The 70,231-nt window shown below is 36.5% G+C and overlaps 1 protein-coding gene across 2 annotated transcripts; it reads left to right on the top strand.

Annotated features, from left to right (window-relative positions):
* Positions 1–25,909: 25,909 nt before the first annotated feature.
* Positions 25,910–40,657, top strand: LOC129235456 (putative polypeptide N-acetylgalactosaminyltransferase 13). 2 transcript variants are annotated; one of them, XM_054869309.1, is made up of 9 exons: positions 25,910–26,181; positions 26,314–26,498; positions 26,558–26,739; positions 26,899–27,496; positions 30,864–30,945; positions 35,374–35,528; positions 39,540–39,722; positions 39,960–40,467; positions 40,539–40,657. In XM_054869309.1, the coding sequence occupies exons 1-8, from the start codon at positions 26,047–26,049 to the stop codon at positions 40,462–40,464; spliced, it is 2,025 nt and encodes a 674-aa protein (XP_054725284.1). In that variant the 5' UTR covers positions 25,910–26,046; the 3' UTR covers positions 40,465–40,467; positions 40,539–40,657. The 2 variants fall into 2 exon arrangements, with proteins under 2 accessions (XP_054725284.1, XP_054725283.1); XM_054869308.1 differs by having other exon boundaries at positions 39,960–40,657.
* The last annotated feature ends 29,574 nt before the right edge of the window (positions 40,658–70,231 follow it).

Below are 70,231 nucleotides of genomic sequence, written 5' to 3'. Positions count from 1 at the left end.
CCGATGCAGATGTTGGCTTGTTATATAATAAAGTTTTATTTTTTTTTTACTTCGAAAGCTATTCATTCGTGAGCCAAAGCGGTTCTGTGAATTTTCTATTTTGAAATAACTTCAGATTCGAAAAATACTGTGTATTTATAGGCTACTTTACAAATTGATTCGCCCTAATGTTCCTACACATGTATTTATATATATTTGTATATGTAATTTAAGGGCTTCACTCTCTATCTAGATTCTAGAACGAGAGGGCCACTGTTTTTCAAGTAAATCATACAATTTGGTATGCCTTATGATTGTCATCAAAATATTTTGGTTCAGTGTAAGGCTATGCGCGAGTTGGCGCATACTGAAAATTTCGTCAAAAATTGAGTTTTTCATGAAAATCAGTTGATGTGCAAAATTTCTAGGAATTCGTTCCACTTTATAAAGAAATGTAAGCCTAAAAATATTAAAAAAAAAAAAATGGCCCCACATTCAAAATGCTGAGATTTTTAGCCATGTTCAAGCTCATGAAAAACTCTGTGTTGGGTACAAATATTTTGTTGGAAGTCATAAAATATATCAAATTTCATGATGCGCTCGAAAAACAGGGAGGCACCTTAATGTGTTTGTGCACGTCTGCATGCGTGTGCGCGCCTTTATAATTTAATGCTCTATGTGCAACAAAACGAGAAGCTTCATGAAAATTGAAACCGAAAACAATCCTTTCAAATGTCAACAGACAAGTGGCGTCAATAATAGTTGGCGGCGACAAAAAGAATGACACAGCACCACCACCACCACAGCCACAGTCACGCCAGCTTAGTTGGAGCAGAGAGCACAGATTCTTTGGCGATACAATGTCAATAGCGACTGCGAAGCTTAGCCAAAAAAGGCGACACAATATCATCACAACACTCACAGCAGCGGCGAACCAACGAACGATTGGCCGAGTAAGCAAGCGACCAAAGCCACGAATGCCGCACAAAGTCAGTGGTGCATTCAAAATAGTTGCAATTTTCAAATTTCTTCACGTTGCGATTACAAAAATATCATACTTGAGCTGGTTCAGAGGAGTCACTATGCGATTCTCCATGCACACACATTTTTCTTGTTATGGCGTACGCACTCAACGGAGCTCCCTGCAACCTTGTATTCGCACGCGAGCAGGTACTACCGTTTCTTTTAAAACTGATAGGAGTTTCTTTCAATTAATCTTTTTTCTTCGTCTGACGATTTTTTCACTTAAAACCGCACACGTTCGTCTCCAGCGCACAACTGATGAGCCGTAGCTGCCACAGCCGCCGCACAAGGCATACATCGAAGACGCGACTACCGCACCAACTGCACACAAATGAACACTTCAGATATACTCGCACATACATACAAATGTATGGATGTAGCCGCTAACAAGCATTCGCCCAAATATACCACCAAGTGTGGGAAGTTTTGGCGCTACTAACGTCGCACTGTTGGCGTCAGTTGCCGCCGTCACTGTTGTTGCTCTTTTGATTGCCCGCTTCGATGTGTTTTGCTCTGCTCGCTAGGTTTGGTGTTGGCTGCCTCGTTGGCTAGCTAATGCGGGCATATGTGTCCCAACGAGCTTAATCAGAATTGGGTGAAGCGAAATGTTATAGACGAGCAGAAATGAATGGAAAGCAAATGGGGAGCAGTCGAGTAAAATATCCACTCAGAGTGAAAGTCACAAGAATTGTAGATTTAATGAACACATCAAGCGAACAACAATAAGAGAGCTATAAAAAAATATTGGTGCAGAGTAGCAGCAGACCAAATGTGGTAATGCCAATGCCAACCAGCAGGAGCAGCAGCCATACTCTTGATCCGAGGCACACAAATGCACACTGCATGGGTGGGCTTACGAAAGGGGGCAGCCAACGTCAACACCAACATCACCAACATCATCAACATCACCACCATCTGCCAACCGCTGTACGTTTGCTATTTCGCTTTCAATGATAACGAAAACAACAGTCAGCCGAAAAGGCAGCACACGGAGCTTGGTGGCGCAAGGAACTCTAATCAAAGAAGCAGTGGCAGCAGCTGTCGTCCCATAGCGCGTTGAACGGTGAATGCTGTCTCATGCTGGTGTGCCGCATCGAAATGCGGTCATTGATTAAATGCTTTAGCCAATGCGCTTGCTGTTAGTTAATTCTATTCGAGCATTGCAAAATTTGATAGCAAAGCGTGCAAGCGTTGCCACCTATTCATCCGCAATTCAGTGACTAGTGTCTGGGGCGTACAGCATCGCACGAGTATAAGCAAATGAATCGCCCTGTGAGATTTTGGAGCACATTTCGAGTACTCATAAGACATAGAGTCCAGATGTGATTGTAAGTGGTTTTGACCAAGCAAAATTTTGTCACATTCTGTGCAAAAAGTACGTGAAATTTGTAATTTAAAATCGGTACATTTTCTTTTCTGCAAATAGATGCCACTCACACAAATTATTATTATGCATGGATAGGTAGGTAGGTGAAATTATTGACGTACCAGTCTGGCACTCTCCAAGTTGCAATAAAGCGACGTTTTGAGACCACCAACAGGAAGATATCTACAGCCAGGCAAATCGATAGCTGTAGTGGATAAAATTTCCGGGGCTTAGCTTGCTGCACTGCCCAGGCTGTTGAAGAAAGGAGCGCCTAGTGACTTTAATCGTCTGGTTGCCAAATCCGAACATTTACAGAGAAAGTGCTCAACAGTCTCCCTCTCTGAAAGGTCCCCGCAGCTTCTGCATTGGGGGTTAAATGGTAACCCTAACTTTTACGCGTGTGTGCCGATCGTCCAGTGACCAGCAAACACAGCTACGAGTTTGGAAATTGAATGGCGAGGAGGTCAAACGACTTTATGAGACCTTTGTATATCGTACTGGGGCCAAAGGGTTTTCAAAATAACGCAGGAAGAAATGGCGCTCCATCTTTTCTGCGCTTTCCTGAGAAGTAAGGTGTATAGTTCCACTTTGATAACAGTGCGGTGGAAACCGATAACCGGGTGGGACACCTTTGAACCCAATTTGGCAATTTCTAAACGCAAAAAATAGATTCGCAGAAGGAACTGAATACCATACCTCAATTGGCCAACAAGTATTGTATTGAGGATTAGGTAGAGCGCTGGCATAGTTATATTGAACCAGAAGGAGCCAACTTTGGAGATAACAAAATAGATTTTGATGAATAAATTAAGCGTTTGTGATTTATTTTACAATTTCGGGTAGTTTTATATCTCCTAGCTTGAACGCAATTGTCCCTAAAAAGAATTTTCATTAAAAAGAAATTCCAATATGTTCACAGCCTTATAGGAAAGCGTCATTTGTTTCTAAATATAAATAATTTCCTCCATTGAAGCCTCATCATCACTTCCATTCCGCACAAATACGAACCTGCTTACCTGGTGCTTAATAACGTCGCCCTCTGTGTGAAAACTTGCTATGAAAACTTAAAGAAAAAAATTCAAAAAAAAAAAAACGATCGTCTTTACAAATATATATAAACGTTCTTTAAATGTACTTCCCTGAATACATTGAACAAAGAAAAACGAATAAGTACACAATTTGGGGATTTCCCTAAACAATTCGACTTAGAAAAGCATGTGGCAAAATTCTTATTCGAGTTATAGAGAAACTGGGGTAGAGAAGTTCGAGTTATGGGACAAAAATTGAGTCTATATTCCTCTTTAAAAATTCGAGTTTTAGATGTTCGACTTATTGAGGTTGGACTGTATGTAAAGGGTTTTCTAATAAGAGGTGTTATTTTGATAAAAGATTAATGGCTTCGTTGCTTGTGTGGCACGTTGCGCCGTCTTGTTGAAAATAAACGTTGTCCAGTTCAATACCATCCAATTCCGGCCATAAAAAATCGTTAATCATCTCTCGATAGCGCAATCCATTCACCGTAACTGTTGCTCCAGCCTCATTTTCGAAAAAGTAAGGTCCAATGACTCCGCTGGACCAAAAACCGCACCAAACAGTCAGACCTTGAGGATAGAGTGCCCCAGATCTGACAATTTTGCTTGTTGACGAAGGTACCGAGGTGAAAATGAGCCTCATCACTCAAGATGATTTTTCGATTGAATTCCGGATCATTTTCATGCATTTTATTTACCCAATTAGCAAAGACACGACGTTGTTGATGATCGGCCGGCTTGAGTTCTTGTGTTAACTGGACTTAGATGGATAAACCTTAAGACCCAAATCTTTATGCAGAATACGGTGTAATGACGTTTCTGGAATGCCTAACGTCCAAAGAACGACGAGGAATGGAAAATCCTTTCGGCTACAACAGCAATATTTTCGGCTGTTCTTGAGCGACGTGCACGGGTTTTATTCTTCACATCACTAACTTGTCCCAACAGCTCGAATTTTTCCACCCATTTCTGTACTGCGGCCCGACAAGGTGCTTCACGATGACCCAAAAATGTTCCAGTTTTACGAACCGTCTCTGCCAAATTATTGCCATTTTTATAGTGAATTTTAATAATTTTTATCGATGGCGTAGTTTATACTTGTTAAATATCAAAAAATGACAGTTTCACAAGTGACATCTACCGAAATAGCGGGCTATTCAAAATAACACCTGTTATTGGAAAACCCTTAATTTTGTCACAGCTAACTTTACACTTAAGTTGCATTGTCATTATATGGTTTGACACCTGATATACGAGGGCGGTTCAATAAGTCCGTGACTTTTTGTATTTCTGACCTCTTTACTGAAAAAGTAATACTGCTCCTGTCAACAGGCATCTGTCAGTTGACTCCTGTCAAAATTTGAACGTGCTGCGTCAGTTACTTTGTGTTTTACAGCTACCTTTATCAGACTACGCAGTAATTTGAGAAGAAAATGGAAACAACTGATTTTCGTGTGCTTATTAAGCCGATTCACCCTTAGAAACCCACTGTTTCGACTATTGTTTGGTCTCTGGTGTGTGATGATGGATCCATGTTTCGTCCACGGTTACAAAACGGCGCAAAAACTCCTCCATATTGCGATTAAACAACGCCAAACCTTCCTGTGAAGTTGCTACACGATTGCATTTGTGGTCGACTGTGAATTACTGGGTAGTCTGATAAAGGTAGCTGTAAAACACAAACTAACTGACGCAGCACGTTCAAATTTTGACAGGAGTCAACTGACAGATGCCTGTTGACAGGAGCAGTATTACTTTTTCAGTAAAGAGGTCAGAAATACAAAAAGTCACGGACTTATTGAACCGCCCTCGTAGCAAGGCTTGTGTGTGAAAAAGTTCAATTGATTTTACGCAGTAGTTTTTGGTCGGTGCCCTTAAATATGAAGAGCAATAAGCAGCATTTCCGTCATATTTGACTTTTTTACTATAGAAAAGGTAAAAAAATGCTCTTGAATTCAGAAAGAAATTAACCGATGTGTAGGGAGAAGATGTGTTGACAATACGCCAGTGCCAGAACTGGTTTGCAAAATTTCGATTCGGCAATTTTGATGTCGAAGATGCGCCACGTTCTGGAAGGCCGGTTGAAGCTGATAAAGATGCGAGAAAGGCATTAGTTGATGCAAATCGGCGAATAACAACACGTGAGATTGGTGAGCGGTTAAATTTGTCGAATTCAACTGTTTATGACCACCTGAAAGGCCTCGAAGCTCAATATATCCATAAAAAGACGAAATCATTTTCTGAACAACCCTATAATTTTTAGGTTTATTCAATGTTGAAACTAGGGCATAGAATACTTTGAAATGATATATGCTCGGTTTGTTTTACTTCCTTTATACATTTTTTTTTCATATAAAGGAAAAATCAATCATCCACTAACAAATAAATCGTAGAAAAGTGTACCGTACCGTGTAAAGGACGGTTCAACGCTGAATATTTCCAGCAATAATTAAAAATAGGAGTTATGAAAACTGTTTATTGACACTAACAAATTTAGGTAATGTGTTTTTTTGTTGCAATGCGTTCTTTTTTTATGCAATTTAAATGCCGTATTTGATTAAATGGGCCGGCCGCCGTAGCCGAATAACCCCCAAATATCAGCCGTTCGGAGTCGGCTTGAAACTGTAGGTCCCTCCATTTGTGTAACAACATCAAGACGCACACCACAAATAGGAGGAGGAGGTAATTATATATATATATTATATACATATATATTTGATTAAAAAAATAAGCGACCCAGATGGGTAAGACTCCGTCAGAAAATATGAGATTTGCAAGTGGTCTTTCGATTTCTTTGAAACTTTGGGAAATATTAGTTCTAGATAAGATACATTCGAGCCTAAAAGGATTTTGAAAAATTTTCAAAATTGAGTCATCTACGCCATGTTGAAAATCGGGACCATGTTTTTTTCAAAAATCAATATTTCTTGAACCGTTGGATGGATTTCAATGCAATTTACAGACAATATAGAAACAAATAAGTAGTTTAAATTAGTATTATGTTAAAAAAAAAATTTCGAAATTTTGACCAAAAAAAAGTCAAAAAAATTTTTTGAATCAATTTTTAGTTGATTTGGCCAGTTTTTTAGATTTTCTGTTATACACGTAACGATTCCTTATGATTTAACCTTTATTTTGAAAAAAAAAATTTTATGGTGTCTATAATAGTTCTCGAGATATTGCGATTTTAGTGGAAGCGCGCACGCACGGTTCGCGCTGCGTTATGTGTTCCTGTATGAAGTGACTGGAGCAGACTGCTGCAGGTCTGTGCGCGTTTTTCTACTCCCGCGCTGCGTAACCGCGAACTTCACGGTGCGCGCTTCCACTAAAATCGCATAATACTAATTTAAACTACTTATTTGTTTCTATATTGTCTGTAAATTGCATTGAAATCCATCCAACGGTTCAAGAAATATTGATTTTTGAAAAAAACACGGTCCCGATTTTCAACATGGCGTAGATGACTCAATTTTGAAAATTTTTCAAAATCCTTTTAGGCTCGAATGTATCTTACCTAGAACTAATATTTCCCAAAGTTTCAAAGAAATCGAAAGACCACTTGCAAATCTCATATTTTCTGACGGAGTCTTACCCAGATATTAAAAGCTGTATTTTTGAAACCTTTAGTTGAGACATTACATTTATATTCAATATGCAAACTCATTTTTGGCAAATTGTATGAGCTCCAAAGTTTAACATTGATCAAACCATTTTACAGTGTAGAAAAAGTAGAGTACATGGTATGCCATACTCAAGCACACCACTCAAGCAACCTTCCTTCACTACTGCAATAGCAGATTAAATTTTCTCCGCTTTCTTAAATTATCCAAGAGTTGAAACAATTTTTTCTTTTTTATTCTCATGTCTTTAAGATCTACCCAAAATTTCGCTTTTCCAAGCTTAATATGATTTCATTTTTTAGTTGGTTAGCCTACCCATATTCCACAGGAGCAAACCGATTTATGAATGGCAGTAGGGAACACCAACACATCAAATGCAGCACAAATTAAATCGCGAGTGCGATGAGGCATCAAACAATTAAATAAGCCAGATAAATGTACTGTCTATGAATGTGTGTGTGTATATCAGAAGGTGAGCGGTCAGCTAAAAATTTCGCAGAAAAAAAGTTCTACAAATATTTGAGTACAAAGATAGGCGATGGTGCATACCCTGCAGGGACAATGACTAATTTTGAACTACAAAATGACGTCACCCTACAACATGTTATGCATCAGCAAAGTACCAATTAAATACCAGTTCAGACTAGCCAAACAAATGTTGAGTGCTTCTTTTAAAAGCTTGAGAACTCAAAATGATAATACAGAACAGAAATTTTATCGGATTGCATTTTATTTTATTATAATCTGTTGGATAATTTCACAGCATTTCTTTTTGGAATATGACATTCGGCATATGGCTGCCGTGGCTACGAGATGCATGGTCCATTGGATCAGTCCAACTTTTTACTACTTTGACTACTGACTACAATAAATCTGGCCGTATGACGTCAATGGTGGCTTGAATTGGCTTGCAATGCTTCAGGAGTTCCTGATTTGTCAACATAAACCAATGACCTAACTTAGCTCCAAAAGAAGGAATCCAGAACCGTTGAACCGCATTAACAAGGGAGCCAATGAGCAGGATCACTTCAGAAAAGAAAGTTGTCACCAAATTGGTTTTGTAATAAATCGATTGTTAGGCGCGTTGCATGGTAAGTTGCGCCGTCTTGTTTGAAATCAAATGCCGTCGATGTTTAGCTGATTAATTTTTGGAAGGAAAGAATCAGTCAACATGGCTTGATTGCACTCGCCATTCATCGTAACGGCGGCTCCTTTCTCATTTCGAAAGAAATAAGGACCTATGATGCCGCCAGTGCATTCTAAAGTTGGGGAACAGATTTTTTTTTTTTTTTTTCAAAGTAAATTTCCACAAATTCGAAGTGTTGTTGTGGCGTTGAACGATTCATGATGACTTGCCAAACCTTACAGAACAGACATGTCAATCGATATCGATAGTTATCATATAAATCATAAAAAATCATAAAAATAAACTCCCGATTTTTCGTACAAATAAATAAATAAAAAAAATCTACTCCATTCCATTCCAAATTAAATGAAATTTCTTTCCGCTACAAAAATTGGTTAAATATTTTTTTTGAAATTGGTTCAAATCTATACTATAAGTAAATCATAAAAAATTAGAGCAATTAAAAAAAAAAACTAATAAATATAAAATAATAAATTTAATTTATTCACTTTGGAGGAGGTCCTCCTCTTTCTCTGCTACCACCAGAGCGATATGACCCAGCCAACGAAGCCACTGGGCCTTTATTCGCTGCGCTATGTTGTCGAAAATCTCATACAGCTCATTGTCCCATCGCCTGCGATATTCGCTGTTGCCAACGTGCAAAGGTCAAAGAATCTGTCTCTGAAACACTCCAAGGGACGCCTCATCGGATGACCTCATCGTCCAAGCTTCTGCGCCATACGTTAGGACGGGTATGATGAGAGCCTTATAAATGTTAGTTTTGTTCATCGAGAGATAACTTTATTAATCAATTGTCTAGGTACTTAGTCCAAAGTAGCATTTGTTGGCAAGAGAGATTCTACGTTGGATTTCAAAGCTGACATTGTTATCGGTGTTAATGCTGGTTCCTAAATGCACGAAGTCTTTTACAACCTCGAAATTATAACTATCAACAGTGACGTGGGTGCCGATATGCGAGTGCGCCGACTGTTTGTTTGAAGGCAGGAGGTACTTCGTTTTGTTCGCGTTCACCACCAGACCCATTCGCTTTGCTTCTTTATCCAGTTTGGAGAAGGCAGAACTAACAGCGCGGTTGTTAAGGCCGATGATGTCGATATCATTGGCATACGCCAACAATTGTACGCTCGTATAAAATATTATGCCTGAGCGATTAAGTTCTGCGGCTCGTACGATCATCTCCAACATCAGGTTAAAGAAGTCACACGACAGCGCGTCACCCTGTCTGAAACCTCGTTTGGTATCAAACGGCTCGGAGAGGTCCTTCCCAATTCAGACGGTGCTGCCGGTGTTGAGCAACGTCATCTTGCATAACCGTATTAGTTTTGTGGGGATACCAAATTCAGACATCGCGGCATACAGGTAACTCCTTTTCGTACTGTCGAATGCAGCTTTGAAGTCGACGAAAATATTGTGTGTGTCGATTTTACTTTCATAGGTTTTTCCAAAGGCTTGGCGTATTGTGAATATCTGGTCGATTGTGGACTTTCCAGGTCTAAAACCACACTGATATGGTCCAATAAGTTGATTGATGGTGGGCTTCAGCCTTTCACACAATACGCTCGCTAGAACCTTGTAGGCGATATTTAGAAGACTAATCTCGCGGTAAGATTGTAAGATTGCAGGATCGCCTTTCTTATGGAATGGGCAGAGCACACTTAAATTCCAATCGGCAGACATGCTTTCATGCGACCTTAGTTTGCAGCTCCTCGCCGCCATGTCTGAACAGCTCAGCCGGTAGTCTGTCAGCTTCCGCGACTTTGTTGATCTTTAGCCGTGTTATTGCTATTCTCTCCTTGTCATCGTCGAGCTTTCTGGTAGAATTTTTGGCTGTTGTTCCAAATTGTTGTTCATATTGATGAATTCTTGTGTAGGGTTACACCCTGTGGTAGAAGCTTGTTGAACCAATATTCTCCAATCAATGCAAGACAGAAATGCATCTATAAACGAGTATTACAGTTTCTCATATATAAGGTGGCACAAAATTAATCACCCTATTGGAAGATTTATAACTTTTACAAATGGCAACGTACGTCACTTTTAACTTAGACAGTTGCCATATGCTAACAAACAAGCGCGAAAAGCTCAAAATCAAGTGTTTTATCACTCAAAATAATTGTTTTTATTTAGTAAAAAAGTTATCAAAAAAAAAATTGATGATTAATTTTGCGCCTCCTTTTAATAATTCAATTGATCATTTCACTACTGCTAATATTCTAGGCAGCGGCGAACTAGTGTCATCATCATCGGTTCCTGTTTCTCCCACTAAAACAAAGAGCCTCAGTAAAACACCCCCACCTGGTTCTGTGTTTTGCAAGCATATTAAGTTTTTTCTTCACATTTCAGTTTCATGCTGGACCCTTCTCCTGTAAGTTATTTTTGGACGGCCAACCTTGTGAACACCTTGTGGATTCTAGTCCCCTGCTTGGCGATAGATTTCATTTGGGTCCTCGCGAAGCGAATGCCCAAGCCACCTGCACTTTCGCAATTTTACCATGTAAGCTACCGGCTGAATTTTGAACCCCTCGCATAGATCGTCGTTACTTATGATGATGGGTAACCAGATCTTCAATATTCTGCGTAAACATCTGCTCAAGCAGCTTTGGATTTTGTTTTCAATCCAATTGTTTGTGAACCAGGTTTCCGATCCATACGCAAGTACTGATAGTGCATTTGACTTAAAAATCCGTAATTTTGTATGTACGCTGAAGGTGCTCGACGACCAAATAGATCAGATCTGTGCTTTATCGCTTTATTTATTCTGACGATAATGTCTAGTTTCGCACTATCTTCAGCGACAGTGATACTACCCAAGTGAGTAAAAGTGTCAACGTTCTCAATTTGATCACCATTTAAGAGGAATAGGCGCCTGCTCGTGGACTGAATGTTCATGACTTTCGTTTTCTCGTGATTTATTTTCAGAGTCCGGCACTCGGAGTGTAACCAATTAAAAAGGCCATAAATTTAGTTTGAAAAATTACTTCTATTCAATTCAAAGTAAAAAATGTGTGAAAATAATACAAAATTACCAATCAATTTACTTTTGCTCGATATGACCACCTTTTGTCTTCACTATGGCCTTGAGATGGTCCAGAAATGAATCGCAAGCTACACGAATTTAACTTGCAGATATTTTGGCCCACTGGCGAACAATGGCTTTTTCCAGCGCCTCGAGACTGGTGAGTCTTTTAGCTCGGACCTTGCTCTTCGAAATGACCCGAAGAGAATAATCCATCGAATTCGTGTCTGGTGAATTTGAGAGCCATTGTGTGGGCGTTATGAAGTTCGGAACGTTGTTTTTAGCCATTCTTGGTTCACACGAGCTTTATGAGACGGTGCCGAGTCTTGTTGAAACGTCCATGGTCTACCACCAAAATGTTTGTCTGCCCGCGGCTTCAAAGTAACCTTCAGAATACTTTCCCAACAATATTTCGCATTTACCGGCTCGATGAAAACGATTGGAGAGCGCCCATCTGCGGTTACAGCTGCCCAAACCATTACGTGTGGCGGCTGCTGCCTCCTGGTGGTCAATCGATGACTCAAATTCTCATATGAGCGATCGGTCAAATAAACCCTATCGTTTTGGGAGTTTACGAATTGCTTAATGTGAAAAATTTACTCGTCAGAAAACAAGAAATCCTCGGAAATTGACCGCTTTCGGCCAAGCGAAACAACTCCTTCGCTCTCTCAAGTCTGACTTGTTGCTGCTTTGGTATGCGGCGGATGCTAAGGTCAGATAAAGGGTGGTTAAATTTCAGGGTCCGAAGTTGAATGTGAACCATACCTAAACTCCTGGACTTCTTTCTTTGGGGTTATTTGAAAGTAAAGGTATTCGTCGATAAGCCAGCAACAATTCAAGAGCTAAATGATGAGATAATTCGGCATATTAACGGCATAGAACCTCAATTATGCCTCAGAGTCATCGAAAATTTGGACAATCGGATGGAGGTATGCCGCCGAGGCCATTTGGCAGTATATTTTGTTCTACACATAATTTAGCTACACCAGTATTATCATAATAAAGAGAAATGATAATAATTTCTTTAAAACATTCTATTTTATTCAAAATCAACACCGGCCCTTGAAACTTTATCCGCCCTTTAGATAAGGAACTATTTGCATTTGATGGTCTTTGGAGGTGTGCCGCCGAGGCCGCGACGGCCATTTGGCCGCTATTTTGTTTCAGGCGTAATTGATCCATACCAGTATTATCATAATAAAGAGAAATGACAATCATTTCCTAAAAAATATGTATTTTATTCAAAATCAATACCGGCCCTTTATTTTCAGTTCTTTCACCATTTGATTGGTACTTCGTCGAGGATTTCGCTCAAGTCGCTTCTTCACTTTTTGAACCATTTCACGTGACGTTGCAGTCTTTCGATGACCACCTCCATCACGTTTCGCGATGCTACCAGTATCATTGTAACGAGTAATGGTGCGGTAAAAAGAACTTTATTTACTTTAAGGTGCTTGAGCTCACGAACAATCGCTGGTTGGGATTTTCCAGCCAAATGCAATGCAATCGCATTACGTTTGAAATCCGTTAGTGATTTTCTTTTTTCGCGTTTACTCCCGGCAAAATGCATACGCATACTTGTAAACAATACTTTGGACTGTCATTTAGCCAACTAACAAGCAGCTACACTTACACTTCGAATGCCGGACCCTGTATAGTCCTACATATCGTCACTTTTATTTTGCATTTCAGTGTGTTTGCTGGAGAGAAGGCACATATCATCAGCGTAGGCAAGATTTTCGAGATGCTCGTGGAAGTTTCAATAGAGACCTCAGTATCGGAGCTGCATAGAATATTTGCATACCAGTTTGGCGTTTCCCGGCAGGGTATCCGCTATTAACTGTGTATTTGTGTGTGCGACTACCAGCGTTGGGTGGTTGCCAGGTAAAATCGTAGCTTAGCCAACCTTCAGTTGGTTTGTGCATATTGGCTTTTGTTTTTCTTTGATGGTATTTTCTCTGAATTCAACGCTTAAAAAGAGAGCATAATTAAGTGATGGGTTTGCAACGAAATAAATTAGATTTATGTTGTAAATTCCCGGTTCCATTTCAATGCGACTAATCTGTTTTCTGTTTTCCGCTTTTTCGTTCGCCGTGCGCCGTTTTCCGTTTTTGAGTAATGGGTGCGCGGGAGTGCTTAGCAAAATTTTAGCATTATATATTTTTCTATGCGAAGTGCCGTCGGCGCACATTTTGTACATTTTACACATTTTAGTTATGAATAGAAATATTAATATCCCTTTTGCAGTAATCATTTTTAGTGAATTAACACAAAAGTTTAATACAGCGTAAATGATTTCATTTTCAAGGCTAACAAGCTAGTCGCAGTGAGTTTAGGGATTAGTAAAAATAATTTTACAAAATTATTCAGTCGCACATTTCAACCGAAAGCATTGTTTAGGGCATGAAAAAGGGTGTGGTAGGGGTGGAATGTGTGTGCATTAGGCGTTGCTTATTTAAATAATCAACTAAATATTTGTGGGTAGAAATAATTTATGGAGAATTATGTGCCAAAATAGGTTTTGTTAATTTCGTGTAAAATAAATGTTAAAAAAAAATGTAAAAAATTAAAAAATAAAATTAATTCTATGAAATTATTTTAAAGCTACTATCCGGCTTGAAGATGTACCGCAGCCCTTACTTAGTAATGTAAAAATGCAAAAAGCTTCTTATAGACAAGTTGAAAACGAACTTTGCAAAAAATTTGAAAGCAGTCAAGAAAGTAAAGTATTGTATTGTGCAGCGAAAGCAGAGCAGTGCACAAATCCGTTGCGCTTCACTCCCTCTTTTCAATACTTCTGATTATTTCGCTTTGCATTTATATTTGCTGCGCTATCATCTTTTACGCATAAGCAGACGCAAAATGTTCAAATACTCGTAGCTTTTGCTTCTCTTTGCTTTTCTAGTTTTTGTGTTTCATTTATTTTATTTGTTGTTCTTGTTGTTTTTGCTTCACAATAGCCGCTTGCAGACGAGAAAAAAATTGAAATGCATGGCGCGAAACAGCTGCGCGCGGTCAGTGGCCGGCCACCACATCCTTCCAGTGTTTTCTTCTCACCAACCCACCAACCTCCAACCTTCCAACTCGTACCGCCCACACTCACCGCAGTCTGACCGCTTACTTCGTTTATTTTGCGCTTAATTATTCAAATTGATTTCTTTCACTTCCTGTGCACTCTTTCGGGTTTTTCTTTTATTTTTTTGTTACTTCTATTGAATTTCAGTTTTCTTGCCTTTGGTTCCTTTTTGCACTACGCCTTGATTCGGCAGCCTTTTATTTTTATGAATTTGTTCAGCGCCATTTTTTCTTAGATCAGTTTTGGTTGGTGATTCAACGAAGAATTAAAATTGGCTTCAAAGTTTCTCTCACCAAGTTGAACCCTGTGGGCTCTTTTTTTCGTTTTTTCATCGTATTTCAAATTTTTCCTTTCGCTTTTGTTTTGTGCCCACTCTTTGGGCTATCTGAGATTAATTGAAAAAATTAATTTGAAACAAAGTAACCAGAATAAAGATTTTACACAAAACTGCTGGGAAAATAGAATACGGATAAAAGAGTTTGCATTAAGTGACGTGGAAAAGATTTAAGGGAAGAATAATGCGTTGGTAAAATGAAGCAATCAATTCGGAAGCCAAATTAAAACTCAAACGGGAAGAGAGATTTTTTTCGGGAAAATTGGAGAACTTAAAATTAACATAAGCTACAATATTGAGGAATTGCTTTAATATAGTAAAAAGTTCGTTTACTGCATCAAACTTTTACTAAAAAAGTAGTTTGTTGAATTAATTCATATTTATTGAAATTATACTTTTTTTCAATTTCAAACGTTTATTAACAAAAAATGGTTACAAATTTAATCTTCAAAATAATAGCCACCGCATCTCTAGGCAATTTTTGGATGCCGCGTCAAAAAAATTGGCCGTCTTTAGCCGCAAACCAACCATCGACCCATTTTTTGGCTTCTTCGTGAGAATTAAAGCGCCGCTCGGAAAGTGCGTGGCCCAGCGATGCAAACAAATGATAATCGGAAGGCGCCAAGTCTGGTGAGTAAGCCGCATGCACCAGCGGTTACCAATCGTACGTCTCCACCAATTCCCGGGTCGCTCTTGTTCGATGTGGCGGTGCATTGTCATCAAGAAAAATTACTTTGTGACGCCGATCGGCATATTCTGGGCGTTTTCGGTGAATAGCGCTGTTCAAATTGGCCAATTGTCGTTGGTAGCGTGCACCGTCAACTGTTTCACCTGGTTTTAATAGCTCGTACCAAATCATACCACGCTCATCACAGAAAACACACAGCATTGCCTTGCTGCCGAAGCGATTTGGTTTGGTCGTTGTTTTTGGCTTGTGGCCGGGTGGACCATACGATCGTTTTCGCTTCGGATTGGAGAAATACGATTCGCCTTTCAGTCAATTCATGCGGCACGCATCTTCCGATCTTTAAAATCATGCGCATGTCTTTCAAAAGTTTGGAAATGGTGTTTTGGGTCACTCCTAACTGCTCTGTCATCATTTCTTGCGTTTGACCATTATCTTCATCCAACAATGCTTGCAATTCGGCGTCCTCAAACTTTTTCGGTGGCCGGTCATGGTCTTTTCTCCACGCTAAAATCACCACTTTGGAATTTTTCAAACAACCTGAAGTCCTGTGCTCTACTTAGAGCATGTCTACTATAAGCTTCTATAAGTATTTGATGAGCTTAAGAAACGTTTTTCTTCAATTGATAACAGAAAATCAACAATGTCCGCAAATCGTAGTTTGAAGGAACGAAATTCGACATTTTTAAGAGCGACAAAAATGCATTGTTGTATAAAACGTAACAAACAATGAACTCAATATTGTTGACCGATGACAGACGAAAAAAACAAGACATTTTGGAAGGTTTAAAAATACTCCCAGCACTCAAACAACATTAAGTTCATTGCACTGAGCTCGGGTTCCACTTTTTATTTTCTATAAGTCTACCCGACATCCGAAGAAATCTAAATAGATCTTGTGGTGCCAAGGAGCCAACGTGTTCGCTTCTTAACACATCAGTGCCAAAGACCTCAAGCCTGATTCGAGGTAAGGCCAGGCAGATGCCCAGAAAGTGGTCCGTCGTCTCATCCGCCTCTTTACAAGCTGGGCAGAGTATACTGTCTGATATGCCTACCATCTGCTTCTTCCACAGAAAGTGGACCGTCATCACTACAACTAGCCCCCTACAGTCCCCTCTGCTTAATGTCAAGAGGATCTGCAATAGTCAGCCAACATTAGTTTTGTCCATCTGCGGTCTCTTTCCGCCTGCCAAGATCGTTTGTGGGTTGAAGTAACCCGTTTGCTAACCGTGTCCAGGGGTTGTAGGGGAGTGGCCGAATGGGCTTCGGGCCAAAGAACGTTCCTACCTAAAGAATCAGAGGTTTCGTTACCCGCGATACTCACGTATACCGGGATCCATGTCAGCACTAGGGTATTATGTCTACCGATATAGTTCAGCCTGGATTTACAGCACTCAACTACCCTTGAAGTAGTTGGAGGACTGTCTAAGGCCATCAGCTCAGCTTTGTTGTCGCTGCAGACACATGTGAATCTACCTCTTCACCTGTTTTCCACAAAAAAATTGCTTCTTGAACAACATACCCCTCCGCTTGAAACACTGATGCGACCAAGAGCAAAATGCAGTTTTGCCCCGCTGGATTCCAAGTAGAGCGATCCGTAAAAATGTGAAAACAGTGTTTGCCGGTCTCATTTTCAGAGTTCGAGCACAATTGAACCTCTGGTAGCACCATACTATATCTCTTTTCAAGTACGACTCTTGATGTAATGAAGTCAAGGGTCATGAAAAGCATCGTTGAATCGATCGCATGCCTTTTCTGTTTTCCAATTTCGGACGCGAGCCGTACCAACTCCAATTGAATTTCAGCCTGCAGAAGACCTTCAGTACTTCTCCTTGCATGAAATCATCAAGTGGTCGTATACTAACCAGAGCATCTGATGTCGGGCTACACATCCATTTCTCTATAAACAACACCCATGGTAGGTAGGTAAAATGTTTGGAGCACAACTCTGGCACTCCTCAAGCAGCACTAAAGCGCCGTTTTGAAAATGGTATCGACTTGAGAGACTCCCATTATGAAATCATCAACAGACCAATATCTGCAGCCAGTCAGAGATGTTGATGTAACGGAAAAGATTGATGGGATTTAGGTTGGAGCACTGCCAGAGACCGTCGAGGAAAGGAGCATCTAGTGATGTTACTCGTCTTGCTGCCAAGCCCCGACATTTACGGAGAAAGTGCTCAACAGTCTCCTTCTCTGAAAGGTCCCCACATCTTCTGTAATGGGGGTTTAATGGTAAGCCCAGCTTTCCTGCGTATGTGCCGATCGTCCAACGACCGGTAAACACAGCTGTATGTTTAGAAATTTAAAGTTGGGAGTCTTCAGAACTTCCTACGTCCTGCGGGTATTGCACAGGGGCTCCATTTCTTCTGCGCTTTCCTGAGAAATAAGAAAAAAAAAATCAGACAGTGACTGAATTTTTATTTTTCTAAATTCCTAAAGTGGAATCTAAAGGACGTCCAAAAAAGCAACAACATCAGAAATCGTAGAAAAAATACAGAAATGCTGGACATTGTATTGGAAAATAGTTGAGTGACTGAAAGCGATTTAGTAGAAGTCCTAATCATCTCATTGGGCAGTGCAAACAATATTTTGGATGAAGTATTAGGCTTCAGAAATCTGTGTGCACGTTAGATGCCGCATTTGCTAACAGCGGAACAAAAACATAGTCGAATGCGACTCTCTTAGCAACTTTTGCGAAACGATAAAGTAGGTTTTGTGCGTCGATTCATTACTATGGATAGGTCTATCACCTTGATCCTAAATCAAAACAAGAGGCTAAAGAGTGGTAAGTGGTTCTTCGGTCTCGAGACAAGTTCGTTTCCAGAAATCAGCCAAGAAGGTGTTGACATCAGTTTTTTAGGATGGGAAAGGTTTTTGTTTGTAGATTACTTGCAAATTCTGAATATTGTTGTAACCTTCTAGCCCAGCGGAAGGAAAATTCGTGAAGAAATACCCAGTTCGGAATAGAAAAAAAATTGTTTTCATCACCTTCTGCGTTCTTGACTTTCACTAGTTAGAAACTGAATGAAATGATTAGGAGCTCTACAATTTGAGAGGTTAGAATGTCTCTCGGGGTTAGAGCTAGAAAGCTTACTTAGATTCGCAAAAGACACAGGCTTATTACAAGAAGCCTACTACAAGGAAACGTAAGAGCCAAGCTCGATCTGGTACCACTAAGAACCAATAGGTCTATGTGATGGCTTTCAGCCAGCCAGGTCAACCTAACCTAAGCCTTTCATCAGGAAAATGCTCCGTTTGACAAGGGCATTCTGACAATGGCTAAAATCCGTGAGTTAAAGTGCGAATTATTGAAGCATCCACCGTATTCACCAGATTTGGCGCCTACCAACTTCCATCTGTTTGCAGACCTAAACAAACTCATGCGTGGAAATCATTTTTCATCAAATTATGAGGTCTAACGACTATAGAAGCATATTTTGCAGCCCCTTTAGATTCTCACTTCAGGGATGGAGTTCATAAATTGGAATCTCGTTGGAAGAAGTGTATTGTTGTTGAGGGAGGCTATACTGTATAAAAAAATGTAATTCAAACCATAGAATTGAATTTTTCTTATCGAACCGAAGACCTTATTAAACAACTTAGTATAGGAGGAGGCGCTCGGGCAAACACCGAACAGAAGTGTATGCGCCAATTATTTACCATTATAGTACCGTTATATAGCAGACCTCCAGGCAGTCTTCTTCAAATCAAACGCGAACAAAGTTGAGGCAAGTGCATCCCCTTGTTTCCCCTCGGTGCTAGTGACAGAGAGGGTGGATAGTTATCCAAAGAGTTTTACGCGGTTTTTGCTATTTGAAAGTGTCATTTCAACCAGTTTTCCATATCTTAAGACACGGACACGATAGCATTTGTGACTTTTGAGACAATATTTAGGGCGACAAAACAAAGGTTTTTCCAATTTCCAGCTTATTATCTTGCATTCCGAGGTGAAACCCCTAATATGACTGGGCTAAAAGTACGTTACACGGTTTTTGTCCATCAGCAGAATCAAATGCCTACTTGGAATATATTATATAAACAGATGGTCGCATTTGTTGAATTTTTCCATAATTTGCTTCATATAAAACGTCTGGTGAATGGACGGTGATCTTGCTCAGTGATCTTCTTTTCACGAAACCTGCTTGATAGGGCCCAATTATATCGCGCAAATATACTTTAAGCCTTTCATTTAGCAGCAAAGCGAAGATTTCAGGTTATAAGCCTTGAAGAGCTCACTCTAACTTGCTGAATTTCCAATTGCCAACTGCTATTTATGTGCACGCCATTGTTTGTTTCAACTTGTAAGTTATACTCTATTATTTCTATATATGTGTGTTTCCTATTGTGGCCAACACTCCATATTTTACTAGGAGCTCGAGCATTGTTTTCGAAGTTTCTTGTATTTTGTTTTTTCTTGCTCCAGCGCTCGTAAGTTTTTGCAGGTGTTGCACGCAGATGGCGAAGGACAATAAAACAAAAGTCAAAGCATAGCAATAACTAAAGTTGAAATGGTTCCCTTCATCAGCGCTGCCCTCACTCATAGTGCCACTGCCACTGTCACTGCCGCTGCTGCCTACATTTAACTGGCTCTCTAAGTGCTAGGTTAATAATTTTATGCTGCTTCTGGTTCTTGTTGCTGTTGTTTGTACACCATAAGCTTAACAACTAGCGAGCTGCGCGTACGTCTGTCAACCGTTCGTTTGCCCTTCCGCTCTTCTCTTTCTTAGCCCAACTATTACTGGCCAACCGCTAAGTTCTTATATCTGCCAGTTTTTTTTTAGTTTGTCAGTTAGTTTGCCGCTTGGCGCCTCCATTCGCTGGTACTTTATTAAATACCATGAAAAATGTGATTTTTCAGTCTGTTGCGTATTTCCGTTTCCGTTTCCGTTGCATTGCCAACCAACTCTGCTCGCATTTCGCGCATTAATTTGAGCTTATTGTTGTTGTTGCTTTGTGTTTTTTTTTTTTCATTTCGCTCACTCACTGCGGAAGCGAATGCGAATGTTGCTGCCGCCTCCATTGTTGTCAGTGTCATTGTCTTAGTTGCTGAGCACCTTTGGCTTTATGCCTTTATTACTTTTTTGTTGTTGTTTTGATATTCCTATTGTTGCCATGTTTCCAACAGTATCATTCGGTTGAGTTGCAACAGTTGGTGCGTTCGTTGTAGTCAATTTGATGGTACTCAAATATTTTCTTTTGATCCGCTTTTGTTCGCTTATCAGCCTTTATGCTGCTCATCTTCTGTTTGGTCAGACGCTGTCGCTCAGTAGTGCTGATTTCCGTTCGTGGCTTTAAAGTACGCATCAAATAGGATAATTATGGGATGACTGGAATTTTCTATAAGTACCTTTAATTAGTAAAGCAGGAGTGGCAGTGTGGCGCGCTCTATTCTATGATTAGAAAACGACCGAACTTCGGCTTCGGCTTTTGGTTTGTTTTGGTCGCAAAGGTTCACTTCGGCCTCAGCAGTATAAAAGTCGAACTTTAACGCTTATTTATAAGCTTTTATTCAATAATTGTAAACTTTTATTTTTGTAGTATTTTTTATAATCTTGTATAAGGCAACATTTTTCGTTGAAAAAAATTGCTTCCAAATATCTGTGAGTGTGGCTGGTCAGTAGTTGTTCAATGTTGCAAGCCAGATCTGTACCGATATTCGGTGGCGCGAGCAAAGTTTAAATGCCGATAAGCCATTGTTTTTACACTAGAATAAAAAAGATATTCAACTATGAATATTTAAAAAAATGCATGCATACATCAAAAAAGGAGTTTTTTGTGTTATTTTTACAAACCTAAGTAAATACTTTAAGCTGCAATTGATATGACTGAAACTTTCGTAGCTGTTTTTGCTATTTTGCTATTGAATTTAATAAACATTAAATATTTGTCTGGGTTTTTAAATATTCTTGTCTGTTTACTACTTGAGTATTTTAATACTTTCGACTCGGTTTTGGCCATATTCGTCGAAGTTCGATCGTTCGCTAGTTTTTTACATTTCAGCTTTGTGTATAGGGTGACAATATACTTTTTCCATTGTTATATTCCAATAGCAGTCATTAGTTGTCGGTGACATCCAAAAATTTCTCTATCATTGGCTGCTTCCTGCCCGATGTTTCGAACTTGTGCACTATTGAATGGTAGTAACACATCAGGGCATTCGGTTACGGCGGCCAACTGCACACCTTAAAATTGTAATTTAGAGCCTTCGTATATTCGCTGTATTTATTTGCGGTACGCGGCAATCTTCCGGTATTCTCTCTATCAACTCGGTGCCAAACAAAAAGAGCGCAACCATATATATAAATCATTGCATTTATAGGACCCTATACCGTGCTTTAGTTAAATAAGAGCTGATTTATCCTCCCATTTGCTTTTACTTTTTGCATTATTCAAGGTGTATGTGAATGTGTGCGTGGAGAAAGTAAATTTTAATACTTCGCTGAAAAATCTTTTTGTGCTGCTGGCTTTCCATATTGACACTGGGCGGGCTATTAATGAATTTAATCAGATCTCAAATTATATTAATGGATTTTTCTTTACCGGATTGAGATTTTACTATACTTCTAGGGGCTATGCCCTAGCTTATAAACTATTATTAATTAGTCTGTGAGAAATTATTGCTTGATGAACTTCATTGAATGAATAAATAAAAGAAACTGCACCTAATCAAAATCAAAATCTGGGTGATCGATTCTCAGTATATCAAACGATAGGTTCTGAATTAAAAAAATTTTACAGAAAATTTAGATTAAAAACATGTTACAGAAAAACATATTTTTGTTCCGGAAAATGCGGATTAAACATTTTTTGGAAGTTTTGGAAAAACGAAAAAGTTTTTTGATTAAAAAAAAATTTTCGGAAAATTTAAAAAAACGTTCTAAGACAAAATATTAAACAATTCTAAAAAATTTTTTTTTGTAATTAAAATTAAAATTTTTTAATGTAAAATAAAAATTTTTTTTTTTAAATTAAAATTAAAAACTAAAATTTATTTACAGAAGAAAAATTAGTTTTTTTCAAAAAATTTGGATCAATTTTGGAAAACAAACACTTTTTAAAAATTTTAATTTTTAATTAAACTACATTTTTAAATAAATTTTTTTTAATAAAAAAAAAAATTCAGAAAAATTGATAAACCAAGACTTACAGAAGAAAAAATAGTTTTTCCAGAAAATTTTGATCAATTTTGGAAAACAAAATTTTCGAGAAAAAAATTTTTACAGAAAATTAAAAAAAAAATTGAGGAAAAAATGTTTGTTTTCCAGAGAATGTAGATTAAACAAATGTTTGTAAGTTTTGGACGAAGAAAAAAGTTTTTAGATTAAAAAAAGTTTTGAAAAAATGTTTTCTAGAAAAAAAAATTTCACAGAAAATTTAGTTTATAAACGATTTTGAAAGTTTTGAAAGAAGGAAACAGTTTTTGGATACAAAAAATTCTCCAGAAAATTAAAAAAAATTCTATAAAAAGCAAAATTTAGATTACAAAAGTTTTTCAGAAGATTATAGGTTTTACTGGAAGATTTTAATGAAAAATTTTTTTTGAAGTTTTAGAAGGAACACGTTTTTGAAAAAAAATAAATTTTAGGAAAAATAAATTTTACTGAAATAGAAAAGACTTACAGAAAAAAAATCGATAAAAATATTTTTGGAGGAAGGAAAAAGTTTTTTGAATAAAAAACTTTGTTTACAGAAAATATTTTCCAGAAAAAAAAATGTTTTTCTGGAAAGTTTAGATTGAAAAAAGTTTTGGAAGTTAGTAATAAGAAACAAGTTTTTGGATTAAAAACTATTTCAGAAAAGTAAAAATAATTCCAGAAAAACCAAAATTTGTTTTCCTGAAAGATTAAATTAAGACAATCGCTAAAAACTAGTTTTTTCCCGAAAATTAGGATTACATATTTTTTGCAAGTTTTGGAATTGAAAAATTTGAATTAAAAAATTTGTAGAAAATTAAAAGAAATCCAGAGAAATGAAATTTTCCCCAAACAATTTTGAGTAAAAAGTTTTACAGAAAAAAAATTGTTTTTCCCCTAAAATTTGGAAACATTTTTCTTTGGAAGTTTTGGAAGAAGAGAATGATTTTGTATTAAAAAATGTTTACAGAAAAACAATTAGAAAAAAATTCCAGGACAGAAAATTATTTGCCAGAAAATTTGGAATAAGCAAATTTTTGGGAGTTTCAGAAAAAGAAAAAAGTTTTTGGATCAAAAGTAAATATTTACTGAAATTGTTTTCCAGAAAAATATTTTGTTTTTAATAAATTAATTAAATGTTTCTTAAATTTTTCTTTCTGGTACATTTTTTTCCAGAAAAGTTGGATCAAACAAATGTTTGGAAATGTCAGAAAAAAAAAACTTTCCAGAAAATTAAAAAAAAATTTACAGAAAAGAAATTGTTTTCCAAAGAATTTAAGCATATTAAAAAAATATGTTTTTCCAAAAAATTGTCAAATAAAATAAAAATTAAAATTTTTTTCTAAAAATTAAAAAAAAAAAAATTGAAAAAATTTCGGAAAAAAATTTTTTTTGGATCAAAGAAGTGGAAGTTTTGAGATTTCAGAAATATGTTAACAGAAAAAAATGTGAAAAAAAATTGATTTCCAGAAACTTAAAAAATATTAAAAAAAAAAAAATTTTGAAAAGAATAAAAACATATTAAGAACAAAAAATTTTTAATTACAATTAAAACTTTTTCCTAATAAAGTTATAAAAAAATTTCAAAAAAAATTTGTCTAAAATTTTCCAATAAATTTAAAATTAAAATTAAAATTTTTTCCAAAAATATGTTAACAGAAAAAACAGAAAAAAATTGTTTTCCAAAGTAGTTAAGCATGTTAAAAAAAGATGTTTTTCCAAAAAATTGTAAAGTAAAATTAAAATTAATATTTTTTTCTACAAAATAAAAAAAAAATGTTCCAAAAATTTCAGAAAAAAAAAATTTGTCTAATTTTCCAATAAATTTTAAGTTAAAATTAACATTTTATCCCAGAAAAGTTGGATCAAAAAAATTGTTGGAAGCAGGAAAGTGTTTAGATTTCAAAAATATGCTAACAGAAAAATATGTCAAAAAAAAACGCTTTCCAGAAACTTAAAAAATACTTTACAGAAAAAATATTTGTTTCCAAAGAATTAAAACATATTAAAAACAAAAAATTTTCATTTAAAATTTAAATTACAATTAAAACTTTTTCCTAAAAAAGTTTAAAAAAAATTTTTTCAAATTTTCCAAAAATTTTAAAATTAAAATTAAATTTTTTTTCTACAAAATTAAAAAAAAAATGTTCCAAATATTTCAGAAAAAAAGTGTTATCCAATTTTTCAATAAATTTTAAGTTAAAATTAACATTTTTTTCCAGTTGGATCATACAAATTTTTGGAAGCAGGAAAGTATTGAGATTTCAAAAGTATGTTAATAGAAAAATATGTCAAAAAAAAATGCTTTCCAGAGACTTAAAAACAATTTTACAAAAAACAAAATTTTTTCCAAAGAATTAAAACATATTAAAAAAAATTACAAAAAAATTTATATTAAAATTAAAACTAAAATTTTTTTCAAGAAATTTCAGAAAAAACTTGTTTCAAAAAATTTCAGAAAAAAAATTTGTTTCCAATTTATCAATAAATTTATTTTTAAAAATAAATTTTTTTCTAAAAAATTAAAAAAAAAATTGTTTTCAACAAAATTTAAAATAATATTACAGGAAAAAAACTTTCAGAAAAATACATTTCTTTCCAACTAAAAAAAAAATGTCCGGAAAGCGAAGATATTCATTAAATAGAAGATTTCTGTGTTGAAAAGTATTTCAGTTTTTAAAATATTCCTTTATGTAGAAGATTTTGAGCAATCATTGTTACTGCTTTTGATGATTGCACCAAATTATTTGTTCTAATAGGCAGTTTTATCGTTAGGCGAAATACAAAGCCATCATCTTATTTAGTTCTGACGGTAACAACTCGAACATTTTTGGACAGGAATGGAATTATAATTTAACACATTGGGGGGAAAATGTACTTGTATATTTCAAGTATTCATAATCCTATAAGAAAAAAATTGTTGATACTTTTTCAACAGAATATACATAAATCAAGTATAAATGTTTGCTGGGAACATACAAACCCACGTATGCCCGCACTCCCAATATCTTATCTCTGCTGTCAAAGCGTTCATTATTAAGGCCAACAGCTCAGCTTTTGTGCTTCACTATGTCATTTCGCCACTTTGTTTTGGTCAAACGCGTGACTTAGACAAGTGAAAAACGGGGGGCAGCAGACAAACGGCGAACGGTAGACGGCAGACGGCAGCAACAACGACAAGCTACGGCATGACGACACAATTGGGTGATAATTTCAATTCATATCAACATATTTACACATACGATACCGGTTTGTCATGTAGCTTCCCATTTGGTGTTGTTGCCTTGAGAAAAGACAACAAGAAAACAGAGGCAAACACTTCTATCTAAACTTATAGAAAATGGAAAAAACGAAATTTAACAATAAGTAAACAAATAAAAAAATGGAAATTGAACTAGAAAATTGATGAAGGCGTTGTAGCGCAAGCATGAGGGAGAACTGAAGTCAGTTGCTGGATTGCGATTCTATTCGCAGGTTGCCAAAAAGTAGAGTGAGTGGTGGAGTGGTCGAGTGTGTTTGATGTACATATTTATATATTGTATAAGACGTCATATATGTTTAAGCATTGAGCTTAGTTAAATTTGTTTGAAGAGCGCGTGGATTGTTCCTGTCAACGCGGACAATGCGCGCGTGATGAAGACCAAGACGCGACGGTGGTCTCAATTTCTGCTGGTTCCCATCGCGCTGCTACTGCTGACCTGCCTATTCTGTTGTCTACAATTCATTGAGTACGAGTATGCGGACTTCGCGAGCTACGAGCAGACGCAAGTGAATATTTAGAAAATGAGTAGAAATTTAAGACAAAAAAATAAAAATATAAAATATAAAAAAAATAAAAAATGTGCCAGCGTCTTAGCGAAAATTCTACCTTTAACAATCGCGTCTCTTCCACTACCGCAGGTGTTTCCCAGTACTGCGGACCGCGTGCGCGTCGCCGATGTCATAGCGGTGCATGAATTTATTGCTAGCGCACCACCAACACCAGCGCGCTCTCAATCGGATCTGTGGGAATTTTACCATTACAATGTACGACGGAGCAATGTAATTGGCGCTTTTCGCGCGCTACCCGACACACGTGATGGCAGGTGCGTTCGTGCATACAAACACAAATTCTAAACATCACCTCACTTACGCTTCATTGCAGCTGCAATGCCCGCTCGTTACGTCAGACCGCTGCTCAGCGCACGCATTCACGCATCTCCGTCATCGTCGCGTTTCACAACGAAGCGCGCTCCGCACTCATACGCACCATAATGGCGTTGTATCTACGCACGCCGCCTCGCTATCTGCACGAGCTGATACTGATCGATGATTGCAGTGAGGATGGTGCGTATACGCCATGGCTATGCGTGTAAATGGAACAGTCGCATTGACGCTGTTTCGTTTGAAATCAGCGGCGCGCATTTGTAAATTTTAAACCAAAAGCAAGAAAATACTACATAATTTTCTTTTGTTTTTTTTTTTTTTTGTACTTTTTTCCCCCAGTCGATTTGCTGCCCGCACTGCTTCGCCTCAAGCTACCACCATTTATGCGCAATTTCTCATCACCGCTGACCACAAAATCTTCTGTCACGCATTCCAAGTCATCATATGCCACTTCCCCTCTCCCGCAAGTTACAATTAAAACAGCGCGTAATGCGCGTCGCTCGGGTGTGATTGAGTCACGTAATCGTGGCGCCCGCCTTGCCACCGGCGATTATTTACTCTTTCTCGATAGTCATTGCGAGGTTAATGTAGGTTGGCTGGAGCCTTTACTGGAACGTTTGGCCGAAGGCGGTGGCGATAGCGATGGTGTGGTGGCGGTTAGTCCCGTGCTGGATAGCATTGATGCCGAGTCATTGGAGTATACAGAGAGTTCCAAGAATCTCATGGGTGGTTTCGATTGGAATTTACATTTTCATTGGATACCGCGACCACATTCAGCACAATCAAAACAACAACAGCAACAAGGACAGCGACGACAACAATCAGCGCAATTTATAAATGCGAAAACCGCATATTTACGGCAATACGGCTGGGAGGGTCACCGATTCAGCGGAGCGCGAATTCGTCGCGACACAAATAACGCCGCAAAGGCATTCAAGTAATTTACTCACACTTTACTATATTTTCACTTTTGCTCACCACAACTCAAATGACATTTATTTTGTAATGCTGGTTTCCTTTTCGTTGATTTCCAATTTAAAAGTACTAAATCAGATATTCTTTTAAAATTTTGCTTAAGAGCCCACTGAGCTAAGCCACTGTGGCGTAAGAAGAAAAATTTATATTTTCGGTTATTTTTTCGGCGAGAAGTAAAGAAGCAATTTCAGTTCCTAAAAATTATTCCTTATTGCGTTTTTTTTCATAAAATGTTAAAAAATTGTTTTGTTAGTGATAAAGTAACTGGCCGCTATAGCCAAATGGCTTGTGCGTGACTAATATTTGGAGGGCTTCGGTTTCGGATCCAAGTGATAGAAAAGGCTTTTCCTAAAAGCGCCTCATGAAAAACCATCTGCCGTTCGGAGGCGGCTCAAAAATATAGAACCCTGCATTTGTAGAAAAATATCAAGGCGCGCTCTGCCAACCTGGAATTGGAGCGCGGCCAAATTTCTATCGGAGAATCTACGTGACAATAAATATCCAGATTAAATAAAGTATAAAACAAAATGTTGGCTTCACAAGCAAAAAAATTTTCAAGAAAAAGAAAAAAAAAAAGATATCGTCCAAAAATTATTTATGAAAAAAAGCAAGTCTATCGGCCAACATTTTTTTCAATTAAGATTCGGACAGCCCTGAAAAAAAAAAATATTGGCGATGAAACGTTTTTTTTTAAATCAAAATTTTCAAATGAACAAAAAAAAAAATTCGTAACTAAAAACGGAAAATTTTCAAAACAGGAATAAGCAAAAATCGTGCGAAACCTATTTATAAAAAAATTCATTCAAAGTCACGTTTTTTTAATTCCAAATTTCAAAAACAAAAATTCTTAATTTCCCAAAAAACAAAGATTTAAAAAACGAAAAATTTTTCAAAAAACAAAAACGTAAAAATCGTCAGAATATAATTAATAAAAAAATGCAAGCCATTTCGGTCAAGATTTTTCTAAATTAAGCATCCGACCGCCTTGATAAATGTATACTCGAGAAAAACGAGTTTTTTTTTTAATTATCAAAAAAAAATTAAAAATTTTCAAGCAAAAAAAAATTTAAATTTGCAAAAAGAAAAAAAAAATTTTCGAAAGAAAACAGGAAAAATCGTCCGAAAATTATTTATAAAAAGAATTATAGTCAATCGGTGAAGATTTTTTGAATTGAGAGTTGGCCACTTTGTAAAATGTAATTCGAGAAAAACGCGTTTTTTGTAATAAAAATTTTCAATACCAAAATATTAAATTTTTCAAAACAAACAAAAGTTTCAGAACGAAAAAAAAATTGAGACCTTTCCAAAATAAAATTCTAATTAAAAAAAAAAGAAAATAAAAAAGAAAAAAACTTTCAAAAACCAAAAATTAAAACAAAATAGCAAAAATCGTCCCAAAACTATTTATAAAATAAAACAAGTCAATCGGTCAAAATCAAAAATCAGACTGAATCTGAAGTCCGACTGACTTTCGAAATGCATATTCGAGAAAAACGCGTGTTTTTAATTCTTAAAACCAAAAAATTAAATTTTTCAAAACAAACAAAATCCAAAATTTTCAAAACAAAAAAAATTATAAACTTTCAAAAATAAAATTCTAACAAAAAAAAAGAAAATAAAAAAGAAATATACATCCGAAAACTATTTGTAAAAAAAAATTAAGTTAATCAGAGGAAAAAAAATTATATTTGCGTAAAAAGCGCGTTTTGGTTTTATACTAAACATTTTCATAAAAATACAAAAAAAAGATGGATTAGCGTTAACACCTGTGAAATTGCTAGGCAAACATGGCCAAGGCTATAAACAAGAGTATTATAAAACTGAGTAGACTTCAAATCAGGATCTTAACAGGGGCCCTCACAGGACATTGTCTCATAGGAAATCATGCAAGGAGACTAGGCGTTTACATGTATGACTTCTGTCGTAGTCTGAGGAGGAGTTGGAAACAATTCAACACCTTTTTTGCACGTGCCCAGCTCTAACCCGAAGCAGGAACCGATTTTTAAAATCCTACTTCTTAACAAATATAGATAATCTATACACTTTAGCTATCAACAACCTTTTACGCTTTGGCAAAAGCTCAGGATGGTTCAATATGGAGAGGAAAATGTAGCCCAGCACCCGCGGTTCACAACGAGCCCCTTTCGTGGTCTAAGTGGCATGGTTGTCTCTATGTGCGATGCGGCTGCCGAACCTAACCTAACCTAACAAAAAAACCAAATGCAGTATTCGGATACTATTTATAAAAAAAATTGAAGTCAGTCAGTCAAAGTTTCTTAGTTAAGGGTGCACGCGACTTAAGAAATTTGTATTCAAGAAAAAAGTGATTTTCTTAAATTCAAAATTTTCAATAAAAAAAAACTAAAAATTTTCAAAAACAAAAAAATAAAATTTAAAAAAAGTTAAAAATATTCGAAAAAAAGACTTTCATTAAAAGGAAAAGGAAAATTTTCAAAAGGAAAAAAACAAATATCGTACCAAGTGGCAAATTTTTTTTGAATTAAGAGTCCTGCTGACTTCAAAAAATTATATTCAAGAAAAAGTCTTTTAATTTTTCTAAAACAAGCTGAAGTATCTGCACAATCTTTCCTTGTTGATAATTTAATAAATTTAATGACTTTAATAATTTCAATCATTTTAATATTTTTTTTTACGTCAAAAAATTGATGGTGAGCTCCATATATTTTTGTGTTTCATGTAAAGTAATTGTTTATGTAGATCATAAGAAGTACGTTGGTTCGAATCTACGTGAAACACCAAAATGAAGAAAAAGTTTTTTCTAGCTGTCAGCCATCGGCAGGTATAAGCAAACCTCCGAGAGCTATATATATATGTATATGTATATATATATAAGAGGACCTTAAGACAGTTTAGTAAGCTGTAATAAAATTATAAGCAAATTTAATGAATTTACAAAATCTGCAGCAAAATTATCACTTCCATTGCAATTCTTGTTTCTCAAACAAAAACTCACTATGAACGAAATTTTGGTAAAAGTAAGGTTAGTTTTTTAAATATGCAAAATCGAATATTAAGAGTATCCGCTCTCCGTATAATAGTAATTCTTAAACAAAAACAAAAACAGAAAATAATGAATTCGATTTGATTGAAACACATGAAAACTAAATTTATTTGTCCAATCAATCCACTAAACCGTCCAAAATGGTACAAAGCACGACCTCAAAGTTACAAATAACGACAATTCGGAATGAAAATTTGTGTTGACGAACGTAACTCAAAGTTTATCTTTTATGTTTTACAAATAATATAATACAGTTAGAAGTTTTTTAATAAAAAATTTTATATTTCTTTTTGGTTTTGATTTTCAGAAGTCCTACCTTTGCTGGCGGAATTTTTATGATCTCCCGAGATTGGTTTTTCAAACTGAACGGCTTCAACCCTTTGCTAGAGGTAAGCGTTAATCCTAAGCAACTGAAAAAAGTGGGGTTATTTTAAAAGGGCTTTGCTGCCCAATACTTTAATATTTTGCAATGATTTTTGTTTTATTAGAAAAATTTAAAACCGCGTAATTGAAGACATACAACAAACAGCCTTAACTGTCATAGAGCCCCTAGTGTGTTTACTAAATTTGTTATCCCTCAAAAGGTTATTTATTACTCTATGTTTTATTTTCACAATGTCTACCCTGCTGGGATGTATCTAAGAGTGTGACCAACGTTTTTCCGAAAAGGTTGCATTTTGACTTCCAACCCCAACCATTGTAAGTCCTCAAAAATTACACATATAGGTGCAATGGGAGCTCTTATGGATATACAGCGGTCTTGAGTGAAATCACATTGGGCTTAATGAAATCGAAGCTGACTTAAACGCGGTTATATTTTGTCGGTTTGGGACTTCAAAATTCGAACCCTTTTACAATTTCCGACAAGAAAAGAATGGAGGGCTGGGAAAATGAAAAGAGGTAACTGAGCCTCTAATTCCAAAGCATTTTCTCATTTTCTCATTTCACATTCACATACCTTCAAGGGAAGAATGCACGGGGTGCAGTGAGTCTCGAGAATACGGTGTGGAGACACCCAGTGATTTTGAAGATTTACTGAAAATCAATGCAGCGACGGTTCATGTTACATTGTTGTCCAACTGAACAAGAAGAAAACTGATTGTATTCACCTGACCCTCTCTCTCTCTCTCCTCCTCCAAGTCTCCTCTGACATTTTTTTTTTTTTTTTTTTTTGTTTCCTTGTTCACACCACTCAGTCATGCGTTGGTTTAGTTAATCAATCTTGATTTCTGACAGGGTAGGTGATTAGCCTGCTGCTACCAGTCCTAACTAGTGGAAATACCCACCTGTCGTTGCTTAGGAACTTCTAAATGCTTAGAGCGCCATCTGCGTTTCACATTTTTCTGCCAGAAGGATCACAAAGATGGCTGAGGACTTCGCTAAATTTGGTGTGTCTGCGCTATTACCGCGATTGATTACTATGACATATCAACCAAAATTACTCTGGCAATATCGCTTCGGCTGGTCAAACCTTGTAATCTTGAATCTGCTCCCTTGTTCTTTTGCCAGAGAATCTATTCACGGATGGTTTGATGTTGCACAGAAAGGTTGGTGGAGCTCAAGTTCAGGCTACTAGACCTCTGCTGTGTGTTCTAAGCAGAGGTAACCGCAATTAAAGAAGCAGTAACTATCAACAAATAAACATTTACTCCGGCTACCAAGTGCCAAGAAGGACCATGGGCTTAATAATGCGCTCAAAATCGTGAGTTGTTAGTCTTCCCTTTCGACCGCAAACGGATACATTGAAGTTTAATTCATATGGATAGCTGCTCAGAATAACATTATAGGTAACTCCTGGGCAGATTCGTTAGCTAGATATGGGACGTGCGAGGTTGGTTTGCCATAAAGTGAGAATATTCGAACTCACTTAACTATCTGTAGTCTGCTTCTAAAGAGGTGTTAATTTGATGTTGAAAGAGCAATGCTATTTTTTTAATATAAATGATCGATTTTTATTTAATTGTAAAGATGAAGGTATGCTGTTAATAGTGGAAAATAACATCAGGCAAATGACCACCACGACCACGCTTACAGGATAATATCCTTTTCATGAAATTTTCCATAACTTATTTGCAAAGTGGCTGCTCTATGTCCTCGACAGCCTCACGAACTCCATCTTTGAGGTCTTGAATCGATCTTGGGTTGTTGACGTAGAACTTCTCCTTCACGTGGTCCCAAAGAAAAAAGCCACAAGGTGCTAAATCACAAGATCTCGGTGGCCAATTGTGATCACATCTTCGAGAGATGACACGGTCCGGAAACTTTTACCGTAAAAGATCAATGGTTTTGTGGCTTGTGTGGCACGTAGCCCCGTCTTGTTGAAAATAAATGTTATCCAGATCAATACCATCCAATTCCGGCCATAAAAAATCATTAATCATCTCTCGATAGCGCAATCCATATCAAAATAACACATGTTATTTGAAAACCCTTTAGAAAGATAGTTTTCGTGTCTAATCAACAAGCACTGTAAAGGAACGCCGGAAGCACTGATAAGTCGTGAGCTCCTTCTTCAACAGCTCGGAGGCCCTGGAGGTAAATTCTATGATAAAAAAAAGCCTCAGCTTCCTGGGCCTGTCCTTAACGGACATTCTCCGCTTAGCATCCAAAGTTTTCTTCACGTATATATATTTCTGTATACATTTCTATATCGCGCATTCTTGGCATTGATCCGAATTGTTTTCCAGCAGAAGTAGGGACGTTGTTGTAGTGTCATCTCTCAGTCTTCTGCACTGTTCTGCGACTTTTTTTGGTACTGAAGAGGCCCATTAAAGGACGGAGACTTACCACAATTGTTGAGTTAAACTCCGCATCATTGGAAGAGCTCGTGCTGTACATACATATAATATATTATTATCATTCCATTAAGGAGTAAAGGGCCGCGAGGTACCAATACCCTTTTTAGTCAGATTGGACTAGATTAGTTTTTAGATTAGATTGGACTAGATTAGATTAGATTGGATTAAATTGGATTAGATTAGATTAGATTAGATTCGATTAGATTAGATTAGATTAGATTAGATTAGATTAGATTAGATTAGATTAGATTAGATTAGATTAGATTAGATTAGATTAGATTAGATTAGATTAGATTAGATTAGATTAGATTAGATTAGATTAGATTAGATTAGATTAGATTAGATTAGATTAGATTAGATTAGATTAGATTAGATTAGATTAGATTAGATTAGATTAGATTAGATTAGATTAGATTAGATTAGATTAGATTAGATTAGATTAGATTAGATTAGATTAGATTAGATTAGATTAGATTAGATTAGATTAGATTAGATTAGATTAGATTAGATTAGATTAGATTAGATTAGATTAGATTAGATTAGATTAGATTAGATTAGATTAGATTAGATTAGATTAGATTAGATTAGATTAGATTAGATTAGATTAGATTAGATTAGATTAGATTAGATTAGATTAGATTAGATTAGATTAGATTAGATTAGATTAGATTAGATTAGATTAGATTAGATTAGATTAGATTAGATTAGATTAGATTAGATTAGATTAGATTAGATTAGATTAGATTAGATTAGATTAGATTAGATTAGATTAGATTAGATTAGATTAGATTAGATTAGATTAGATTAGATTAGATTAGATTAGATTAGATTAGATTAGATTAGATTAGATTAGATTAGATTAGATTAGATTAGATTAGATTAGATTAGATTAGATTAGATTAGATTAGATTAGATTAGATTAGATTAGATTAGATTAGATTAGATTAGATTAGATTAGATTAGATTAGATTAGATTAGATTAGATTAGATTAGATTAGATTAGATTAGATTAGATTAGATTAGATTAGATTAGATTAGATTAGATCTGTGGGGGTTGTACAAGTCGAAGCATTCAGTCATGAAGGCCATTGCACTACACCCAAATATTTAGATCACAGTAGAAATAATAGAGAAACAGGATAGATGCACGGAAAAATTGATCTGAGATCACTCTGTCGAAAATCTCTTGGATTCACTAATGACTCTTAAGAGATCTGGAAGAAGAAGAGTGTGAACTTTATCCATACTTAGTGCATCGCAACCCAAAAGCTTAACTCTGATTCTAGAAAATGCCGGACAGCTACAGAGAAAATGCACTGCAGTGTCCTCATTCTCAAGACAAGGCAGACATATAGGATCGCCAATGATTCCTATAGTCGCCAATGGGAACCATATGCTGGTCATAGGTTTCGCGCGCTGTCATTACGCCCACCATAGGTCACATAGATTGTGCCCTGTGTTTACACCCATCAGTACTTTCAGATTCTACCTACTAAGTTTTAAGACGAAGGTCGTTAATTTTCTGTTTGGTTCTTTCACAAAGCACTTGGCTGCTCTGCTTGAGCCCAACTCAGAGCGACATCTTCTATGGGTAGACCACATGAAGTCGTCAATTCATAGTTGAATAGATGCAAAATTGGCACTTAGAAAGGGTTGAGGTCCTAGTCGAATGCTTGCAGAGCCTTGATTAGCTAGTTTGTCGTAGCATAAGAGGGATTTTTTATAAGGCGAAAAAATATATAATGATGAATAAATAAATATTTTTCGTGAAAAATACCAAGTCTTTGTGAAGACACCTCGCATATTTATGTCTATTGCCACATTTTAGGAAAAAAGAAATTGTGTGAAGTTGCAACACAAAATCGATTTTTCTTCTCTCCAAATATGGAAATATTATTCATATGTATAAACATACATACGTATTGCTGTTGATTTTTCGTCCACATCAGCCGAATGTATCCAGACAATTTCTGTTTAATTTTTTTCGACTTCTAATGCATTTTTCGTTTTTCTTTATAGACCTGGGGTGGCGAGTCCATTGAATTCTCCATTAAATTGTGGCTTTGTGGCGGTCAAATCGAGATTGTGCCCTGCAGTCGGGTTGGACATATTTTTCGCAAACAGCATCCATTCCGTTTTCCCAATGGCAGCGATAGCCAGACAACGTATCTAAGGTGAGCGATGACCTCGAGAGAATAACCGTAATTTGGGTAGGCGTTGCAGTGGTCTATGTATGTATGTATGTATGTATATGTGTGAAATTGCTTGTGCTAGTCAAATGTGACTTTTCAAACATAAACTTACGTACGAGTATATGTATAGGTATGTATGTGATTGCATACTCACGAGAGGCGTTCAATGTATTCTCAGTATAATTATGAAAAATTTCATTTTCAAATTCAAATTAAAATCAAAATATTCGTATTTTTCCGCTACAATAGTTGTCTAGTTGTAATAGTACATATCTTGAAATTAACGACGATTTTTTTCCACGGAGGTATTTTTTCAAATTTGGGAAGAAAAAATTTATGACTAGAGGCCTGCTTTGGATTATAGGGTGAATGATTGATTTCTTCGTAGCAACTATCTCGTACAGCGACCCTCGAAACAGGCTCTGAGTGAACTGGAACCTTGTCGTTAAGAAGCAACACACCGGAATTTAGTTTTCTCCGTATTTTTTTTTTAATTGCTCTCGTTAATTTATTACCAGGCGGTGATAAATCACACAGAATCTTAGCTGAGCCAAAATAAACATAGCATTGCCTAATAGGCAGACACGCCCAGAGGATGTGCGTACAAGCACATGACTTCTGCAGAAGCTGTCCAGTAGAGATGATATTGCACCTCCTGTGCCACTGTTGTGCTCTATCCAGACGTAGATTTACCATTTTAGGTAGAAAATTTTTTAATAAATTGTAAAATCGCAGTACTGTAAAAATCAGAGATCTTCTGAAATTTTTGAAAACTACACACGGGTTTTAGGCATCACAATGGGTAATGAGCCGGAATGTGTCTCATAGTGGGCAAACGCTGCAACCTTTACTTACAACCTTACTTCATCTTCCGTTAAATTATATAAAGTGGTAGCATACGATGTTGCTTTTATAGTTTCATCCTTTTTCGAGTACTTAATCAATAAAACTTCTTTCGAATCCGAAATCCCAGTGTAGCCAAGCTCTTTCTGGCGGTTGAAATGATTTTAAATTTTCAGGAGGTCCAATACCTGTCGTATGCCACTGCATCATACACGCATTTTTACTTTCAGGAAATAGGGTAGAAAATACCCATTGCATTTTTAGAAAGAGCCCCAAAAACTTTCTTTAGCATTCCACTTGCTCTTCTTTGTGAGATGTCGTGAGCATTCGCGGTTGCCACCTCGCTCTCACTTTTGATAGATTGGGATGATCATGAAGAATAGTGTGTATGGTACCAGCGAATAAGTTAGCTCTCTCTGTTAATAATACTCCCTTAGTTTGGGGGTGCACCAGTGCAAGTTTCTACACTTTTCACTTTTCTCAGCACTCCACGCGCATTTGTTTTTGAGGTGTCAGTAGCATTACAAGTAGGCACCTTGGACTCCATTTTGAGAGATTGAGATGAGGAAGAATGCTGTGTATGGCACCAGTGGATAGGCTAAGCCCCTCTGCTAATAATTAAGCCTTTATTCGGTTGTCTTCCAGCACGAGTTTCTCAACTTTTTTCACAGTATCTTCTTCTGTAGAAGGAGTACTGGAGGCACCTGAGTGGGAGGCGTCTTTAATACTGTGCCTGTTGCTTTAAAATTTACTTTACCACTTTTAAGTTGTAGATAATAAAGACGCAAAATTATGACAAGCCCCCATTCCTTTAATAATAGTATTTTTTACTTTTTCCTTGTTTTGTAAGGAATGTAATTACGGGGCGGTGTTCGGGTTTCTTCAACATAATCGCGCCAGTCTTTATGATCTTCTTTGATAAATAATAGTTCTATAATAATTATTATTTTTTGTTATGAGGAAGACCTGAACTCTGTCAGTGTGGGCCTTGAGCCCGAACTAATCCTCGTACCGTCACCAATTCCGCTGGTACTAGTATTTCTTCGGGAGACGGTTCGAGCACTAGACTCAACATCAGTTACTGTTCTGATTCAATACGTCAGAATTTACATCTACATACTTGTTACCACCCGCGGTAAAATCATTTCAGGATAGAGCCACACCTGCCGGATCTGTACGTCTTCTCTCACTATGTCCATGTCCACACCACAGAAAAGTTAGTTTCTAAGTATATTATCGTTAGTTTACTTACATTTTCATCTCCAAGTAGGTTTGCTGGTTGATGAACTTTCTCTACGTTCGCGGCTCCGTCTTGCCTGTTCGCTGTGCCGGAGTTGTTGCACCATCTTGCAGTCATGTGCTATAATTTATTCAATACGTGATTCATCAGTGTAATTGGCAAAAGATTCTCGGGTGAGGTTATCTCCCAGCCATTAGACTACTGAGGCGGAGCCATTAGACTACTGAAGCGCATTTTCGTCAACTACTGGTGGGCACTGCTCGCCCGGAGTCTTTTCGTGCCCAAAACGATAAAGATACGCTTCAAAACAGCCATGGGTTAAGTTAGGTAGTGCTGGCTGATCTGTAAAAAAAGTCTCACTTAGACCTCTAGGGACCATTGTGTTACCAGTGCTGTGTATTTGGAGTCAAATTATTATTTTATGTAATTCTTAATGCAAGTCTTCGCGAGTTTTAGCAAGCCATTCAGCCTTTTGCCAACAATATCCTAGGCACATTTATCGAGTCCTACAGAGGGCAGGACAGTGGCAAAGTAAGTGTCCCAAAGTACGCCTAATATTCGCTTCATTGCATGAGTTACCCGCATCGCTCTTGACTAATCCCATTTTGCTGCGTGATGTGAGGTGAGACAGTGTACCGACAGTACTCGAACCAATATTTTGCAGTCTTTTCTAGAAAAAAAATAATATATAAATAAAATAACGTTTGTTGTTTCCGTATTTCAAATCCTTGGCATAATTTTTGCAGTTTTGTACGAGGTTGAGTGTTCCCATGTCGACGGCGTTTCCAGAACTAGTTTCGAATTCAGTTCCGTTTTCAGAAAGGGGAATTATGGGTATATTTATGACGTGTTCAAACTCGATGAACGAATACCTGCTTAGCGAGCTAATCGGCTCGCCCATTTCCCTTTATTCCTTTGTGTCCTGGTATACAGTAAATGGTGACCTGTCCATATCCACAGAGCTCATCCCTTTTTAATCGGCATTGTTGAACATATTCCGAGTTAGTCCAAGGAGATTAGTTAGTAAAAACAGCTATAACCACGTACAATTTGGTTGCGGTAATAATCTACTTATCAGTGCTTTCTCTGGAGCCAAGTTTCAACTTTGTGGATGAGACCGTAGTTCCACCTGCCATTTTTACACTGTATCATCGTGTCTGCCACAGGCGTATGCAGCGCTGATTTATGGCTTTTCTGTGTGATTGCTTTGGGCTTGATTGTGCTTCATCCTTCTCATTTGATACACCTCCTTCACTATGAGGTCGAGTTATCTTAGGCCAGCTATGAAGAGCGCCGTATCTTCTGAGACTGTTCTGAAGGCAGAGCAGGCACTAAGAGCACACAAGCGATACGTGGTGTTAATGCTTCCCCTATCAGTAGCGTACTTGAACGCGTTTCGTCAGATTGTCGCACCGTATATGTATGTAGGATAGACCTCACCACTTCAGCCAGCACCTGTCTTGCCTCTTGCCTTGGTCTTCTGATGTTCGCCATTATTCTGTTTAGCGCCACGGTCGCAATAACTGCTTTGTTGTCAGCGTACCCCAAGTAGTCTCGGGAGCTAATTCAGAGATCCACTAAGACACCCTAGGTATTTCACAAACGGCTGAGGCTCATTGATGTAGTCACCACCTCTAACCTTGTCTTTCTCTACCCTCTTATGACTGCCGAGTACGGTTTTATGAGTTGATAGTCTGTAAAACTTTGTATTTGTGCCATCAAGTAATGCAATGAGAACACATTGAACGCCCCTCGTACATAGCTATATTATCCATACATGCACTTATTAAGAGATAAATATTTATTTTGGAATTTTCAACGAAAAATTCATAAATTTCTTAATTGAAATGGTTTAAGTTTTCCCTTTAATGCACCCCAAATTTAAGCCCTCCTTCTTAATCTTTCAACAGAAATTCCAAAATCATCGCCGAAACATGGCTGGACGCCTACAAATACTTCTTTTATGCTTCCAAGCCAGCTGCAAAACTTGTACCCGTTAACTTCACCGACATACAGCTCAGTTATCAATTGAAAAGTGCACTCAATTGCCGGCCATTTTCCTGGTATTTGCTGCATGTTTTCCCACAACTCAAGTGCGTAAGCCAAAGCCATCACTCAACACACAGCAGCATAACAACACAACAACACATCGATACAAGCATCTACGTGGTTTTCATTTGTATCAGTAACCATTGCTCTTCACCATCTCTTTTTTGTTTGTTTTTGTTTTTTGATCACAAATCATCTTCCATTGAATCACCTAAGGGTGTGCTTGTGTGTATGTTTGTGTCTGCTCATTTGTTTGCACGTTTGTTTTTCACCACTTTCAGACTACCCAATGATGACTTCATCGCATTTGGCACTCTAAGCTCCGCCGAGCTTTGTTTGCAAATCACCAATCGTGCCACCAACATCGACGATGACCACCAGGCCAGTCAGTTGCATATGAGTAGCTGCTTTCGTAGTGACGTTACGCATTGGTATCTGCATAGACGAAATTCCCAATTGCAGGCGAGTTCCGGTGCGTGTCTCCATGTAGTGCAAATACCGAAACGTTCGACGTTGCTGACGAGTTCGACGCGCGCATCGCATTTTCGTGTGGTGTTGCAGTCATGCGTTGGCCAGGATGCCGATGAAAATGGGCGCAATCACAGTGAGAATGAGGAGGCGGAGAATCAGAGTCAACGTTGGCTCAGACGTGGCGGTTGGCTGGTGCACCAGCAGACGCAGCTATGTCTCGATAATCCGCTAAGCGATGTGTTGGTTGTCAGTCATTGCCGTAATGCAGCACCGTCACAGCTGTTTCGCTTTGCCATGGAGCTGCAGCGCTTGTAAGAGGTCTGAGTGAAGGTGCTGTGGAAATGTGTATGTGTGCCCGTATAATGATGTGTTTTTGGCTAGGTACTCAGGCGAAAATGAAAAAAAACTTAAAAGGAAATATGAAAGCAACGGAAAACTGGTAGTGCAACGGCAGCAATGGTGGTACACTTGCGGAAGTAAAAGGAATTAGAAGGCATCTCTGCAGTGTGAATTGGCGTCATATTAAATTTTTAACCGTAGTATTTATGAAGACTTAAAAATAAAATTAAAGTAGACATTAGATCAACAAAAAATCAATAAATGCGCACCTGCCTGGCATAATTTATTTTTGTCATGCGAAAATCATTCTTTGCGAAATTCCTTTCATAACTTCATTAGGGACATACGCGGTTTGGACATACGCAGAGGTAGGTAGGTGAAGGTGAAATGGTTGAAGTACCGCTCTGGCACTCCTCAAGTAGCACTAAAGCGCCGGTTTGATACCATTATGAGACCTTCAACTGGCAGATATCTACAGTCAGCGAGAAATGTTGATGTAATCCGCACGATCTAAGGAGGTCTCTGAGGCCTCTCATCAGCAATTTCATTTGCCTCTATTTTTCTAAGTCTAGGAACCCAGGTTAGAGAAATATTCCTTGCATACACAAAAGATTTGATCTACTCCGATTCCATTTTGGAGCCATGAGTGAAGAGTATCAGCTTCGGTGCAGATTTCTCGTCATTCCAATATTGCCTATTTGGAAAGATTGGCCTGTGACGGCACTTAAACTCCAGTTTGCGGTTAGGGAAATCTGTACGAAGTTCCGAGAAATAAGGTATTAACTGTCTAAAAATGCTATTATGTCCGTTGAGAGATTGCCTTCTGAGGCCAACCTCTTTTAACCTGATTGCATTTTGAGCACCAATGGAAACAATGTAAAAGCCGATGGGAAGTAAGATACCATGTAAGACAATATTCAGGATAACACTGGGAAAAGATCTACTACATGCTTCGGTGATGCCAATATAAGCAGTCCTTTGTACCCTCTCCAATTTAATGATATATTAACCCTTCGGAAAAGCTTCCCACCAAACCAGTCATTCCTTCGTTAAGATTGGCAGAACCACTACCCATTTTTCCCGAACATAGATTTACAGTAGTAGAAAGCTATACTTACCTTCTTTCCCCGATTTTCAATGTGTGGCTTCGGGTGCTATTTACCCGATTTTCAATGGAGTTTGGAGACAAGTATCACTCTATGTTACCTAACTTCCGATAGAAGCGTGAGGATGTGGTTATTTAATCTGGGAAGTCCAAAGTGTGTGGGTTTGTTTTCTTTCTTATCATGACAGTCCTGGGTGGACCACTGCTTCCGCAACTATCTTTCTCCAGATTTCCCGATCCACTGTCAATCGCCACCATTTTCGTGAGATCATCTCTTTAAGGTCATCGATAACCGAATCCATACATCTTTTCTTTGGTATTCCCTTCATTCGATTCCCATACGATTGCTTTCTGCTGTGGCATTCTTTCTACGGGGAGGTTTATATTTTCTGGTGAATAGCACCAGCTCCGTTTTGTCAATGTTGACTCTGAGGCCGCAAGTGGCAGCCCAGCGACGTAGTACAGTGACCTTTCTAAAATCTCAGCCATGACTGAGGGAAACGGTCCCGGCACCATTAGGAGCAAGTCATCGGCGTATGCTACTACCATAACCCCGCCCTTATTTAGCGATGTCTATGGGTACCTCATTTAACAAAGCGTTGAGCGCCAGAGTAGGAGTCGTTCGTAGCGCCGTACTGATTCCAATGAGTGCCGACCTTTGAACTCTCTCCAGCTTCTTCACCAATGTCGTCCTCTTTAGTAACTTCCATTAGACTAAGACTCCATATAATAAGATTGGCTTTATAATAGTCTTATATAACCAAAAAAACAGCTGTAGACGAATGGTTCCATGTCTTGCCAATTGCGTCCTTGCACCTACGCAAGGCGGTTGTTGCCTTCCTCACTCTTTCTTCGACGTGTGATGTTGGATTACCGACAGCTGCTTGAAGCTAACCAATTTTTCCGTGCAGAGGGCTAATTTGTACGTTAGTGCTGAAGAAAAGTCAAAGATGCTGACTTAAAGCACACAGTTAAACGTAAAGTCTACTAAATTTTCTTTACCATATCATTATAATAGTCGCATTCGTTTAAATATTACACCACAAAAATGCCATTTCCCATCATAATCATTCATTTTCAAAGTTCAGCAAGTCAAATTTCAAGGATCATTGACAGCCTGATGACCGCATCTGCATGTGGGAATTTATTATGTGGGTTCAACTTAAGCAGATAACGATTTGATTTAACTCACACAACCAAAGCAAAAGCCGCAAGGCACCTCAAGGTACCAACTACATACTCACATACTCACATACACAGTCACAAATACTTATGCAGGTATATATGTACATGTGAATATAAGTTTCCTTGAGGCTCAGCAATCTCAGTTTCAGCAAACTTGCAAAACTTACGCAAACTTGTATTAGTTAAAAGACATTGTCAAATGTGACCACTGAAATTTAACCAAACTGGTGGTAACCCCTTCACTTAGGATGCCATTGTGTGTGCCTTTTGTTGAAGGCGGCGCATTTTTCGAGTTCACTGAAACCGAGTACGAGCATGAATGAAAATGCTAATGATGTGTGAAATTATTTGGTTAGTTTATGAAAATTGTACGCTATCAGCGGCACATCCACACACGCACTAACTACATACATATACATATGCAATACTCACTTATATATACACAAACTTATGCACTCAGTCTGGAGTGAAGAAAAGAGATTTTCTAACATTTTATAGGTGACTACTTTTCTTCCGCTTGTTGAGCATATTTATGCATATATTTATGTACATACATACACATACACATTTTGCATAATACTTTTAGTACTCAATATTTTGCTTTCATAGTTACTTGACTGCTGCGATTGACTTCCACTTGACTATGTCGACTAGTTGGTGGCTCCCGCTGGAGACCAATAAATATCCTACAAGTTTGCCCCTATCACTTTGATCTCGTTTTTTGCCGTTTATTTTACATTTTTTTTTTTTTCGTTTCTCATTTCTGTCTAGCTTTTCTATTTATGCTGTTATGAAGTGTAATAAATTTGCAATGACATGTCAATTACGCTGTGCTTCATCGCATGCAATTCCATCATCACTTAATGTCAGTGAAATTGCTTTACTTTATATTATATTTATATGTATATATACTCTTGTGTATGTGTGTATATGTGATTGGCGTTTTGGGTTTATTTAGTGTTGACTGATGTAATACAAATATCTGTTGAAGGGGTGAAATGAGGCATGCATGCGTTATGTTATATTCGCACTTCGCACATTATAATCGCACTTCAAGTACGTGCGCCTAAATGCATACTACATACGGATGTGCATAAGTAAGTTATGTGAGTGATATAGCTGCGCTCAGTGTTGCCAACGCCAATAAATCTGAGTCGCTACGGCCAATATCAAAAGTCGCTAGAAAGTCGATAACTCCAACAGGGGCGGATCCTAAATTTCAATTTGAGAGGTGCAAAGAGGCCAGCAGCGACCTTAAAATTTGTAGATGAATAATAATTAAACCAGTAATACCAACTCTACTGAAATTTGAGATCAACGGAAGTTAGTTTCAAACTCCTGAAATACTGGTTTCAGGCAGCCCTTGAATTCAGGCTGTGTTTCCCATACATCTCGATATTTTTGAACGTACTGCTTTTTTTCAGAGGTAAATCCATTATTTAAGCAACCTTGAGATAGATTTAAATATTTTATATTTACTTAAAATGAATGAAAAAGTAAGTAATCTAGAGGATAGTAAACAATCAACTGAGCTGATATCAATTCAATTGTTTCACGTACAGAACATAATAAAATCCGGGGATTCCCCGACCGCATTGCTCTTATGTGATCAGTGGTAAAAATAATTTGGTTACTCATTACAATTGTGTGAAACAAGGTGTAATTGAATTGAAATATATTTTATTATTTCTTAATACAACGTATGATTTTTGTTAATTTCATAAAACATTTTAAGGTAAAAATATATTTAAAATTTCAATAATAGATCGATAATTTATCGACGATAACTCACCAATAGGTAGTGCGTTATTTTATCTATAGTCAGTAAATTGTTACTCTAGAGTAGGGAAGGGAAAGGGCATTCACGGGTAATCAAGTTGACAGAAAAGTATCTATTGCCTAAAACGGTTTTGATTTGCGCTCCAAAAGTCGCCAGATAAGTCGCTAAATCATTTTTGTCGCCGAAACTTTTTTTTTTGTCGCCAAGACTCAAGCAAAAGTCGTCAATTCTAGCGACAAAGTCGCTAAATTGGCAACACTGGCTGCGCTTGAAGTCAAAATAGACTGCCAGGTATTCTAATTCACTAATTGAACGGAGCCCCGAATAACGTTTTAAAAGCCATTTTTGTCGAAGGTAATTGATAAGTGTAACAGAGGTACAAAAAGGAAATGTAATGTTGAAAAGTGGAGTGATAATAAATACAAAAAGCTTAGAAATAGTGGAAATGCATATAGGTATAACCAGGGAAAACAAAAGTATCCCTCAAAAAACACGCCCTAGAACAAGTAATGTGGAAAAACGTTTTAAGTGTACTTGCTGTAATTTTATTTTATTTATTGTTTTTATTTAGGTTTGTGATTTTCGTTGCTATTTCAATTGCGAAAAATTTAGTGTTAGTCAAATAAAGAACTATTTTGTCAAATTCTATGAAAAAACTTATAATGAACAAACGATTTTTTATTGAGTGAGCCTCGAAGTAGAAGAGAACGAAATTTCATATCGTACCGTCACTGTAAACTACATTTGGCAAACAAAATTTATATAAGGAAATGAAAAATTACAGAATCTAGATGCCTTCAGATTTCTACTGATGATCCAAACATACTAAGAGTACGAAAAAATCATAATATAGCAGAAACATGGTCATGCTATAATTTGTATTCAAAAAAACAAAAAAAAAACGCAAAACTCGAAAAATTATGCGATGCCTCTACTTTGAAAGGAATACATTAGTAACACTTCGTAAATAATGTGTGTGACTAATTAATTAAAACACATTTTTTTGCCAAAATTCGTTTTTATTCATCAACATAGTCGCCTTTTAGGGAGATACAATCATTCCAATGCTTTTCCAATCTTTCGACACCGCCTTTGTAAAACGATTTTTCTTTGCCTTCAAAATGGGCCTCAGTTTCGGCGATTACTTCCGTTGCCGACCAGTTTTCCCAATCCGTTTTTCCCAAAACTTTTTTCCCAATGCTTACTTTTCCCAAAGGCAAATGTTCCCAAATTTTTTCTTCCAAACTGTTTTTCCCAAGACTTTTTTCCCAAAAGTCATTTTTCCCAAAACTTTTGTTCCCAATAAAATAAATTCTTTAGAGAAGTTCTATGCAAAAATACGGTGGATTGCGTAGCCGGAGTCGGATTGATGAGGGTTATTTTTTTGAAGCGCGGCCGAAGGTCGCCAAGGCGAAAAGGAGTTCTACGCAAAAATACGGTGGATTGCGTAGCCGGAGTTGGACTGATGAGGGTTATTTTTTTGAAGCGCGGCCAAAGGCCGCCCACGCGAAAAGGAGTTCTACGCAAAAAAAAACAAGTTTGGGAAAAATAGGATTTTAATTGAATTGGGAAAAATGGTTTTGGGAAAATTGGTTTGGGAGTTATTTTATTGGGAACAAAAGTTTTGAAAAATGACTTTTGGGAAAAATGGATTGGGAAAAGTGTACGGTAACGGATTACTTCATCATTTGAGCCACGGAGCATCTTTTTGAGGTCTGCGAAGAGCCAGTAGTCGCTGGGGGCCAAATCTGGAGAATACGGTGGATGGGGAAGCAATTCGAAGCCCAATTCGTTCAATTTTGCCATCGTTTTCATTGATTTGTTATACGGTGCATTGTCTTGGTGGAACAACACTTTTTTCTTCGCCATATGAGGCCGTTTCTTTGCGATTTCGTCTTTCAAACGCTCCAATAACGCTATATAATAGTCGCTGTTGATGGTCTACCCCTTCTGGAGATAGTCGATGAATATTATTCCATGCGCATCCCAAAACACAGACGCCATAATCTTGCCAGCCGACTGCTGCGTCTTTGGTCGCTTTGGGCGGCTTTCACCGGCTGCATGCCACTCAGCAGACTGCCGATTTGACTCTGGAGTGAAATGGTGGATCCATATTTCATCCGTTGTGATGTACCGATGCAAAAACTCCGCCTTATTGCGCGTAAATATGTCCAAACAGCTCTTTGAATCATCGATTCGTTGTTGTTTTTGCTCCGGTGTGAGCAAACGCGGCAGCCATTTGGAAACACCTTTTTCATACCTAAATGTTCGTGCATTATGGTGTGTACACTGCCTGCTGATATCTTTAGAATGTCAGCAATCTCCCTCACTTTCACTTTACGGTCGGACATAATGATTTTCAGTGTTTTTTCGAGGTTTTCCGGAATAACAGCGTCATTTGCCCTTCCAGTAGATGGAATGTCATCGGTGTCTGTACGACCACGTTTGAATTCGGCATACCAATAACAAATGCTTCTTTTTGATGGAGCAGAGTCCGAACAATGTTTTTCAAGCCATTCGTGGCATAGGACAGTATTTTTTTTTCATTAAAAAACAATGATAAATCAGCACACGGAATTGCTTTGAATTCATTTTTTTTTAAAACTCAAAAGTAGCGTCACTTAAAGCACTGCATTGATTTAGTACTAGTGCCGCCATGTATGTGTCAGTCACACACATTATTGAACGTCCTGGTATAAGTGATGAGAAAAAAGATCTCCTTGCAATGACGTCAAACTTGCCTGAGAAGTACGCGGAGTTCTATAAATCGATCTGCAGTAAATAAAGATAGTATAAGTTAAGATCACCCGCACAAATTCGCTAACTATGTACAATTAGCTGATGTTATATTTTTTGTTAAAGCTCAACTTACGCTTTACAACACTACTTCTGTCTACGTGACCAAGATCGAGCGACTTTATGATGGGGTACGCGCAGTAACAACCATTGCTCTCACACTTTACTCAAAACCAGTTTTGAGGAAGAACTAATGAATTATGAGTTGCATGGCCTAGCGGAAAACGTTGGTGAAATTCCATCGAGCTGGGGTTTGATTGAGGGAAGCATTTAAGTTAAAGAACAGAATAAAGATTGACATTGAAACCGAAGGTCCAACTCGAGTTTTTATAAAGTTATTAAGTTATATTATATAAATCTTTTACTTGAAAGAGCACACTTATACGATGGTTTTTCGCCCTATTTATGTAAAAGTGACCGTGAAAACATTCCGAAATTAATATTTAAAAAGAAGTAAACAAAAAAGATAGGTTGGAAAGTTATTGTGTAAAAGAGCTCAAAGCTATATTCATAAATTAAATAAATAAACTGTAAGCATTGTACATATACTCTTTATTTAAAACAAAAAAAACAAATAAATATTCTTTTTTGCGATAGTAACATTTTAAATGAGTTCCTACGGTTTGCTCAATCAGAACAGTCTCAGAAGGCGGGCGCTCACCATAGGTGGCCTATGCCGATTTGACCTGGTAGCGCAGGAGATGCGTGCAGCTAAAGACACAAGGCGCAACAAAAACCAAAGTGATCCCAATGAATACTTGAAACTGGAAAAACTGATCAGCTTAGACCAGTGTCAAGTACGATGGGATAATTCCGCAAAAGGCAGGTGGATCTACCGCGTTATCGACAGAAAGGATGGGGTGATCGATTACCCCCTAACCCCAGTCCTTAGTGGTTATCTATGATTTAAAGCATACCTTCATCGCCTTGGGCAGGCATGAAGAGACTACATACTGTGACTAGTGTGAGCCAGAAATCAAGGAAGATGCGGAACATGTGCTTTTCATATGTTACCGAACGTGGGTAACAAGGCCTCTGATTTTTTTAGCTAGGATGGACTCTGAGGCCATTTTTTTCACCCAAAGCCCATTCTGCCACTCTCTTCTGCAGCTATTAAAACCACGCACTTCAACGCACAAGCGAGCTTGACAGGCTTAGAGGGACTACAAATGTACAAAAGTTGTGTTACCTGCCATGTGCGATCAACTGTCACAAATCCTCCTGTCATTAAGCAGAAGCGATTTTAGGCAGCTGAGTGGACTGATGACAGACCACTTTCTATGGATGGAGCACCTGAAAAACGTTTATCTCAGACAGTGCACTCTGCTCAGCATCTGGAGAGGAGGAGGAGACGGCGGACCACTTTTTGTGCTTCTGCCCGGTCTTCGCTCGAGTCAGGCTTGAGGTCTTCGACACTGATGTGTTAAGAAGGGACCATCTTAGCTCTTTGGTGCACTCCAAGATCTACTCAGATTTCTTCGGAGGTCGGATAAATTTAAAGAAAATTAAAAAGGGAACCCGAGTGCAGTACAATATTGTCTGAGTGCTGTACTTGCGTGATGTCCCGATAAAAAAAGAACAAAAAGAAAAACAAAAATTCCCCGTTTCAGAAAACTTAGGAAAACACTAGAAGATAACCTCGGCTGTAGCGTCACGGCCGAGAGTCTAGTGCGATTATGCTGTAGAGCAACTATGCTTAGAACGAGGTACAGCATGTGGCTGCCGAAAGAATGTAGCAACTTCGGTACAGCGACAAGGCAAGCCAAAAACGTGAACACCAAGAAAGCGTGGAAGCCAACAAACACAAAAATTCAGGCAAACTGACGATACCAGACATAGAACTTTAACTTTCTATGGTATTGAAGGGGGCAAGGCGGGTGGGTTAGAGAGCCACCACTGTATCAGTACTTCCCCACCTGTTTTGTCCCTGTCTTTACCATAGAAAGATAAGGTTCCATGTGTGGTGCCGTTAGCTTGCCTGAATTTTCGAATCATTTCAACAGTGGGTGGTTACATGTAGAAGCTACTTTCGACGTAGTGCATCAGGACAGAAACGGACGTAGACCCTAGTGCTCAAATCGCCGCCTGACTAAATATTTAACGGATGTACTCAGGTGATCGGTATTCAACGGTAGGATGTTCCTTCTTCTTGACTGGCGCGGTAACCGCTTACGCGATTTCGACCGAGCTTAACAAAGCGCGCCAGTCGTTTCTTTCTCGCGCTAACCGGCGGCAATTGGACACACCAAATGCAGATAAGTCCTTCTCCACCTGATCTTTCCAACGCAGATGTGGTTTGCTTTTCCTCTATTATCATCAACTGGTACCGCATCGAAAACTTTCAAAGCCGGAACGTTTGTATCCGTTCGGACTACATGATCCAGCCATCGTAGCCACTGGATCTTTATTCGCTGCGCTATGTCTATGTCGTCGTAAAGCTCATAGAGCTCATTGTTCCATCGCCTGCGATATTCGCCGTCAACAACGTGCAAAGGTACAAAAATCTGCCGCTCAATCACGCCGAGGGACGCTTCATTGGTAGGATGTTTAGTACGGGTTAAAGTGCCAATTGACGGGACTGGGATTTCGATGCTTCCTTCTTGTTAAAAAAACTAACTATTTAAGTTACTCAATTCATGCTGGAGAATGGATGAATCTTCCGGGCAATTAATTTCAGAATAGAATTTCAGATCATCCGCGTATAGAAGAAGTTTCAGCCTCACCAAAGTCAAAACCATCTATAGCTGAAATTTCAAACTCTAGATGCATCACCCTGTATTAGAAATCAAGTAGAGAAAATAAGCCTTCTGTAGCCTCCGAAAGTCATGCAACCGTGTAACCAACAAACGAAATCACAATAACACTACTCCGTCTTTTCATCCCTGATGTCAGAGAATTTTCATTGAAGTTGCCAACCAATCAAATTATTTTGAACATAGCTAAAGCAGATGACTCTTCTATGAGTGAAAAACTAAAATTAGGGAAATCAAAACTTTTTAATTCCCTTGATTCATTGCCTCGCTGCCAACAAATTTCTTATTATTCCTCCTTAATTGCATTCGTTAAATATTAAAAAACAAAATTAAATTTTTTTTTATTTTTTTTTTTGATTTTTTTGTAATTTTTTTTGTAATAAAATGAACTTGCAGCAACACGAAGGTTTATTGAAACCAAATTCGTGCAACATATTAACGCACAGGGCCATGAGTGAGCTACCAGAAGTTGGCAAAAAATATTAAATTTAAATATTCATACACATACACACACACACATATATATATACCCATACAACCAAAAAGCAACGCTTAGATGACCAGCCGGCAATATCACAGAGCAGCATATATTGGCTGAGCAAATTGAAAGTCGGTGTGACACCGAGGCAAATCAAGTGAAAGATGGCAAGCAAAGAGGAATTCGCAAAACAAGTGCAAGGCAACTACAGGCAGTGAGAGAAGACTACAAGTACTTAAGTAATAGGGATGCACTGGCAAAAAAAACAAAAACTCTGAACTTAGCACAATCACTCAGCGGGCAACTATTCACAGCACACTGACCTTTTAAAATAGCAACGCGGCGGTGCAAGCACTTTGCCAATCATGGATGCCTGGTGCGAGTATGCGGCAAAGAGGTAAGCAGTCAAGCGTGCCGGCGGGTGTGCTCTTGTGCAAACGACAGCTATGCCTGAGCGCTCGCATATCCACACCCCCCGTACAACTACACCCACACACACACACACCCGTACACAGGACTGTACAAAAATAGAAATTCTGAGTGAATACTCGCCTGTGGGGCCAAACCGATAATTCAGACGGGTTACGAGTAACTCTTTGCTTTATGCAATTTTATTATATTTCCCTTTTTTGTTCGAGTGGTCAAATATTAAAAGTTATTCGTAGGCGACCATCATTTTTCTTTGTTTTCTTTTTTGCAAATTTTGTGCTTTCTATTACCTTTTTCGTATCAAAAATTTTGTTCCTAGCTAAACAATTAAGTTTCTACATAAATTTAGCAGATACTTTTATGGAACCCGTCCTGCCAGCAGCTCACATACGTATTGTTGCATACATACATATGCACATTCTAACGGTTATTACTTATATACACAAATTTACCAGTTTACCAGAGTTCGATGCTTCGATCGCAGGCTGCGATGGCTGCTGCACCGACTTGCTGTAGATTCAACGAGGATAAAAGCAAATCTCTAAAAATAACATCATATTTCTGATTATGTGCGTGTGTGTGTGTGTGGGTATTTTGTTCTTTTCCATAATATTGTGGCTTCTGGCTACTTCTATTTTACTTAGTTGCTACCAAATTAATTTATCGCTTTCAGCCAATTCAAAGCGGAGTAGGGCCTCTGGCGTGAGTTTGTATTCGAAAGTATTGAATATTCCTGCTGCTTCGCTGGGCGGGTGCAACGTTGCATTAGGTCAGAAAGTTTTAGCTGCCATTGAATACATTCAATTTCAAAAGTATTTATACCCAACGCATAAATTTCATACAGTTCATTTTGAATGGCTATATCCCAGGGACTTATTGGCCAACTTTGGGAATTTCTTTTCTTCTAATTTAATTTTAATCATTTTTGTATTTTTCATTTTGCTACAAAAACGATTTTAATCCAAGTTTCAAGATTCGTGTAAATATTATAAGAAAAAAAATCGACCCAATTTCATGAAAATTGGAGACCTTTTAATCAGAATTAAAAAAAAATATGTACGCAGTTTCGTAGCCCATTGCATTTCGGCATGCAAAATGCAAGCTTGAAGTCGCTAAAAAATTGCTTTGAATGCTGAACAATTTTTCCTGGCGGTCTTGAGCCTTTTTAGTAGGTCGGGGAATAAGTTCGTAGCGTTTTTACGGAAGACTTGTATTTCAACAAAAAACAATAATCGTATCAATGATTATCTGAAATGACAATGAGCTCTACAATATGAGAGGTACGAATATGTATCGGGGTTGGAGCTCAGAGCTCACGTAAATTCGCAAAAGACGCAGGTTTATTACAAGAAGTTTACTACAAGGAAACGTAAGGGTACAACTAAGGACCAATAGGTCTATATGATGGCTTTCAGCCAGCCAGATCAACCTAACCTAACCTAATCAACTGTGTATTCGCCGTTGCTGTTTACAACCTCTTCCCGCCTCTCGATCATATTGTTGATGGCCTGGTGTCATAGAAGTTGTTGAGCCAGTTTTTACGGATCTCTTTGTTATTGAAGATAACGCCCTTCACATGGTTTGACAGGGAGTAGAAAAGATGGTAACCGGCCAGTGGAAGGTCCGCAGAAAACGGCGGATGTTGAAGGACCTCCCATTCGAGCTCTTGGGCGACTTGCGCAACAAGCCCGACAACACGTGAAGGAATCTGATTTGACCATTTTTATTAGGCCTTTTCAGTTACATAGCCTCATTCACGTGGTGTAGCTGGACAATATAGAGCTCCTTGTTGATCGTGGCATTATATTCGAACATTTCTCAGTGGGCCATGCCCTTACAGTTTCTCCAAACACATTTCGTTGGATGAAGATCCGGATTGCCTCTCAGCTTTGGCGTATATCCTAGAGCCGCAGACTGCTTTCTTTGGTTCATATTGTTGTATAGCCCACATTTCTCATCTCCCGTAACGATTCGGCACGAAAAGCGCTGTTCACGACGGAGTATTGCTCGATGACGGGCGAGATGCTGAGAAGCAATATGAAGGCGTATTTCTTTTTTTTCGTTGAACTCGTGAGGCCACCAGGCTCCCAATCTTTCGGAAATCTCATTGATTGAAGGGGATTGTGAATCGTTTTATGATTGCAGTTCATTTCTTCCGCCAATTCACGGCTGGTTTGGCGACAGCTCTTCTACAAAAGTGATTTGAGACGTTCTTTATCGAATTCAGAAGGCCTTCCGCTACGGGACGTGCCATTCACGCCAAAGTCCACATTTTTGAACTTTGCCAACCATTTCTGCGCTGTAGACTCGTCTGCGACACTTTCTCCATACACATCGCAAATGTCTGCGCTGCTTGGGCAGCTCTTTGAAATGCAATGAAAAGCATTCCATTTCTAAGCTTAAAAACTAATAAAAAATGAAATAACTCAAAAATACAATTAACATAGTTTTGTAGAGCAGAAAGAGTTTGCCAAACAGTCAGCAAATCATTTTAAAATACCCAATACAATGGGCTATAAAAGTACGTAGGCTCGGCGTACTCTGTCCAACTCACAAGGCAGATAAACTGCGCCAACTACCGTGAGATAAGCAGTGGTAACTCTGAACGTTAGAAATACTTTTAGCATACCTAACTGGCAGTGTATACTAAAACCCTCGCAAAAATACGGTCTCCTAGTTGTATTATCAGAATAACTTAGAGCTATTTCACGGACCCCAAACTGAGGTTTGGAAATGACAAAGACATTGAGGAGTATATCGTGCCAGCAGGCATGATTGAAAGCATTTACCCAGGGCAACTAGGTGCTAGGGACGCTTTAGACTAACTTGACCGATTTTTTTTTCAACCCGATTGTAGTGTTTTTTATATACATATTTGAAAAGGTTGATGCTTCCATAGCTTTATGCAAAGAAACTAAAAGTGAAAAAAATTCGCCAATATAAGAAGAGTTTCTTGATAAAATGAATTTAAAATTTAAGTAAACTTTCCAAGGTAAAAATACACATAAAATCAAAAGAAAGTACATCCTACGGTGATGCCCTATATACTTGATTTGCTTCTCTTCGATCTTAAGATACAACAGGAAGCAATAAAATCAATGTGTAGACTCCATAAATATGGTTTCTGGCACGAAAATGAAACTTCGGGATACAGAGAAATCTTTAAGTTGTTATCTGAGCAGTATCTACTGTTTTTGGCACCTAAAGACGACCTGATACCCATAGTTTCATTTGGAAGGAAGTTTGATGTCAGATTTCCACTGCGTGAGCAATGGAGCAATCCAGAATTCATTCAGAGAGGTTTAATGGGTATTTTCTTTACCGATGGGTCCAAGAATCAAAAAGGGTCTGTAGCCGGGTGATACTTAAATGATAGTAATAAGTATCACTATGCAAACAGAAATTTTTGCCATCCTGAAAGTAGCCGAATAGATAGTCGAGAAGAGATGGAGCGGGAAACAGATTGGGGTTTTCAGTGACAGTCAGGCTGCACGGAAGGCTCTGGAGAATGCGAAGCAAACTTCAGAAATTGTTCAAGAATGTAAGAAGAAGCTTTATTCTGTCGCAAGATAGAACAGGCTTGTACTTATATGGGTTCCGGGACACTCCGGTGTTCAAGAAAACAAAATTGCCGATGAATTGGCCAAACCGTGGATCAGCGATTTCCCCACAAGGACCAGAGCCAATAATCGGAATCAGTTGCGCAGGAATCATGAATTCAATCAGCGATTATGTAAGCAACTTACATAAAACGATGGACCGGTCTAGAACGCTGCAGAACTGCAAAGTATTTTGTGACTAGTCCGAACAGAAAACTGTCAAACTTTCTACTGAAACTTGGAAGGAAGGACGTTCGGTTGATGGTCGGTATTACTACAGGACACAACCCATGGGGTCAGGATATTACCCTCATTGGAATCATTGAGGGCCCAATGTGCCTGTCGTGCTTTGAGGAGACGGATAGCACTGAGCACTTTCTCTGTGAGTGTCCTGCCTTTGCTAGAGCAAAACGAATTTGGGGTTCCGATGTCGTGAGAATGAGTAATATTCGTACTCTAAAACTGGAGGATATTTACAGATTTGCCAAAGAATCTGGAAAATTCTCACGGGACTAACTACCTCTCACTCTGTATCTGTCTCTTTTCTTTCCTATCTCTTTCTCTGATACATTTCTCCCTTCCTCCTTGACTATCTATCCTCTTTCCAGAGCTCTAAATAAAATGGGCTTTTAGCCTGAGTGTTTTAGGAGCCACCAAATCTCTTGATGCTCCTTGGCTAGATCTACTCAAATTTCAATTTCAAAGAACGAAATTTCATTTAATAAATGAAAAAAATGCACTGAAAAGAATATCAAACCAACGATTTAAAATTAAAATAATTTAACTCACATCGCGGTAGAGAGAAGTACAGTTCCATGTCGAGGTACACTTTTACGTCGAACTATAAAAATCAAAAAAAAAAAAAAGAAAAAGCCGTAGTAACGGTACAGACGAGTACAGAGTACGTCAAAATACTTTTTGATCTCATAGACGGTGCAGAACCCTGGCGTTTTGTGGATTTTCATCCCGCCATTTTATTCAAAAAATAACTAGTTTTAATATAAAAAAACCTTATACTCGTTGATAAATTCGCATTGGGTATAAAAAATTCGTTTGCACCGAAATTTAAATTTCTCCACTTGCTTTGTTTTGCGCCCAATTTCTCTGGTACCCACACTTTTATTGCTTAGTAATGTTGCTGTGTGCTTGGCACCTAGATTTATTGAAAATAAAAAGTATAAAACAAGTAGAGTATTACGAAAGTTTTGTTTACTTAGCCCTCAAAAGGTGAATTCTTTTACTTTGGTAAACTGAATTTTTGCATATTCCTGCATGCAGCCGCTCACGTTCGGCCAGTTCGTATTCCTTTGACATTAGAAAGTTTCTTCATAAACCAGGCAGTATTGCATTCAAGTGCGTCCGAAAATTTTAAGTGACCCTTAGAAAAATATTTTATTGCAGAAAGCATGAGAAGTCAACTGAGTATTCTGTGGTAGTGAATATTAATAATAAATTTATTTCGAAAGAAACACTTACATAAGTGAAAATACACAGGGTGTAATGATAATAAAGTGAATCGAGTAACTTAACCGCATTTTCTTGACGGCTCGGTTCCGGTCATGTTTTGCAAGGTATTGCCAAAGCGATGAGAATGTGACATTTTTGAATTACTTTGTCAAGTCAAATTTGCCAATATATTTTGGGGAAATGTAGTTGCTTTCTAAAAAGTTATAAATTATATAATTTATTTATCAAAAAATTATTAGGGCAATGCAAAATTCTTAAGAGGAAGGAATATAATATTGATGTCAATCATAGATTGTAGAAAAGTATTCTTAATAGAAGAAAAAGAGTTTGCAAACATTTCGTCAAAGCTAGGTGAACCTGGTGAAACGCAGGCATGGCACCAGTAGGAGTGGGTGGAATTGGGTGGATGGGGAAAATAATGGATAAGGGAAGTTGGTGGGCATTGGTGGACATGGGGGGACATGGGTGAACCGGGTGAAAAGTGGGCATAGCAATTGGTCCGGAGTGACTTTTAGTTCTTTCTTGGTTTGCGTTTATGAACCTAACATTTGAGTAGATATGCTCGTATTCTGAGGCTGACAAATGATTGGAGACGGGAATTGCGGTTCAGGCATGTAAATCTGTTTGCACACTCCTTCAGTAGGAATGCCGTAAAACTACTGAGTAGAGTCGCCTTAATATGGCTCACAGGTACTCCACACCCATTATTGCTTGCATCTCGGGGACGCTTGAAGGCCAGTTTGGCATGTCATCCGCAGCCTTAATATTCTTGATGGCAAATACTTGACTTGACTTGACGCGGTAGCCGAATGGGTTACTGCGTGACTACCATTCATAAGCGCCCAGATTCGAGTCTCCGGGTATGAAAAATCAAATGATGGCACAAGTTCTTTTTAAAATGGTCGCCCCTCGGCAGGCAATGGCAAACATCTGAGTGTATTTGTGCCATGAAAAATTATTCCTAAAAACTATATGGCGTCCGGAATCGGCTTAAGACTGTAGGTCCCTCCATTTGTGGAACAAAAAAGAAGCTAACTGATCTCCCAAGTTCTTTGTATTTGGATAAAATACAGTGTCATTTTAGTCTCATAATCTGAAGTGAATCATAATAAATGAAGTGTATTTCTACATCACCATTTGGGGAGATAAATAAATATCTACAAAAAATCTTTAGGCTGATGCGGAGACCTCGCAATATTCCTATTCTAATTTTGTTGCACATTTGCACATTGATATTGGAAGTACATTTTAAGAAGGGCTCTGCTGTACTTTGAAGTTTCTTTTTGTCCTTGTTCCATTCACTCGGGAGCATAGGGCCTCGCCAAGGCTCATTCCTGAGTTCGTCTCGTTAATCTACTTGATTTCTGACAGGGCAGGTTATTAGCCTGCCGCTACCAGTCCTAAGTAGTGGGAATGCCCACCTGTCGTTGCTTAGGAACAGCGCCTTTTTACTGCTCGGAGCGCCATCTGTGTCTCTCATTTTTCTGGCAGAAGGATCGCACAGATGGTTGAGGACTTCGCTAAATTTGGTGTGTTTTGTCTATTACCGCGGTTGCCCGCTTCCTCTTACTGGTGCCACTGATGCATTGTGTAACTGTGTGTTTTTCTTTGTTTTTGCTTATTTTAGCACCCACAATGCAAATAATGCCCTGACTATTGTACGGGAGTAAGGATGTAGATGATGGAAAGGATAAGTTTTTGGGGTTGTGGAATGAGATTTTTTGGGTTTTTTTAGAAACAGGGAAAGTAGGTAAATTTGGAAAAGTGCGAGGACCATGATTTACGTGGTAACTTCGGGGATGGCAGGTTAGTGCACTTACGCTATGCTACCGACGCCGCTACTTTGAAATGCCTGTCCATTAAAATTTCTGCATCATCAGCTTTGAAGTTCTGTGTGCTTCTGAACCACGAAAATTATGGACAGACTTGAGAATTTTCTGCCTTTAACTCTTCATAGCAAAAAAAGTTTAATGGGATTCGTAGAAAAATTACAATGCAGTCAGCTGGGGTACCAAGCGTTGTAGGGTTTCAATTTAAAGACACTGTTTGAGGTGATCTAGGGTACGAGTATCTTGTATATTGCAGCTCTGGAAAAGAAATGGCAAAAATGTTCTACATAATTTTTCCCAGAGAAGTAATTTTGAAAAGTAACCTATTTTTTTTAATTTCCTTTCAAAATTCCGAGCTATTTTAACAATATTTTTTGAATTAAACCATTATCAATAAAATGACTGGGTAATTGCACTTTTTCTTCTTCTAACCTACTTTTGTCCTCTTTCCCCTGGGGTCAGCTCTAGTATGTAATCGCAAAATTTTGCAATTTTGGCTCATCTCGGTGCTTAAATTCGCACATTTCACGTCGATTTCTCTTAGCTTCTTCTTTTGCTGATATTGAGGCCGCCTTGGTTTCCACAGCACCTCGACGAAGGAGCTGAAGCTATTTAAAGATACACAACCAAACCCACAAAACTAAAAACAAAAAAAAAAACAAAAATACAAAAAAATTACACACAAAACAAATATTCCGAGTTTAAAGCGTTTTATTGGGGATTTGTTCCACTCCGTTTTTCTTCCAATCCATGTTTTACTCTAATTTTGCAAAGGGGATCAGGAAATTTTAACTCACGTAAATTTTTAGTATCTCTAAAGTACTTGATTTTTGCAATTTTTTTTTATTTTGAAAGAAAAAAATAAATTTTTTTTATTCTGAATCAGAAAATTTTGAAAATAATAAAATTTGTTTTGTTGTGAATGAAAAAATGTTTAAATGTGGTTAGGTCCACTTTGTTAATTTGATCATAAGGCTATTTGAAAACACATAATAAAAATAAAAAAAAGGCAAACTTAAATAAATTAATTGCTCAAGAAAAGTATACTTTTCCTAAATTTGATACGAGGGCTAGGAAATGTTTTGTTCTATGCCATTTTCTTCCCCATCTACGCGAATGATACCCGATTTTTGCAAATGGGATCAGAAAATGTTTGATATAAAGTCTGATATAAATGTCTGATATAAAGTTGGAATACCTCTAAGCACTTCGAAACTTCAAAAATTTTGAAAAAATTTAAAAAAATAGAATGTTTGTTTTTATTTTGATTGAAAAAGTTTTGAATAAATGAAAACAAAAAAAAATTTTTTGATTGGAAAAATTAAAAAAAATTAAAAATCGAAAAATTTTTAAAAAGTTGTAATAATTTTCTATTAAGAATGAAAAAATTATGAATATTGTAAATGAATGAAAAATTATGAAAAAATATATTATTACAATAATTTTTTTTTAATTTGGATGAAAATTTTTTATATATTTGAAATGAATGAAAGGACTTTCAAAAAATTTTAAATTTATTTTATTTTGAATGAAAAAGCTTTGAGAAAGTTTGTTTTGAAACAAAACATTTTGAAATTTTAACTTAATTTTTTTTAATGAAAGATTTTTAAATAAAGGAAAAAATTTGAAAAAAAATAAAAGTTTTGTTTTCTTTTGATTGGAAAAAGTTTGAAAAATTAAAGGTGAAAGAATTTTGAAAAACTTTTAATAAATTTTTATTTAGAATGAAAAAATTATAAATATTTTCAATGAATGAAAAAAATATTACAATATTACAATATTTTTTTTTATTTTGAATCAAAATTTTTTAAATATTTTAATGAAAAAACTTTCAAAAAATTTTAAATTTGTATTATTTTGAGTGAAAAAGTTTTGAAAAAATTTTAATTTTTTTATTTTGAACAAAAAATTTTAAAATTTAAACTTAATTTTTGTTTTTGAGTGAAATATTTGTAATATTTTAAATAAGTAAAAAAATTATGAAAAAGTGTTAAATTTTTATTTTGAATGAATATTTTTTAAACATTTGAAATGAATGACAAACTTCGAAAAAATTTAATTTTTTTTTAATTTTGAATGAAAAAGGTTTGAAAAACAAAAACAATTTTTTTTTATTTTGAATTGAAAAATTTAAAATTTTTTTATTTGATAAAAAAAATTTTATTGGATATGAAAAAATTTTGAAAAAGTTTTAAATATTTGTTAATTAGAATGAAAAAATTAAAATGTTTTTTTAATTGGATTAAACAAGTTTTGAAAAAATTTAAATTTTGAAAAAAAAAAATAATTTTTGTTTAATTTGGATCGAAAAATTTTGAAATTAAAATTAAACTTTTTTTAATGAAGGATTACAAATAAATAAATATTTCAAATGAATGACAAAATTAAAAAAAACAGTAATTTTATTTTACTTTGAATGAAAGTTTTTTAAATATTTCAAATGAATGAAAAACTTCGAAAGAATTTAAAATTTTTTAATTTTAAATGAAAAAGGGTTGAATAAATTTTTTTTTTTTTTAATGGAAAAATTTATTTGAATTGAATAAATTTTGAAAAAGTTTTAAATATTTTTTATTTTAATGAAAAACTTATAAATGTTTTAAATGAATGAAAAAAAAATTTTTTTTTAATTTGAATCAAAAAATTTTGAAATTTGAATTACATTTTTTTGAATAAAAGATTATTAAATATTTCAAATGCATAAAAAAATTATGAAAAATAGTAATTTTGTTTTTATTTTGAATTAATTTTTTTTTAATTTTGAACGGAAAATGGTGGAATTTTTTTTTATTTGAATGGAAACATTTAAATATTGTTTACATTCTTTTATTTATTTGAAATGAAAAAATTTTGAAAAAGTCTTAAATATTTTTGATTTAGAATGAAAAAATTATAAATGTTTTAAGTGAATGAAAACATAATTTTTTTTTTAATTTGAATCAAAAAACTTTGAAATTTGAATTAAATTTTTTTTAATGAAAGATTATTAAATATTTGAAATGCATAAAAAAATTTTGAAAAATAGTAATTTTGGTTTTATTTTGAATGACTTTTTTTTAATTTTGAATGGAAAATGGTGGAATTTTTTTTATTTGAATGGAAAAATTTAAAATTTGTTTATATTCTTTTATTTATTTGAAATGAAAAAATTTTGAAAAAGTTTTAAATATTTTTTAGTTAGAATGAAAAAATTATAAGTATTTTAAGTGAATGAAAAAATTTAAAATTTTTTTTATTTGAAATAAGCAAATTGTGAAAAGATTTAAAATGTTTTTGTTTTGAATGAAAAAATTTTGAGAAAATTAAATTTTTTTTTAATTTGAATCAATTTTGGTACATTTCATTTAGAATGTCTGGATATACATATGTATATAACACACACGCGTGGGTATTATATTATTTCTAGCTCAATGCGAGCATTTAAACTCTTTAAGCCACTTCGCATTTGTTCACGAAACGAGGTCACTCATACGCACTGTACACCGCTACTGTATCCACATCTAATAACCATAAGTAGATTGCATGTTTGTCTGCCAACGTAAAACAATAACCACGACAGCAGACAACCCAAATGCATATTTGAAGTGTATAGAACCTATTTTTGTAGAAATAGCTGCACTTGTTGGAATACGTCCACAATTATAGGAATGAGCCTAAAACAGCCAACCAAGTAAAATGAAATACAATCAAATTAAATTTTCACAAAAGCAGACAAGTAAGAATGTGCACACAACAGCACAAACAAGCTCATTTGCATACGCGCATCTGTCAGCGTGTGCGCGTGCTTTGGAAAATTGTATTTGAATTTGCCATCAGCAAATAATAAAGATACTAAAAATTCATATGGAAAATCGCATGTAATTTAAATTGAAAGCGTGCAAGTTTCGCAGACAGCAAATAATATGTGCGAGAGGGCAACTACATACATACATATGGAATATACAAGCATGGGCGATAAGATAATAGCAAATCAGATTAACAATTAAATTGCTTTTTATTTCGAATAGGAAATGTGAATGTGTAGGAGCGCACATGCGAAAATAAGCAGGCAGCAACCGCTTTCACTACATTTGGTGGCAATTTGTTTGCTCCTTCACACAGCAAAGCCAAGCCTATTCCAACGCCTTCTTAGCGCTCATTGCGAAATTTGCCATTATTGGCAAACAGCCTTGACAGGAAGTGTGCGCAAGGATATCATTACAAAGTGTTGCTTATGCTGATGCTGATGTTGGAGGGGCTGTTGCCATTCGGCATTGGGTCGTTGTCATAAGCAGTGGCGGCAGATTGTAAATAAAATTGAATTATGCCAATAAATGAATTATAAACGAGCAAGCGCAAATATCGGTTCCTGCGCTCAAGCATGTACTCATGTATGTATGTGTGTGCTTGTGCAGGCTATTGAGCCGCTGTTGCCTTGCGTAACATTAATGTGACCCCAGCGGTTCAATGACGCCAATGTCGGCTAAATAGGCGCAATCAAAATGTTACGCATACGCCACAGTGGCACATGAAAGCAGTTAAGTAGACAATACGTACATACATATGTACACGCGCGCATATTTGTGCTTATATGTTAATGTGTTTACATATTTATTTATTTATTATTATTATTATTTTTTTTTTGGAGTATGTTTGTGCATTTGTGCGCCACAATCTTTGTTTTAGCGGGAAACCATTACTTTTTGGCGCTCTTTGAGTTTGGTTTTATTTGAAACGATGTTTTGTTATCTTATGAAACGGCATGATGTATGTAGGCACTCGCACAGTCTAATAATATTGTTGTGTATGTGTAATTGTGTCGTTAACAGCAACAGCCTTGGCATATATCAGGCGCTTTTCGGAAGCAATTCTGGTAAGCAATTACACGCATACATCTGAATATCCGAACATATGTGCATGTGTATGTGTGAAGAGATGCTGCTGTATATACGAAAATGTAGCTACTCTGCTAGGCGGAAATGAAAACAAGAAGGAAAGTGTCAGAAAATGGAACTAGAGATAAGAATCATGGGCACACACGCTTTGTAAATGGCGCGGATATGCAAGAAAAAGCACACGCAATGAACTCATGTACAGAAACTGGGTGAGAAAATAAGAATGGTAAGACTTTCTTATAAGAACTATTTTTGTAATTACTTACCAATACATATTCACTTATTTACACATTTAATTATTTATCTATTCTTAGTAAATCTAGGAATACATGATTTCTTACAAACTGTCACAGAGTTGGTGAAGCATAGTAGTTCATTCTGATTTATATAATTCATTCAGTGACAATTTAAAAGTTTGCTTGGAAGATGAAAAATCGAAAGCCACAGAATTTGTGATTTTATTAAATTATTTTAATATTATAAATATCAATCGGACCATAAGAGGCAGAAAACACGTCAACCTCTTCCTTAAAATACTTTCAAGTCAGTCATTTATATATACATATATATAATTGCCTTTTACACCCTTTTTAGATGTTTGGCCTAGCTCCTCCTCCTATTTGTGCCGTGCGTCTTAATGTTGTTCCAAAAACGAACCGACCTACTGTTTGATGCCGCCTCCGAACAGTAGATATTCTTTATGAGTAACCTTTTCATGGCAGAAATGTACTCGGAGGCTTGCCATTGCCTGATCTTAATGTGATTATCTTCTGGGAATTTTATCGATGACAGGAAACTAAAAAGTATATCGCCAATTTTTAAAAGCGGCAAAAAGAATGAAATAAACAATTATCGGCCAATTTCTAAGCTATCAGGAATTTATAGTTCAAATTCCAAGCAGTAGATGAATCATTCTATTAAAGGCTACCATAAAATTTGGCAAGGACTAGACCGCCACACCTTTTATTTAAGAAAATAATTTCAAGCTAAGCAGAAAATGAAGTATTTTCTAAAATTGAAATATATCTGATGAAATTAAGTAATTTCTGTCAGCGCCAAATATGATTTAATGGCATTACTACCATTGGTTATTATTATTATTTATTAGATTTATCAAAAAATGTATTCACTCAGTCGCACTTAACCCAATCGTTTGTTATAGTTAATTGGCTTGGCGGATAGCGGTATGAAGCCGATATATTCTGATTAAAGTGTATGGCTCGTTGGAGCAATAGGCACCATGATAGCCTAGCAAATCGATCGACCCGTAGCTGTGGAACTCCATGCCTCTGTTATTGCATGTGACCATGAAATCGTCTATACATATACATATAAGTGGTAATATTTTCCGTCAAACATAAATTCTATGACCCAATCAGAACCGAGCGGAAAAAGAACAACAAAGTGTCGATGGAATTCTGATGTTTTATTTAATTTAATTTAATTTTGTATTATTTTTTTTTTATTTAAAATTACATAATTTTTATTACTTTTTTAATTTATAAATATTTCATTTTTATTATATTTTTTTTATTTAAATATAATTTTTTTTTCATTTAAAAATATCTTTTTCATTAAAATGAATGAAAACAAAATTGGTTTCATTTTTTTTTTTAATTTAATTTAGTTAATTTTTTTATTTAAATTTTTTTATTTTAATTTTGTTATTTTTATTATACGAACTCAATATGAAGCTGAATCACTGGAGATATCTTTAACCCTTAACTGGTATCGTAAATTTGACTAACGAAACTAGTATCGTGGGGGCCGCGCGGCCCCCTATTAAAACTAGATTCTAGGACACAAATGTCTACAATTTTTTTCAAGAATTATTTTGATAGGACAAATAACAACCTTGTTGTATGAAATTAATAAGTTTTTATTCATATACTTCTTTTAACTTATTTACTACAAGAGATCACAAAATTTGGACAATTTTTTGGTATTTTTTTCTTACCACTATAAAAATAAAAAAAAACTATTATTTCGAAAGTCTTTAGCTAACATATGTATGTTTTCTTATTTCTTATAAAATGAACTTTGAAAAAATAAACTAAAACATAAGTATTTCAACGTATAGTGGGGGTATAGTGGGGTCCGCACGTCCCCCGCAACGTACGTAGCTCCGCTCTGGTAAAAGCTTCAGCGCCGAACGTCCGACACCCGCCGCGTGTCGCGACGTAATGAGATTACTCAAAATGGCAGCCGCGTACTATGCGTAGTTTTTAAGAAATTCAAAAAAATAAAACGCGTGGGGTCTGCGCGGCCCCCACGATACCAGTTAAGGGTTAACCCGCCCTATGACTAGTTTCCAGATATGTAGGTGAAGTTCTTCTAATCTCTGGTTGCTTTCAAATTGCTGCAATTCGAAGTATCTCCCCCTCGGTTTGCAATTTTTTCATTATTTTTTCTATTTCTTTGGATTGAATATAATTGGCCAGGAGATAATTTGTGGAAATGTCAAAGAGCCAGACATAAATTGCCATTGTGCTTCAGACCCATTGTATAACAATACCAAGCTAATTATACATTTTATAAAAAAATGTGAAACTATCTGCATGAGTCGTTTCACATAATTCCGCTTCAAAAAATGATTCCTTTGTAAACAGTGCCCCTTGAAATATGCAACAGTTCTCTCATTTGTACAAATTGGGTATTAATGCATGAGCAAACATTTTCACCACACCGTAAGGTGTATTATGCGCTATTCTCTTCAGTGCGATAAAATATCATAAATAAATATATGACCGACTGTAAAGAATTCGATAATACAGTTTGCTGGTAATATTGGTTAACAAGAAATTAATAATTTTTTTTTACTCGAGAACCAAACCATCCAATTCCTATGTATAATCGGTCGCTGTGTCCGAATATACACGTACATTTTTGTTCTTTCATACAGCTTTCGAGATATCGCCAAATAACGGTTTTAGATTAATCAAAAAAGTAGATCACAAACAGTTCTAATATCTGGAGAATCCGTTGGTTGGTCAAATACATCAAATGAAAGGAAACTAACTTTGCTTTTTTTCTTTTATGTGTCAGTCTTCATTACAATTAAACGCTTTCAGGATATTGACTGCATAAAATTAAGAAGAATTTTTGGAAAAAAAGGCCAGTCACGCATATTTGAAGTGAAACTTCTTAATTTCTGAATTAAATTTAAGTATTTTAATGAAGATTGAATGGTGTTTTATAAAACTACTTACAATAATAGTGGATGATTCATTATTATTCATTTATTTCTGAAATGTGTACATTAGTCGGTGGTTCAATAGCCTGTACGTTTTGTATTGATGGTGCCATAGGAGCAGTGGACACAATCGGTTTGCACTATGGGCCAGGAGACCCTTATAAGTGGCCAAAATTCATAATTCCCAAAACACCAACAATTTATAACTTTTAATACCGCTATGTACAGGTTTTTGGGTCTCTGATTACGAATATGAAGTCAGATTTCAACAATTCAAAATGGCAGATCCAATATGGCGGACATGAAATTTAAAAAATTGGATTTTTTTCACCAAATTTGGTATTTAGGGGTTTTGATGGTCTCTGATTACGAATATGAAGTCAGATTTCAACAATTCAAAATGGCGGATCCAATATGGCGGACATGAAATTTAAAAAATTGGACCTTTTTCACCAAATTTGGTATTTAGGGGTTTTGATGGTCTCTGACTACGAATATGAAGTCAGATTTCAACAATTCAAAATAGCGGATCCAATACGGCGGACATAAATTTTTAAAATTAATTATTTTTTACCAAACTTAGTATTTAGGGGTTTTTGGGGGCGCTGATTACGAATCTGCTGCCAGATTTTAGAAATTAAAAATGTCGAATCCCTTATGCGGACCTTTTTTTAAATTCTATCTGATTAATTTGAAACTTGCTACTCGGGCTTTTTTTATCGCTGTTGACAAATCTGCAATTAGATTTAAACAATTGAAAATGGTGTATCCAATATGTCAGATAAAGAGACACGCCTGCAGTTAGCCTACATAATAAGTTGTAGTTTCCGGAATCTACCACGAGGAGGTTACAGTGGAGGAGGATTTTCATCTGTAGGAGTCTGTTTCTCATTGACACTATCATAACCTTGTTTGTAAGGCGAATGCCCACTACTCCCATCAAATCCCCAAGAACACATCAGAACAGTTTTGAGCTCAGTAATTTTATTTTTTTGAATAAGACAGTGTAAAACTTCTCTTTGTAGTTCTATTATTCTATTCACCGTGTGGTTTAAAAGTTCTTGAAGTGATACTTCAGCTAACGTTTCAGAAATTTTAATTGACTCTTTCGACGGTCTTAACTTTTCTTTGACTTCTCTAATCGCATTATACGCAGGCCAAATGTCTGCTCCACTAGATTTGGTCGCTAATCGCATATTCTGATAGACTTGTTTAGACATAGAATTATCGAAAAGAAATGCTAAAGCCACTTCTGGGCTTTTCTTTTCTATTGTAGGAAAAGGTGTTGTCATTATTTTTCTAATTTTCTTAGCCTGTTCCTCTTTTTTTGAAAGCTCGTTAAGTACCGATCGCAAATCTGCTTCCCCTGAAACTCGTGCCGCATGACTAGTAGCCATTAATAGTTTCTGACGATCATTATCATGTTCTTCACTGATTTTAGACACTTCTCGTCTTTTCGATCTAGTAGATTTTTCTGCAAAATCGAGCGATGGACGACCTCAGTCTTACTTATTTTAGCTGTGAGGTCTAAGTCAGGAATAGTAAATTCAGAATCTAACCACTCTGAATTTTGGGACTCAAAGACAGCTATTTTCCTACTGCAATGCTGATATTTTGCATTTCTTTTTGACTTTAAACTATTTAAAGCATTTTTCAAGCGTTCCAATCCTTTACAACCTACATCTGATTTATTGATACCAATTTTAGTTAAAATTGAATCAACGGTTATGTTCATGTCATTATTACCTAACATAATTTGAAGAACCTCTTTTTTCTTCAATGAAGTCATTATGAATTAAATAAGTTAAAATTGTGTGACTCTTAATACTTGGTTAACTTTTTACACCCTATTGGCAAATGATTGATATACAGTCAACACGCGCATAGATCAGTAAAACTTCATTTTTTTTTTTAAAGAAAATGAAAAACCGCAGCAAACCGCACCTTTAGCTTGTTACACATGAACTACTGAAGACGTTAATGTAAAGAAATTGTTAATAGCTTCTGGAGTTTTGCGCAAGGCTCAATCGGCGTATTAACAAGTAGTAAAAAAAACAAAATTTTTCACAATTATTCTCAATATTTCTAACATCAGATTTATTTTTTCAGCTATTGACTATTTTCACATACTACATGATTGCAACTAATGAGAAAATGCAATATAATTAATGACAAATACTACATTTCAGTAAAACAGTGACAGTTTAGAACAATAGCTATATGGTGATCATTTAAGCCTTACACTTATATTAACTTATTATACAAGCTTAAATATTTCATTAAAACTTATAACATTTACAAAATAACTACTTTCACTTATCTATATGATGATACTATATTGCATTTTGAAAAATCTTTCAATGACTTTTGGCCAAATTTTTTGGTCTTCTGGCCCACAGTGGTTTGTGGTAACTGAAATAGGATGTATATGTTCTTGACTCGATTGTGTCGATATAGCAAGAAAATACGGCACCTATCGTTGTTCCAGATTTTGTTGTTGATTTTGTTGTTGTCATAACGTTTGTAAATTCAGTTGATGTTCTAAAAATTCGATTAATTTCATGGAAGTGTCCGATGCAAAAATTATATTGAAATCTCTAGTTAATATTAGAGGTGTAAAGTACTGGCAGGATCGCCATGTAAAAGGTGAAAGGCAGATCGTCAAAGTATACGTGTTTATTATTTTTATGGAAGAGCTTTAGGGCAAACCTGCCGACTAAAGATTCCTTTGTAAATAAAAAAGATTTTTTTTTCAATTAGAGCAAATAACTGCCTTCCAACTATCAGGTTGAGACTGAGCTGCCTTCTGATAGAATGGCTTTATTTTATACTTTCTTTTTGCCTTGTCATCAATAAAATATACATAATTACAATCAAACATTGTTACAAGTAAAAATTAATAACAAAGTTGTAAACACTTAAAATACTATACAAATGAAATTCTGCTTAGGTTGACTTAAATTTTGTTCAGGTTAACTTACTTCACAGTGAGCTATGGCTTTGCTTTGGAGTGGGGTATCATATGACAAAAAAATGTATTTGGTGTGTGCCATGTGTTTACTTATGTTTCGGGTTTCGAAAAAAGGAAAAGAACTTTTGTCATTGAAATTGAAATGAAAAGAATTATGTCATTAAAGTAGAGCAAGTTGAAATGAAAAGAATTATGTCATTGAAATTGAAGAGTAGAGTGGATTGGAGTGGTTTACATAATTTGAGTTTGAGTATTAAAAATATATTTAAAGAATTCGAAAGAAGTTTGAAAGTGAAGTGGAGGTACTCTACAGAGGTTTCAGATCGTCGCGATAAGGAAGAAGTTTACGACCATCACGAGTGTATCTTAATAACAAACTAAGTAAAAATGCGATAATGTCGTTGATATGTGAATTTGGAGTTATGTACTACTTGTTACTATGTTTTGTCCATTTATCGCACGGCACACATGCACACAGAAATACAAATATGACCGACATCTTCCGCTGTAGCTGCATTTGATGTTGACTGTACAGCGGTGTCTAAATCGTAAATGTGGTTTGAGGACATTCCCCGCATCATTTTTGTTGTGATAGATAGCGACTCCTCCGGTCCGGTTCGAACATTACTTCTTTTACACAGCTAAAATTCGGTAAACTGATTTCTTCGTCTTCACGCAACCAAGTCTCATGAAAAACTACCACATTGCATTTATCCATAACTGGATTAAATACGTCCATTACAATACAATTAAAAGAGTATATCGACAACCCTTCTCTTTGTTGTATAAATTGAATCATTTGTTGGTTAAGAGTTTTCAAACAATTCAACGACAGTCTTCGAAATTCTGCTTGCAATGATGTCATTGTTGTTCATGGTCTCCGGCCATGGTAGAATCTCAAATCATCATTGCGTGCATTTATAAACAATCCATCAATGGACAGTGCGACATACACAAGCGATTGTGACTGCTTTTTATCGTAATCATAGACTACGAAGCACCGCACAAAGCGGAGAAAGAGAATAGCTTATATGCCGTAGGCTTATACATTTCGTGACGGTTTTTCGTAACGTCAGCTCGTGTGTCGCGGCCTTGAAATTATATTCTGACGCGCGTAAAGAAGTTTCACTTTAAAAATTAAAACTATCGATTCATATTATAGGCAAAATATATTGTTCTTATATATTTCATTTCGCTCCAAAAGTTGTTAACCTTGTAAACAGTGCCCCTTGAAATATGCATCACTTTTTTGTACAAGTTAGGCATTAACTTTAACCATCCAAG

Source organism: Anastrepha obliqua, chromosome 1 (assembly GCF_027943255.1).
Source record: "Anastrepha obliqua isolate idAnaObli1 chromosome 1, idAnaObli1_1.0, whole genome shotgun sequence".
NCBI lineage: Eukaryota > Metazoa > Arthropoda > Insecta > Diptera > Tephritidae > Anastrepha > Anastrepha obliqua.
The sequence above is the reverse complement of the archived record's forward strand: the minus strand, read 5'-3'. Positions and strand labels throughout refer to the sequence as shown.

What these genes read in the sequence shown, in the direction of transcription:
- LOC129235456 (XM_054869309.1), top strand. Translation starts at nt 26,047, where the DNA reads ATGAAGACCAAGACGCGACGGTGGTCTCAATTTCTGCTGGTTCCCATC. An exon ending in AACGCCGCAAAGGCATTCAA is followed by an intron (nt 27,497 to 30,863) that starts GTAATTTACTCA and finishes TTTGATTTTCAG; the next exon opens with AAGTCCTACCTTTGCTGGCG. An exon ending in AGCCAGACAACGTATCTAAG is followed by an intron (nt 35,529 to 39,539) that starts GTGAGCGATGAC and finishes ATCTTTCAACAG; the next exon opens with AAATTCCAAAATCATCGCCG.